Raw genomic sequence first — 72,089 nt, 5'->3', positions numbered from 1 at the left:
GGGTAGTTCAGTGTCAGTGCAGTGTTAGTTCAGTTAGTGAAGTTTGTACATCTCTGGTACTTGTGAAAACAGTGAAGTGAAGTTGGCAAGCATTATGTGTAATTATTTGGAAAACTAAAGACTGAACAGAAGAAGCCAGTGCTCATGTACAACACCTGGGGTGATCTTGTGTACTGTACACTGAATGGCTGCCTCTAGGAAGAAAAACTCAATGGGTGATGTCCTTCATATATTGAACTACTGCTACTGGAGCCTGTGGCAGTGTGGGACGGGGATGTAACCCCATGAAGAAAATGAAGATCTCCCACCTCAACTCGTAGGGTGTCGGTGGCTGCCATTGAAGTCTTTGGGCATTACTCTGAACATTTCAGCCGTTCGCCAAGAAAAAATCGACCTCAAAATCGACCTTTCAGGCTTCTGTGAGTACTTTTATGGTTGTTCGCCCTGTTTTCTCATCATTCCTATCTAGCAAAAAAAAAAAAAAGATAAAAAATTGGCCAGCACTGGGGTGTCATGAAGGTCCCAAGTTGGCCAGCATGCAGCATGTTAAAGTCTACGTTAATTGCACAAATGTTTTCAAGTTACACCCTCTGAAAATCTGTGATTTTGCATTTGATTTTCCAAGGTCACTCAGGGTCAAAGGTCATACTGCCAAATGAGAGCCCATGACATCTCCTATATGTAGATATCCTAATTGTATTTATCCCTATCTTCAAAGAGTTTCAAGTTATAGCCCCGTGAATATCCGTGTCCTTGAGTTTGACATTTCAAGGTCATTCATGGTCAAAGTTCTTGGTGCCAAAGAAAAGCCCTTATTACGAGTTCCTGTATGTTCATAATGGAAAATATCTCTATCTGCAACCGTATTCAAGTTATAGCCCTCTGAAAATCTGTGACCTTGAGTTTGACCTTTCATGATCACTCAGTTACCTCCAAAATTTAAACGCTTTCTTTAGGGACTAATGCCAACATATCCAACAGTTTCACGTAATTAGATTCAGCCGTGTTCCTGTAATATTGCTAAAAAAAAAAAAAAAAAAAAAAAAAAAAGCTTAACCAAAAACAATACATCCTAGGACTCCGTCGGAACGAGGTAAAAAATAAAAACAGGAGACGTGCAATCAGCTTGGAGAGAATAATAATCAGTCAAATTCAGGAACAGAAAAAGTTAATATGTATACAGTATATGCTCAGCAACTACGTTTGACTTTTAAATATTTAAGAAGTAAGTAATTAAGAGCACAAAGAGAAAGGATTTTTTTTTTTTTTACAATGAAAACTAGGGAAGGCAAAACAGCAAATAATTTCAAACTAATTTCACTGAGCCATATGTCTGCAGAAATATAGAAAAAAAAAATAGAAATGTGAGTACAACTAAATTTTCAGCACTTGTAAATATCTTTATACGTTATTAAGATTGGATGACTGGAAACTGAATTCTAGTCCACTGTGAAAACAACGCGAAAAGGTAGATAATAATTAGCATACTATTCATGTTTAGAAACGCCTAACATGAGACTGCAACTTAAATACCTTTTTAGGCGATTCCCGACATTGCGTTATCGCATTCTATAACTCAGTGGTGCAACGTTTTCTATAATGGTAAGAAAACAAGAAAAAAAGAGAAAAAGACGGGCGAAAGTATAAGAAGTTGGAATGGAAAACTTAAGTTGATTCAAACGTCACAAAAACAGTTTTTCTAAATAAATTAATAAACAAACCATTCTTAGGCATTTTGCTTGGCCCCAATTATCTTCGTACGTCAAGAAAGGCATATGAGTAACTGACGTCCATTGCGTTGGATGGACACATATATTTAGAAAGGTTAAAGAGGCAGACATACACTGACTTAATGGACGGCGAAACTGCGCAAAATCTAGTGCTCAAAAGATTTCTCGGGGACCATCACCCTTTCCCTCATCTCTCTCTCTCTCTCTCTCTCTCTCTCTCTCTCTCTCTCTCTCTCTCTCTCTCTCTCTCTCTCTCTCGTGCTTCCCGTATCTCTTTTCTAATTCTTTCTATCCCCCTTTCCTTTCCCCACTGTTCTCCTTTTCTTACCCCCCCTCTCATATACTCTGCTCACTTTCTTTCCTCCACTGGTCTCCCACCTTTCCTAATCTTCCTTTTCATCTCTTTCGCCATTCCATCGCCATCCTCTTTTTCCAGCTAAGTCAGTTCTCATTATTTCTCCCATTTCCTCCTCTTTTTTCTGCCCTCCCTCCCATCCTTATATTTTAACTTCATTCCTACTAATCTTTCCTATTTTCGTCGTTCTCACTCATCCTCTTTATTTTATTCTCAAGCTCCTCACCATTTTCTCCTCGTCTTCATATTCTACACTCTCTTCCGCCCACCCTCAGTTTGTCCTTTTCTCTTCCTAGCCCCACTTACCTTCTTTTTGATCCACTTCTCTACCTCTCCCTTCCCCATCTCTTCCATCTCCCTCTTTTCATTCTTCACCTGCTTCTCTATCAGCCTACCTCCCAGACTTCCCGCTTCATTTTCCTCCTCCTCCTGTCATCTGCCTTCGATCCTCCTACATCTCTCTCCTCTAACTTTACTTCCATTAACCCTCTTCCTTTTATCATCTCTTTTTTATCTTTTATTTCTGTGTTTCCTCCATTTCTCTCTTTTCGTTCTCTTTGTCTTCTCCCTGCAAGGAACTCGAGATAAATTAGCTTGTATCCTATTCTTGCTTGTCTAGGTTTGGAAACTGGGAAAGAAGTGTTTTGGAACTAAAGTAGGGGATGAATATAGAAAGTAATTTACAGCAAGCTAGTTTATGCAGGTTCAGGGGACTTTGGATAATGAGCTTGATAGGCAAATGAGTGGACGGGTTTAGGCAGAAGAATCGTCTACTTCAATAACATACACAGCAGAGTATATACGTTGTTTTCAAAGCAGCTGTACGGCCATATCTGGTATAGGTTTTCCTTTTGTCCCCACCGTCCCAAGCAAAAGAAGGCTCAAGTAATTTTTCCCATTGTTTCCCACCTTTTCATTGCATTTTAAACTGTAGGGTTTAGCAGGTATGGAAACACCTATATACCTATCTTTGTCAGCATTCTTGTAAGCAAGATTAATCATACCCTTGCACAGGATTTGCCCAAAATGGACCAATCCGCCAACTGAAGTTCTCATATTTCCCAGCTTTTATTTTCCTTTCCCTTTCTTTTTCCCCACCCCACAATCTTCCCACCTCCCTCTCTCTCACTCCTTGGTCAGAAACACAGTCCACATTTCCTTACCACCGCCACCTCCCTAGTGGACGGAATGAATGTCTAGCAGCAGCTTACTCCCAGGGTGGCAATGGCCTCCAAACTATGTCACGCAAGGGTTTCCTTATGTGTACCCCAGTGTGCCCCCTCTCTCTCTCTCTCTCCAGAGAAACTTTATCCTACTAGCTGTCTCCCTCTCACACATTCAACTTTTCTCTTTTGGTAGGTTTTATGTTCTGAAAGTCTCTGGTGAACTTTTTATCATCTTTTCTAATTTTCCTTTTTCCCTTCTGCTCCTTTCTATTTCAGCATTAAATTTTTGTCTCCCACTTTCATCATCAGGTTTAATCTTTACTTTTCATTCACCTTATATTTTCATCGTTTTGCATTTATCACCTCTTTTATTCCCTCCACTGATTACTGATTTCTCCTTTCTGTTATGCATAGACCTCTAAGCCTCCTTTTTCCCCTCTCGACTACTGTCTCACCCCCTCCATTCTTATGGTGACAGACGATAAAGGACTGTAGTGGTAAATGTCGTAGTTTCCACTCAAATTTGCACTGAGTTTCCTCTACAACCACAAGAAAATTAATATTATTCTGATGTTAGTATATTGTCTTGTAAAATAGATGTTTCTTCCCCTTTAAACATGGACGGTGAACGTTCGTAACTGATACGTGACATATGTGACTGTGTGTGTCTATGTGTGTGTGTGTGTGTGTGTGTGTGTGTGTGTGTGTGTGTGTGTGTGTGTGTGTGTGTGTGTGTGAATGAGTGTGATTATGCTCCTTTCTGGTGGCTAAAGCATGATCACTAACGTCTGCACAAACTCTGATGAATATAAAAAAAGTACAGTAAGCAACGCTACGCTGTTGCGACCCTCCATCTGACCAAACATATGCCCCTCACCTCCCTGCACACCTACCCAAATGCATAACGGCCCCCATCTCCACCCCTCCTCCAATCTTTACTTCTAAAGGTGGGTGTAAGGGGAACGCCTTTAGGACACATAACCTGGGCTCTTCAGATTAATTGCGCAAGTTCCATTGAAATCTCTGGATTTTTTCTTACTTTTTCATTATTTTCAAAATAAACTACTTAAGACACAGAATTCTATCTATCAGAAGGCGCCAGTTCACTATAAGACACATAACTATGTGGAATTTCTTGACTCTATAATGAATACCTACTGAGTTCTGGCCCTGAAACGAAATCTCTACGCCCAGCCAGCAGCCTTGCCGCCCAACCCTACGGACGGACACCTATTGATCTCAGTGATAACAACACCCCCTCTGACTCTGTCTGGTGGAGGGTAATAAAACCGACGTCAAACACTTCATACCCCCTTTTTCCCTTACCTCATCTTTTACGGCCTTGATTTCTCTTTCACTTCTGCTATTTTTTTATCTTTTTTTTTCTCCTTGTTTTCCTCTTTCATATTTATCCTTTTTCTCGATCACTAGTTTTTCATTCTCCTTTTTCATACTCTCCTTTTCTTGTTTATCTCTCTTTTCTTTTTTCTCTCTCTACATAATTTCCCTGTTAGTTCTCACAATCTATATTTCTCATCCCTTTCTCATCTTCTCCTTTCTTCTATGTTTTCGATCCTTTCCTGTTTTTCGCTTGTGTCGCGATTGCATTCATTTTTCCTTTCTATCATACTTTCTCTCTCTCTCTCTCTCTCTCTCTCTCTCTCTCTCTCTCTCTCTCTCTCTCTCTCTCTCTCTCTCTCTCTCTCTCTCTCCAACCCTCCTTTTTTTTTTTTTCCATCATCTCTTTGACTCTCTCATTCCCTTTTCCATTATTTTCATCCCTCCAATTAATTTCCTAGTGTCTGTAACGCTTACTTTTCTATCCTTCTCATCGTCTTCTGTTTGCTCATATCTCATCCTGTCCATTGTCTCCCCGCTTTATTTTATTTTTCTTCTGTTTCTCACCCTCCTTTCTTGTCATGTTCTTATATTTTGGTTCCTTCTTTTTCTCAATTTCCATTTCTTTTTTGCTGCTGTTTCCCTTCTCTCTTTTTGTTCATTCACTCATTCCTGTTCAGTATCTTTCCCAGTCTCCTTTACTATTATATTATTCCTTCTCCTTTTTCCTTCGTATCCTTGCCAAATTAGTTACCCCTTCTCCCCCGCTTTCCTCCTTTTGCATCACACGTTTCCTCATCCTCCGTTTGTATAATTATTTTGGGGTCCTCCTCTTTCTTTCCTTTTCATTTTCATCATGTCGTTTATATTTTTTCTTTCACTCATTTCCTTACATTTTTTCCTCTCCTACTCATCCTCTTTTGTCCTCGTCATCTTTTCTTTGTCCCAATGTTTTATCTCTTTTCCATAATGCAATAAAAGCTCCATTTTATTGATTTTCATTAACACTAATTTCTCTCTCAAGCTTTTCCTTTACCATTTCCTTCTTACATCCATTCCTGGTTCTCTCTCTCTCTCTCTCTCTCTCTCTCTCTCAACTCGATCAGCATTACAGTTGCTTACCCTAGAACTCAAACCCTGGGTGAATTCCACCCGACCCACATGACGTCATTGCCATTGTGTATGGTTCCCATGCTCGCAGGGTTACCAGTCCTCCAGTAGCTTCATTTGGCAGCCAGTTATGGTAGAGGAAGGATACACCATCACTGTCTGCACGTGGGTCTCTGCTGTAGGCTTTGGTTCGTATGTGCAAAGGCTGAAAACCAAATTGAACATCGGGTTTCTACCACAGCAGCAGGGGCATGGCAACCCCTTCAGTGGTGTCCATAAGGACCTGGGAGGATGTGGGAGGTTTTCCAAAGGCATATGCTGAATTTTTAGGATGTGTGATTTTTTTCGTGAAACAAGCCAAAATATCCCTGCTTTTAGTCAATATTTTTATTACTCAGTTTTCATAACAAAGTGATGTGATTTTCAATCCTTTGTAATGTTAAATTATAGGACAAAGCCTAAGTTCCTTCTTGTACATTTATTTTATCAAAGCTCTGTATTTGGTATTTTTTTCCAATTTTCCAATTTCGGGTGAAAAACACCCGGGGTTTGTGATAGTGTTACTCGAAAGAAGGGTTTGTGTTACTGCTCTGTCCACATCCTTTTAAGATGGCTCAAGTCTGCGATTCTCCTGCCGCTCGTGTAAGAGGGTGTTTATGTGGGAGTTTATGGTGATAGTAGAATGTGAATGGAAGTGCTATCTGCTTTGTGATAGCTGGAGAAACACTGAGGCTATCTTTGTGCTACGTGAAATATTGAGTGGCAAAGTGAAGTTCGAAAAGTGAGTGTCATAGAAGTGTATGTAGAGGAGGTGGAAGGCGAAGTGTTAGTCAAGGCATATAACTTACAAACTAGAATTGTTAAGGCTGAGTCCAGGTTAGATGATGGTGATGGCTTCAAGACAGTTAAGGGAGTGTGCAAAGCAAGGTTAGGTAACTGTGATAAAGGTGCAATTATAGGAATGTATTTCAGCTTTTTAGATGACTAGCAGAATCAACCTAGCTACATACTTGTGAGAGACTTGTTGGTTAGGCATCAAGAGGAGGAGTTGCGTTAAGGGTTCTGGAAGAAGAGTCTGTTCCTTTCCTGGGTGTAAAATACACGACGTGACTGAGAGAGTGACTAAGTCACCAACACCTCAGAGAACCCAATGTTGGGACTGTAACCACAGTTTGTAAATTGAGGCTGGTTAGTGAGGAAATGGAGAATATGAATGCATTCAGTTACTTAGGAAGTTTGATGAGTATCGATGGTAGTTTTAAATATGAAGGGCTTGGAAGAGTACAGCAATGAAGAAAGGTTAATGGTTCGTTGATGAGGGTTACGGAAGTGGGCATGGGAGCAATAAATACGCTGCGTGAAAGAAATATTGATCTCTAATATACAGAGGCGAAGAATATGAGTTGAAGATGGAGAAATGGTATAAAAGACCAAAGATGAAATGAAGGGATATAAAAGGTGGGGACAGACGCCATGAGGCACTTAGCGATGGTGCTCATAACCGTACATAAGGGCCTTGAGACTGTGGATTTTTTTTTTTAACCGAATTTAGTGGTAGGTGGTGGCGACCGTCATCCACTCACTTGATGTAGTGCTGCCTACTTCTTCCTTAGCCTTTTTCATTCTTTTTCTGTGCCTACCCTCCTCTCTTCCTATTTCTCCCATCTTTCCTGTCACTTCTTATTGCTTTTCTTTCCTTTATAGGTGACTTCATATTGAGTGACAAGCCAAATGGTATCCTGTAAGCCAATTCTGGGTGGTAACCATATAACCAAACCATACGTGCTCCATACGTGTCAGCAAGTGGGTTTGGTGGAGGGTTACTGTCCCTCCCCATAAAACAAATAACTCAAAGTCAAATGGCCACCCCTTACGGGATTATGGCATCTGACAATAGATAGATAGATAGATAGATCTTGGGTTACAAAGCCACTGCATCGTTCAGGTTACCACAGTTATCTCCTTAGGGGCCACACTGGGAGCTCGGTTTACCCATCACCCATTGAAGCTGAATGGATGAATGAGTCAAAGTGACGTAAGCTGCCTGCACCAGCCTTCGAACCCTTCCGCCAACGGGCTGGCAGCTTTGAAGTCAGCGACGCTGACCTTTCAGATACTCTGGCGGGATGGAGGAAAGATCTGGAGAGTTATATGAGAGAGGGGTGCGTGAAATGGTGGAAAGACAGCTAAATGGTAAACAACAGCATGACAAAGAGATGGTTTGTTTGTTACCAAACCTTACGGGATTAAGGTGTCTGGTTATGGAGAGATGAAATTTATATGCATAAAATATTTTGATCTGGCTTGGATTTACAAGAATCCATTCATTCACATATACATTAAAGGGAATATTTCCTTCATAATGCATGACTCAAATATCTTTAGCCCTCATTTATTGTAATTATGCGCCAACAGAAGTATCTGCTATGGAAAAACACACACACTTACTAATCCTGGGTTTCGGCCACCTCCTCAGACCCCTGCTTCGTTCAATAATGGGATGGGGGAGACTTGCTACGCTATCTTTATCGTCTACCCATAGAATTATGCCAGCAGAATGCGCTTTGTGAGCGTGACGAGCGAGCGAGTGCCATGTTGTCACGATTTCTCTCTGGTACATAAATTACCAGATAAAAAAAACAGAACGTTACCCATGGATGATTTCTCCCTGGATGATTTGAGGCTATTGATTAAATATATTATCGCTCAGTGAGTACTGTTGATCAAATATTATGAAACAAAGAAAATTTAAGTTCTTAATATAGCTTAGGATTTGTCTGAACAACACAGATTCCAACAGCACGTGAGTGCTGACATTAAGTGAGGCACCGTAGGATTCAACACATGCACAGTGCTAAATACTACACTCTCCGCTGCCAACCTGCCTTGTCAACCAAAATGAACCAATAAGACTTGGTTACTGAGATTATTAACCCCTACACCGTGGGGTTGTTTTTGTGCTCCTTGCGCGTGTCGCGAGGATATTCACGCTCTGACCAACTTTTAAAAATATTTGCCAAAAATCAGTTATTAGTCCTAGAATTTTAAAATTATATATGCTCATGGCACATACCTTCAGCTTTCCCCTGGGATGTTTTTTGAGCCTTCATCATCTACCGTAGGACTTGTGGAGACTTCTAAATTTGGGTAACAAAGTCTCCATTTTACACTTCCCAATACCCCGTAATATGGTTATCACTGCTTGATATTATAACTACAAACACTATTCTATGAATTTCAAGTAATTTGGAATCCATATTCCAAAAAAAAACCACTGTGAAAGCAATGTAAATTACGAGTGCTTACGAGCTTTCCTCCCATGCTGGTTCTCCGATAGTATTCTGAGGCGGAGCTGTCATTTATTATTTATAAACACACTCACACTTTTTATTCCTAGTACTTTATTACACTTATTTATATATACAATATTTAACTATAAGCTTCTTTCAGTATTAGTAGTTTATTTTCAATCCAGGCATTCACTTTCTCGTCCTGTATACTAGCGTGGAGAACTAATCTGTTACTTTCACTTTCATAACTCCCAGTATTCATACATGCTAGTGTGAAACTTTCACTTTCATTACTCCTAGTATATATACTCGTATTCTTATATTACTACTTATTTACATTTCTATTTACATTCTCTATTTTATTTACATTATTTACATTTCTATTTTATTTACACTATGTTATGCAGTGTTACTTGCAGTAACTTATACAACTATTTTCCACTCTTCAGTTATATTTACATTCATTGCTTTCACTTGCTGTTTACACATTATTTACACATTATTTACATTTCCACTTGCACTGTTTTAGAGTTACCAGAAAGAATGTAGTCACCGTCCATCAGTATCACTGATAAATTAGCCAGTTCACATTCCACAGCAGTCACTTAGCCCTTTACCCCTTTCCACACAAGGTTTAGTAGGGGTAGAGGTCACAGGGCCCTTTGCATGGAGCTAAAAAGAATCCGACGTGGCTTCACCTTGAAAGACGACAGTAAACTGAATGCTGTTGCCTAGGGGCAGTGAAGGGCTGCCAATGTCAGCGTGGTGACAGCTGCTAATATATACGCTATGAAATGATTGGCAGGAAATCTAGACAATACATAATAAATTAGGTAGTTCCAGGTGAATGTAAATATCACTTAGGCTTCTCCCTTCCTTTCTTATATATAATTTTATTATGAGAACAGGTCATACAGCATATTTCAAGGGGAAATAAACAGGGAAAATTAGTGAACAAGTGCACATGAGGTGTTGCCAGGTGATAATTAGCCCATTCCAGATGTATGGCAGTCCAGCATTTGTATAGTGCAGCGCAGCTGGTCAGGTGGGAGGGGAGGGTAATGGAGGGGAGGTAAGGAGGGGGGGAGTCAAGGACAGGAGAAAAATAGCTAAATTGTCAACAGTGGATGGGAATACAGGTGACATTAGCAGAACTGAGTATAGCTGGACACTGGTAGTACTGATAGATGATACAAGCCACCGCTTGAAAGCCCAGGCAAATTCAAAATAACACAGAATCACAAATGTGACGCCCCTCAGTATGGTCCCCTGCTCCTGAGAGTCACGAAAGTGATGCCCTGCAGTTATAAGGGGTTAAAGCCAGAAATTGGGTGTTTTCTTTTGGTAATTTCACCATCAAATCATACCAATAGCGTTAATGTAAAATTAGAGGCTAAATTTCTGATATTTATTTGCAAGAGCTGATGCAAAAAAGAAAACATAAGTGTTATGATGGAAAATCGTTTTACACTTGATTTCTCAATAGAGGCGTTCACTGATTAGAGCCGAACACTCCCTTGGAAAACTCGAGATTCCATGGGGTTCCTATGCCTTTATGGGTGAGTGTTTAGTTGATGAAAATAATTATTGAATCAATGTGTCACATACAGAAAGAATTTCAACTCTACTTCACATAGGAGTAAAGTTATTAGCTCCTGCTTAGCGTGACGGTCAGGTCGCGCAGGGATGGACTGGGCTGCTTATTTCCAAACTTATCTGAGAGTAAACATCACTCACTCGCTCGTAAAAAAGTAGGGGAGACGGCATCAAGTTGTGACAGTTTTCATATTGTCCGCCTCTCATCGCAAGTTGAAGGTAAAACAACTATTTTTTACTAGACATAGAATATGTTTTTTAGTTATAGTGAAAGAAAAAAAAGAAACAAAAACATTTTTGTCACAGGATCATTTAAATAGTTTGTGATGGCATTCATCCGTCACAAATTACTGCAGATACGGTGTAACTTGTTACGTTCACCGAGGTAAATTGATATAAATGTTATTGAACCCAAACATGTCGAAACTCATTCTAATGTCATTAACATGTAATTATATGCTATTGGCATACTAGGTATAGTTTAAGTAAATTAAATCACATCATTATCATTCATTCAATCACTCCATCACAGTCTTTATCAAAAACTGAATCACTCACTTGTGCCATTTCTACTCTCATTCAGTTATTCCATCACCGTCACCAGCACTCCTGGCACCACTCACTTGTTCCATTTTCACTATGTATAGATAGACTGAGAGAGAGAGGGACATAGATATAGACTGACTGACGGATACAGATAGAGAAATAGATAAGTACATCGACTGAATGATTAATGAATGAATAACCAGTTAGTTTCACACAGATTGATAGACAGATAGACAGATAAACAGATAGCTGACAGATAAGCAAAGATGGTACCTATTGCAGCAAGTGTACAAAAAAAATCCTTACCACCAATGTTCATTAATCAATCAGTTACATTTACATTACAATTTACTGATCACCAATAGTTTTATACTACTATTATCCACAATTCCTTTGACTGCTGCCTCCATGACATCAGTGTGTTTTCCATTGGTAATTCCAGGAATGGTGTAAGTGATATCTGAAAATTCATGGGTAATTTCTTACGGTTGTTCTAGTAGTGGGTAAATTGATACTGTAAAACTAACCTATAACAACAAATCTAGCAATGATTTTCTGTACACTTGGCCACTTCCTTTCGACAAAAATGGCATTAGCACCGTAAACCTTTGCTAATTTAATAGCCTTTTCACATATGTAGTACCACACACTAAGTGACTAACCCACATTCAGTCATATACGTAATAACATTGTCAGTTTTGTGACAAGAGGTCGAAATATTTTCTTTAAAGCAGAGAGTTTGTGGTTCATCAGAGCCGATCCCTGGTTAGTTCGGTTAATTCATTAATGACAAGGACATAAACCTTACGTGTTTATAATGTAAGGCTTAAATTGCCATGTTAATATGAATTAATGGACGTCCAAAACCAAACAACCTGTGTTAACGATATATCTTATGTTCTTGTAACACAAAGTCCAACTTGCAACGTGTATGTCACGTAACAATTTACGACAGGATGCTATAGCTGGAAGAAATGCCGAAGTACTTGTATGTTATTGATATGTTGGTTCTTAGTACAGAGGTGTCTGATAATATAAATAAGATCAATACCTGACCGATCATTTTACCATTATCTTTATGTTGGTTAACAAAGGGTGGGAGTGAGGGACGAGAAGGTAAGGGAGGCGTTTGGTGAAGACAGAAACGCAGGCAGAAGGGTGGTGGAGGTGGGAGTGAGAATGGATGAGAAAAGACATTATCTTTCAACAGATGTTCACTATTTTATACTTATTTGTTACATGATAATATAGGACGTAAGTACATAGACATTAACACTTATATATTGTAGGTCTTCTTTCATGTTCGTGCCTTTCTCATTATGTTGTGAATAACAGCACAGTCTTACACATTAAATAGCTTTACATACTTTCCCCTACTGGTTCCGACTGTCTATAAAAACAATCTTGACACACTGTAACATCACCAGCTTTGGCCATTCCACACCTATCCAACAACCTTTACACTAGGGATGGGGGAGGGGCGGTGGGTGTTGGGTGTTCATTTGCCCGGTCGTCGCTGGCTGTGACGCCGGCAACTAGAGAAGGGAGAAATTAGTGTTTTCAGGTGTACATGAAGAATATCCAGTATATGTCCATGAAAAACCAAGGATATCGGTTATGTCATTTTAGAGTTAGACCATTCTGTAAGAAAGAGGAATAAGAATGAGACCTTCGTGTTAGCTGACTGCAGTTTACCGTTTATTATTATAATTTAGCTACTTCTAGGGTTGTATTTCGGTTATCTTTTTGTTATAACCAGTGTGAACGGAAAACCTGATGTTTAAAAAAGCCATTATAAGAAAAAAGTAAAGAAAAATGAAGGATACTTCTCCTCATCTCGTTCCTTTTCCGTTTCTCTCCCCTCCGTCTCTTGACGATTTCCAACCTCCAAGCCACTTTCCCGCGTCATATAATCGTCATTCCTGTGCCAACAAGATCATCAGTCCTCTGTCTCCATCTAAGCCGACCAATACCCAAAGGGGAAAACTTGCAAGAGGGAAATAGCTCTGTGTTGAGAATTTTGCTGCTCGCCACACCGCTCAGCCACACCACGTCATACGAGTATTACATTACATTGACACACCACACTTCCGAGCCATGGTTTGTCATAGCATACCAATTTCCAACAAATACTGCATCACACAACAACATACCACACCTCGCTACTCATTACACCAATCACACCACATGTCACTACCCTCTTTATCACACCAAAACATGCTAGCACGCCAGACCACGTCACAATTCCCTACACATGTCATTACACTTCAGTACCTATGGCATCTCACCATATCGCACCATACCAGACTGACCACCTCGCACCACAGAGTACAACATCACACAGCCAGGCATCTCTCGGCATGACACACACACACACACACACACACACACACACACACACACACACACATACATCTTCCCTGCCATTCCCTGTGGTTCTTGGTTGACTGACTGCATGTAAACTATCTGGTGCAATCCTCTCCTTATGCTGTTTGAATAGCTTGGCTTGTAACGTCGCGCGCGCCTGTGTGTGTGTGTGTGTGTGTGTGTGTGTGTGTGTGTGTGTGTGTGTGTGTGTGTGTGTGTGTGTGTGTGTGTGTGTGAGAGAGAGAGAGAGAGAGGCTGGTTGATTCTAGGTTGTTCCGTCTAGCCATCCCTAATGCTCTGATGATTTTGCCAAATTTGACTGGAGTGGACATTATATCTGCATGCTGCTGTGCTTGAAGATTTTGCTAAATTTTAAGGGACTAGGCAATATATATGCATGCAACTGTGCTTGGTACAACGGCACTCCCGGTCCCACTCGCTCTGACCTGCATACCGATTTACAGCTTCATTCTTAAATGCAAGCTCATTCCCACAGTCAATTTCACACTCTGTAATCATGTCATGACTTACCATAACATTCACAAACCACTGTTACACTAGCCTCCGTTAATATATTCGGCCAGCCATACCCGTAGGCTCAGATGCGCGTATTCATGACATCTCGGGAGATGATAGCTTCATAGGCGCATCGCTGTCACGTGATGCATACAACTTCGGGAGAAAACATGAACTTTTATCATTTGGTTAGGCAAGGGTAGTATAAAATTGGCGCTAGGAAAGAAAGGGTGAATATGAGCTGGTTTAGGAAGAGCTATGTAAGGTTCAGGCAGGATAATCGATTCGGTTAGAAAGCTTTCCATCCAGTTGTAATGCGTCCTAGTATTTCGCTTTCGTGGTCATTTACTAGTTATAGCATTTCCCCAAGGAAATTGTGCTCCCCAACTTCAAGAATTTTCTCGTTCATATTGATGAATCTCTTTAGTGTATTTGAATTAAACATTGTTTTTACCTCTAGCCCTACGCTGAAAGTTTCTCTACCTAGGTCAATTAACATTTCTTACAATGTTTTTGTTGTCTCCGAGTTTAGAACAATGTCATTTGCAAATCTTAGATGGTTTAAGTTCTCTCTACGTCTACTACTTTGTTGTCGCAATCTAGGCTTCTGAAAATACCTTCAAGTCATGCTGTAAATGATTTCGATGAAATTGTATCATTTGACACACGCCTTTCTTAATCTTTATTTCTTTGTAGTCTTTGTACAACTTTACCGAAGTAGTTACCTCTTTATATATTATTTTGAATACTTTTATGTTTTCGTTTCATTCTTCTTCCCTCAATGAATTTATAATTGCTGAACGTACGTGCCCCCCTGAGTTGAAAGCCTTTTCATTACTAAGCAAACCCTACAACATTGGTTTATTATATTCTTCTCTCTCTCTCTCTCTCTCTCTCTCTCAGTTAGTTGATTCATTGTGTGTTTGATAAGTCGAACACCCGCTTTGGAATCCTGCCTGCTCACAAGGTTGGTTTTCTCCCAAATAGGTTGTTATTCCATTCGTAAGGACTAATGAAGAGTTTGGATATAATTGATAGTAAGCAAATAAGTCAATAGTTACTGAAATCTTTGAGTCGCCGTTATTACCAAGCAATATAACTGTTACATTACACCATGTTTTGGGAATTTCCCTCTTCTATATATACACATTGGGTAAATAAGTGGGCGGGCCTGTTTTGCACTTCTGCTCCGGCATCCGACAGTAAATCTGGTACTGGTTCACCTTCTCCTGGGGCCTTCCCTTTTTTTCACAGTTTTAAGAGAAATGCTTACTTCATCTGTTGTTATCTCTGATATTTCACTTGTGTCAACTGAGAAGTTAGTCATCGGTACTATTGTCATTCATGCATGCACTTCTTTGTAAAAAAAAAATTTCAACTCTGACCACCAACTTAACTCTTCATTTCATGAGTTCACCATTTTTGTCTTTTGATGATAGAACCTGTTGCTTTCCCAGTGCCATATTGTTTCTGACCTGTTTCAGACTTTTTCCGTTTTTCTTTCATTTTTCTTCTTTTTTTCTTGCTTATAAACTTATTTAATTCCACTCCTTCCCTTTCTAAGAAAATGAAATCGACTTCATTATTGCTGATAAGAACAGTACATAATCAGGTCACAGTTATCAATATACTGTAGTACTGTAAATATATCAAATGAGTGTCACACCTCGATTAAATTTCAGAAAAGAAATAAGTTTATTAAGAATGAAATGATGTACCCAATAGAAGAAAGTGAAAAAAAAGCTTCTGTTAGAAATAAAGAACAGTTGTAAGGCTCTAAGTTATTTGTGAGTGTGACACTGGTGAGTTGAATGATAAACTAACAAGAGTGTTAAAGGAGTCAGCGGAGGAAGTAGGGAATGCTAATATATACAGAGCCGACAAGTATTCAAAAATGACACTGGGGTTCATGATAAGAGTATAGGAGATGTAAACAGAAACAAAGATGAAGCAGAAATAGGACAATTATATATGTTTATCAACAAGAAAGCGAGAGAAGAAAAACAAAAGAGGACACCGGGATCAGATAAAGAAAATCGCTAAATATAGGAAACAGTCAGAAACAGGTCCGAAGGAGAACAACACTAGGAAATCAATAAAATATATCATTGACAGACATATATGGTGAAGTCATTAAGTACAGAGGGAAGATGGTGAAGAGTAGAAGAATTTTATAAAAAACTGTATGCATCAAGGACAATGGTGCTGATGGTAAACTTTTCAATTAGCACAAGTGAAATACTATAGGCAACACCAGATGAAACAATTTTTTTTTTTCTCAAAAGTATGAAAAGATGAGAGGTCTCAATAAGAGATGGAATAGTAGCAGATCTGTTGTCGAATGCAGGAGTAGAAGTTCAAACCCAGCTCACCCACTTATTTACTCAGTGTAAAAAAAAAAAAAAAAAAAAATCACAAAACATGGTGTAATGCAATAATTAGTTTGCTTGACAAGAAAGGCGACACGGAGGATTATAGTAACTATCGAACTATTCGCTTATTACCAATTATTTACAGACTCTTTACTTAAGTCCTTACAGAGAGGAAAAGCAACAAATTCGGAAGAAAACATACCTCAACAGCAGGCAGGAATCTGAAAAGGGTATTTGACTGCTGATTATCAACACACAGTTTATCAGCTAATCGAGTAGGGAACCTGCTGGAATTGCAGGATGTTGTGCTTGGCTAAATAATCCTGAATTAATTGAGAAGAAGGGTCAGGGACGTTGTCATGGTGCAGCTTCCAACTTCCTGCACTCCAAAGGTCAGGCCTCTTCCGCCGAAATGCGTCACAGAGACAATGGATAATGTCAAAGTAGTAATATTTGTTGACAGTCTGACCTGGTGCATATTCGTGAAGCACAACACCTCGGTAGTTAAAAAAAAAAAAAAAAGAAAAAAAAAAGCATTTCACCTTGCTGCAGACTTGCCGTGCTTTTTTTCTTTCTTTTTTTAACTAGCCGAGGCGACTCTGCATGCTTCCACTGGTTTCTTGGTCGTACCCGTACATCCAAGTCTCATCTCCAGTGACAACAGTCTTCAGAAAGTCTGGATTGCATTTTGCACACTCCACCATGTCTTGAGCAACGTTCATCCACAGAGCCTGTTGTTCACCATGAAAGGAACTTTGGAACAAACTTGGCAGCAACTCTTTGCATACGCAATTCATCCATTAAAAATTCGTGTGTTGGTCCATCGCTGATTCCATTTTCATTAGCAATTTCTCTGATAGTCAACTAACGATGTCCCATGGCCAAATCACAGAGTTTCTTCACACTTTTAGCATTCCCGGTTGGTGATGGCCTCCCAGGATGTAGATCGCCCTCCACTGACATTCGGCAATTTTTTAAGCATCTGTACCACTCACTTATTTGTGTTACCCCCTTGGCTTCATTCGTCAAACTTGCTAGATTTTCCAGTTTCAACATGGGTATTACATAGTTTTTGGCAAAATTTGTTGCAGTAACAGTGTTTGACTTTTTCGGTCATAATTACGAGTTCAGGAACAGGACAAGCGTAAGAAGGAGGACAATGAACACAGGCTGATTAACAACCACTGGGTCATTCACACACGACCAACACACGAATTTTTAATGGATGATTTGCGTATGCAAAGAGTTGCTGCCAAGTTTGTTCCAAAGTTCCTTTCATGGTGAACAACAGGCTCTGTGGATGAACGTTGCTCAAGACATGGTGGAGTGTGCAAAATGCAATCCAGACTTTCTGAAGACTGTGCACGAAAGTCCTGCACTAGGCATCACAAAACTCCGCTCACATACTTCAGTAGGCTGTTGAAGAAAAAAATTAGGTCGGGTACTTTCTGAACAGACAAAATATATATATATATATATATATATATATATATATATATATATATATATATATATATATATATATATATATATATATATATATATATATATATATGTATATATATATATATATATATATATATATATATATATATATATATATATATATATATATATATATATATATATATATATATATATATATATATATATATATATATATATATATATATATATATATATATATATATATAATCAACCACTGCGAGTCCACTGTGAAGCAAATTAATCCTCCATCCTTCTCCACGAATTTCTTGACTGAGCCAGTCTCTGCCAGGTTTTGCATGCAGACTTCTGTATCTCAGTTATTTCCACCTCCTTTCTGGCCTTTTTCCGTTTCATTTTATAATCTCCTGGAATCCGTCAGTAGTCCACGTGCTTCACCGGTTATTCCTTATTCTTGCTACATGAACTCCCCACTTCCATTCCAGTTATTTTATAACTATTATAATATATTTGACTTAGCCCGCTCTCTCTCACCCCAGTTGATATCTTCCTGTCTCTCAGTGGTATTCCCATGACTCGTCCATTGCACTCTGAGAACGGATTAGTTGGTTTTTCATAGATTTCGTTAGTTTCCAGGTCTCACTTCCGTACCTCATAGCTTTGAATATATATTCATTATATACATTTCGTTTCATTCATGCTGTGAAGCTACTCTTCATATGCCTCTATATTTACCAAAAGTTTTTCATTCAGTTGTATTGCGATTTCTCTTTCACAGTGTTTCGTTAGTTTTAGTAATTGTCCCATGTAACTGTGCCCCCCAGCTTCAAGAGTTTCGTTATTTTCATCAGTCTCTTTAGTATACTTGGATTAAACATCCGTTTTACTCTGGTTCATCTCTTGCTCTACTCTGAGTTTTCCAATATTAAGGTCATTTAATATTTCTTACGGTGTCTTTGCTGTTTCTGAGATTAGGACTGTGTCATCTGGAAATTGTAAATGGTTTAAGTTTTGTACATCTGTGTTTACTCCTTTGTTCTCCCAGTCTAGCTTTCTGAAAATACTTTCAAGCCATGCTTGAAAGTATTTTCGTGAAATTCTATCTTCCTGACGCACTCCTATATCAGTCTAATTTTTTTTTCTGAGTCTTTATGTAACTTAACTGTAGCAGTTCCCTCTTTATATTTTGTTTCGAGCACCGTTTCCTTTTTGTTTAAACTTTGTTCCTGCAGTGAATTTATAATTGCTAAACGTATGTGCTCCTTAGGGTAAAAAGCCATTTCGTAATTGACCAAACCTAAGCTCGGTGGTTTATTATATTCGTTTTATTTTCCTCGGGTGATTCATATATTCTTTTATTTCATTCGTAAGAACTTTAGTGAAGAGTCTGTAAATAATTAATAATAAGCTAATAGGTCGATAGTTACAAAGATCTTTTGGGTCGCCTCTCATAAAACTCAGAACAATTATTACTCTGTGTTTTGGTATTTTTCTTTTTCTTCATACATCAGGTAAAAAAAACAGGTGAGCATGTTTTGAACTTCTACCCCTGCATCCGACAGTTAATCTGTTACTATTCTATCTTCTTCTAGGGCCTTCCCTATTTTCACACTTGCAAAAGAAATATTTGCTTCGTCTGGTGTTACCTCCAGTAACATCTTTGTTCCGCGGTGGACATGCAGTGGCTGTTGATTATGACAGTTTCTGTATCTATAATTATATCTATGTATGACTATCTATCTATCTGTCTAACTATATGTCAATATACAAATTACATGAACGCATGAGGCTTCACACAAACAGCTCTGTTTCTCAACATGTCTCGCACAGCTGTTTATAATAATGGATTTTCTTTATATATTCGTGTAGTTTTTAAAACCTTTTATGTGGTATTCTGTGAAATTGGTTGGCATCTCAGGATCACGTCATTTGGTTTCGTGAGATGGTTTGGAATTAAATGTTATGAAGTAGATTTTCTTTTTTTATTATCCCAGAACAGTATGCAAGAAGTCGTGTGTTGAGCTACTTTTCGAAGTGGAACCATGTAATCGAATATTCCAGCATCGATCGTCCCTGAACTTTGACATTTATAAATACAAATATGAGGGAGCTATTACACGCGCTCGTAGAAGAAGCAATCTCGCCGATGAAACTTTTACTTATTATACATTAAGTGGTGACCAAATGAAGCATCACTGTAGCTATCAAGCTCCCATTGTGCAAGTAAAAGAGCTAGAGATAAACTAGTGTTTAGAGCACAATTGCATATCTGAAGAGTAGGCTACTTATCAAAATCAACGCCTATTTAATTTTTATTTGACGTCGGTATCTAATTATTTTGTTAGATTTTTCTGTAAATTTTACCTTTTTTTTCTATATTTACCTTAAACCAAATTAACAAAACCATATTGTGTGCCTGGAATTTTCGTTTTATGGGTGGAATATTCAATGCGGTAATTTTCTGGTCGGAATTTTTATGGATAAAATTTGCAAGGGATACAATTTACATAGAACTGTTGACGAAGGGCAAGGTAGACAAATATAGAGATGGACAGGGCGGGCAAGATAGGGTTCAGTAATCTAGAGTCATGTAAAACGATGAACAGGGATGCTTACATTCTGTTACTGTGGGGCAGAGTGGAGTAAAAAAAAAGCTAGGGTAGGGTAGGGGAAGATGAAGTACGGAAGACGGAAGTAAAATAAGCTATTGTGTGATAAAGGGGAATGAAGAGCAACATATTAGGTTTGAATAAGGCACAAACGAATGGAGTAGAACAGAGCGGTTTAGGGCAGGGAAGGATACTGTGGGGTGTATAGACTGAAGTTAGGGTTGGATAGGACGGGGTGCAGTGAAACAGAGAGGGTTGGAAGAAGGCAAAGTACGGTATGTGGCATTGTATAAAACATTTTAGTCTGTGTTAGGTTAGAGTGTGTGGCGTATGTAAAGTGCAGTGTAGGTAATGTTTGATACGGTACACTGGCCTGAAAGAGGACGGACGTGGCAGGAAGGGAAGAGAAAGGACGCCAGTACCTGGTCCGCGACAATACAACACAACACAGCAAGCCTGATGGCCTTACAACCGCCTGGCGCAGGAGAGATGATCGATGGGGGCAGACCAGGCAAGGTGGATACGCAGGAAGATGCAGAAGGAGAAGATAGATCGCAATCTGTACAGAGGAGAGAGAGAGAGAGAGAGAGAGAGAGAGAGAGAGAGAGAGAGAGAGAGCAACAAAAACAAAGGAGTGGCAGTACTTGGAGAGAAAGGGTGAGGCAGGAGGAAAGGAGAGGCAGTAGGATGAGAGGAAAGGAGAGAGAGGCACGAGGAGGAGGATGGCAGTAAATCGATAAGGAAGGGAGACAAAAATGGAAAGGAATTGTAGTAATCAAAAGAGGAAAGAGGAACTGAATGTCAGTAAGTGAAGAGAAAAGAGAAATGAAAAGGCAGTAACAAGAGAGGCAGGGGTAGAGAAAGGTAAAGGGAAGGCAGTAAGATTAGGGGGATTCAGAGACGAAAGCTAAGAAAAACAGTGATAGGAGATGGAAGAGACAGAAATGGGGAAAGACAGAAGGGGAGATGGAAGGACAGAGAAAGGTAAAAGGAAAGGGATGAAGAATAGGAAAAGAACATAGGATGAAATAACGGTAAGGGTAGAGGGAATAGGAAACAGAAGAGCTCAGAAAGAAAAAAAAAAGAGAAATGAGTGAGTAAAGGATGGGCATACCAGGGAGATACAGGATGGAGGTAAAAAGAGGGAGAGTTTGGGTTGGAATAGGGAAGAGGTAAATGAGCAGTGGAAAATATTAGAATGAAAGAAAAGGTAGAAAGCAGGGAACAGGTTGAGGAGCTATGAAGTTGACAGGAGGAAAGGCAGGTGTGGGTGAAAGAGGAAATAGAGAAATAGGTAAACTAGAAATAAAAAGTGGACTAAAGAGAAAGGAGGGAGTGAAGACTCGAATGAGCAAGGTAGGTTTGGGAAAAAAATTAAAGATGTGTAAAGGCTGGAAGAGAAGGAGGCAAAAGGTTTAATCAGAGATGAATACGAAAGAGAACGGACACCACTATAGCCGTACCCAACCATACCATATCCACACCACACAGCATCCCTCAGACATATCATACCCACTACAAATGCACTTCAGATGAACACCACACGCACATCAGACACACCCGCACCCCTAGGCACACACCTTATAAGGGTGATACTTAAAAAACACTACGGTTGCTCCTTGCCAGATATCATCCTTCAAAACTGTATTGTAACCAAGTAAGCGAGTGACTGACAGGAATACACGCTGGTTTTGGTCACCCCAGTGGGAAGGGAAAGACAAGAAAATACAGGAAAACGAACCATAGCAAGAGACAGCAAAGAACTGACGGCATATGACGAGAGAGGAAGATATGAAAGACGAAAAACAAATGGGAGATAAGAGAGTTAAGGTAGAAGAACTAGAAAGTAGAGGAAAACTAAGCACGAGAGAGAGAGAGAGAGAGAGAGAGAGAGAGAAGGGGGGGGGGTGGAGGTAGAAAGGTTACGAGGAAAAAGTGCTGCATGAGGCGACTGGAAAACACACACACACAAACACACACACACACACACACACACACACACACACACACACACACACACACACACACACACACACACACACACACACACACACACACACACACACACACAGAAAAGAGAATTTTTTTTTGTGAAGTTATAAAGAGTTTGCAACGGTGAGACGTGGAAAAATTTGTGAATCCGAGGAGTGAAAGAAAGACGCAGGGAGAAATCAGAAAAGGAGGGAAAGGGTACGACGAGGAGGTAAGAGGAGACACTGAGCAGAAGAGGAGAAAGATAATATGAGACGAGGGTAAGAATTCTGGAAATAGGCACGGACAGATATAAAATATATCGGAGAGACGGATCACATGAGGAGAAAAGGATGAGGAAATGAGAGAGGAAGAGAGAGAGAGAGCGGGGGGGGGGGCAGAAGCAGCTGAAAGAAGTATGAGGTGAGAAAAATTAAGAGGAAGCATTGAAAACAAAGAAATCACCAAGAGAAAAAGAAGTTCGTATGGGTAAAGGCATGACAATGGAGGGAAAGGGAGGGATAAGGAAGAACTTCATGTGAATGTGAAGACATATCAAAGTGGCATAGAAATATGAAGGAAAGCAAAAGAACACAGTATTTATTTTAACGTATTCTTTGATTAAAAATTTTGGATAGGAAAGCAGCAAGATTCATCCCCACCTCCCATCCTTCCAGCCGAGACCGGCAGCAAAATAACAAAAACTATAGGACATTCTAGAAAACGTTTCATGGAATTGTCAGAAAAATCTCGAGGACCATTACAAGACGGTGCATCCAAAGATAACTGCTGATGAACATATACCTGGGGGTCCAATGTGCATCGTGGCGTGGGCTTGATTTTAATTGGTTATGCTGTGGTCGATCGTCTTGAAATTATTGTAAACACCATTGTGTGCACACAGCTGTTGAATAAACCAAGCATCGGCAACGTCATAATATATTTGACACCATTGTGGGACTGCCTCCTGCTTGTCTGGGCAGGCAGTCTCCATCATGCCTGTGAGCTAAATAGTACAGATCTTTGACCCTTTGTGCTTTACACCTCTAACTACAGGACTTTCGCCTAACTGTGCACTGGGGGTTATTACATATTTGGTTATATACTTATGCATGGAGCTATGGCAACAATTTTATATTTGGAGCTGGGTGTATTTCAGCGTCCATTGAAATAATTAATGGCTTATTTTGTCATATACAGGATTTGGTTACTGAATACTCAGCGAACTGTGTCATGAAATATTCAATGTATTGACCAGAGTGCACGAAAATGTGGAGAAAAAGAAATAATGAGTGATAATTATTTCTCATTTGAAACAACAATATGGAAAAGGGGTGCTGAGAGCGATTTTCATAGGCAACACTGTAGCACGAAGGAGGACAGGAGGAAAATCGCATATACAAGTGATTCATTTTCGTTGAGTTTTGCAGCCCATTCATAGGCAGCAAGCAATACGTTTTCGATAATTTCGACATTATTTCACATCTATGGAGCTCGAGAATCGTATCTGCCCATAAAAAAGTACAATTTTACAGCAGATGCTCGCCAGGAAGCCAGTAAAGAGGACTGTTCGTGCGCTTTTTTGGAGTTAGGAAGATCAGTTGCTGCTGTTTAACGAGTGCATGCGTGGTGCAATGCCACATAGGAGCAGATTTAGTACTACACTGAGTGTTTATTATAAGCCAGACTAGTGCAACATGATCTCACTTCCCTGTGAGGCACCCTAGTCTTCGAGAGGTTAGTGTCAATAATGTGCTTGATTTCCTTCTCTATACAAAACAACTGCCTCAAAATACAACCTTCATCTGGCGTGAAGACCCTATTTCCACACCTATATGACTTCCTTTTCTCTCACTTGCAATACATTATTAGGGATAATAACGATGAAATCTATGTAAGATGTGTGAGAATACCTTGAAAATACCCCAAAACACTGCTGAGGTGATTGAAAAGCTCGTAATCCACCATTCTCAGATAATTGCAAAAATAATTTCTATCTCTGATTACCTAGCCCGGACAAAGTCCGACAAAGTATTGTTTTTGGTAGAGTTTGTTTGTTTCTTTGTTTCCATGTTTGTTAGTAACTTTACGGAAAAACGGCTGTATCAAATTACATGAAACTTTCAAGATATGTGGGCAATGGTCTCCAAAGAAAGTATAAAATTTTGGGTGTAATCGAGTGACCCTGAAAGGTCAAAATCAAGGTCACTGATTTTCAGAGGGCTATAACTTGAAAACGGTTGAAGATAGAAATATTTACTATTAAGAACATGAAAGAACTAGTAAAATGGGCTTCCATTTCGCACCAAGACCTTTGACTTTGAATGACCTTGAAAGGTCAAACTCAATGTCACGGACATTCAGGGGGCTATAACTCGAAAATGGTTGAAGATAAGAGAAATAGTTACTATTATCATCATATAGGAAGTACCATATGGGTTTTTAATTGGTGCCTTGACCGTAACAGATCTTGAAAGGTCAAACTCGAGGTCATGGATATTCAAGGGGCTGTAACTCGAAACACGTAGAAGATAGAAATGTTTACTCTTACCAAGATATAGGAAGTCTCATATGGGCTTTCATTTAGCAGCATGACCTTTGACCTTGAGTATCCTTGAAAGGTCAAAGACAAGATCACGAATTATCAGAGGGAGTAGCATGAAAACATTTTTGTCATTACCTTAGACTTTAACGTGCACTGACACAAAATGACAGAAATGACCCAGTATTCAACACCAATAAAATAGCGCTGTCAGGCATGGTTTGTTGTGCCTTGCACCACTTGTTATAATTTTGATACCTACATCCAGGCCGATTTCTCTTCGTCTAGGCTAGTACTGTACAATTCTGCAATAAAAATCAACACCCTTCAACATTTTTGGATTTAAATCCACAATGAATACAGCATCATTTACGTAAATGACCTTGCACACAACTTGGATAATGTTCCTAAAATTCATTTAACTCAGCTACTATTCGTATTTCTTTTCTGATTACTTTATTATTCTCCAAAAGAACTCTTCTTCGCATTCATGAAAGTAGCATAATTTAGTGATGGTACAACGAATGTGGAAACTGAACCACTAATATTTAGGCATTCTAGGCAAGAAATAACTCGTTTGGCCTTCTCAGAGACTTTGCAAAAAAAAAAAAAAAAATCACTGCCTCTGCTTCAAATTGTGATGTCTACATCTAACCGTTTTATTCTCTTCGTATAAATAAATACTGTAAGATTGTGCAATAAATCTATCAATTACCAGATGCCTTAATCCCGTTAGGGGCGGCCACAAACAAATCGCCTCCACGTCGCCCTGTCCCTCTCCAGTTCACTGCCCTGCTCCCAGCTTACATCCCCCCCCCCCTTCTCGAATATACGTATCCACTTCATCTCTTCATCTCATCCTTGGCCTCTCCTCCCCTCTCCCCCCCTCCTCCTCACTCACATACACTCCCCTTGTCAGTCTCTCACTCTCCACACGACCAAACCACCTCATTGTGTTTCTCCTAACGCTTCCTATCTCATCCACATCCACACCACAACTCTCCCTCACTTCCTCATTTGTCAGTCTGTCTCTCCATGTGATTCCACATGCTCCTCTCAAATAACTCATTTCCACTGCTGTCACTTACCTTGTGTCCCTCCAGCAAGGTCAAAGCTTCACTTCCATATGTTGGAGTTGGTATGTCCCTCCAACAAGGTCCAAGTTGCACTTCCACACGTTAGAGTTGGTGTCACAATAATGCCATGCAGGTAATTTTTTCACTTCCATGCTCACTTCCCTGTGTCTTATCACTGCTTTCGAGAAACCAGCAACCTTCCTTCCATGTTGTACAGTTTCAGGCACTTCACCCTCTAAACTTCCATCCTTACTCATCACACTACCCATATACTTACATGCACTCACATTTTACATTTCCTCCTCATCCAACCTCACTGTACATTGACTGACTTATTTTCTGTCTAAGACCGTAACCTTACTCTTCCCTACATTCACCTTTAGATTCAGTTTCTTACACACTCTCTCAAACTCATCCACGAAACCTTACAGCTCCCCTTCGTCATCACTTAACAACACAGTATCATCTGCAAACAACAGTACATGGAGTTTCCAAACACTGCCCTCTTTCATTAGGGCACTCCCACATCCACTTCCCTACCTTGTATCTCTTTTATAACCACATCCATCTACAAGTTGAACAACCATGGAGACATGACACATCTCTGTCTCAATCCAACCTTCAAATAGAAAAATTTAGTCAGTTCACTATCCACATGCATTGCAGCCTTAGCCTCCTCATACATACTTTTCGCGGCATTCAACAATTTCCCATTTACTCCATTCATTCTTAATACTTTCAAGAATCCTTGTCTATTCACCCTGTCATATGCTTTCTCCGAATCCATGGAGGATGCATACAACTTCTTTCCCTTCTCTAGAAACATTTCCACTGAAGACCTAAGAATGAATATCTGATCTACACAACCTCTTCCCTTACCTCAAACCTCCCTGATCTTCTCCAAGGAATTCCTTTGTTGTTTCCCTAACTCTGTCAATATGTAGCCTACTGTACACTTTTCCAGTTACACTAAGAAGTCAAATGCTGATATGATTACCACACACTTCTTTTTCCCTTTTTTCTTTGTACAGGAGAATAATTATTCCTGACTTCCAATCCTCCGGGACACTGCCTTCCTCCTAGGCCAATCTGCACATCTTTCACATCCATTCTACCACTGTCTCTCCCCCACGCTTCAACATTTCACCACACTTTCCATCAACTCCTGGGGCTTTCCCCATTTTAACTTTCTTCATTGCTTCCAAAAATTCCATCTTACCGATATTTTCCTATCATCTCACATCCTTCTGTCTCCCAGCCATTCTCCGGCCAATTATACTCGTATTACTTTCAAGCTCTGTGTTCAACAATTCCTTACGATGTTCTCTCCATCTGCTCACCTTTTTTTTTTTCTCTCCACCAGCAACCTGCCATTTTATCTTTCACTCCCCGACTAACTTCTTTGACACCCTGTCTAACTATCTTTACCTCTTTCCAGAACGTTTTGTTACATTCCCTCCACTTCACACTCAGATTCCTTCCAAATTCCTCATCCACTCTCTTTTTACTGTCTTTTTCTAATCTTACTCATCTCTCTCATCCTCTCTTTGGATAACTCTCTCTTCCATCTCTCAACTTCTTACATGCCCCTGTTTCTCATCCACTCACTATATGCTTTCTTCGTTTGTGCCACATCCTGTCTTACCTCTTCATTCCACCATGCTGTTCCTTGCACCCCCTTTCGTCTTCTCTTCACCCCACATACAACCTCACATGCTGCACAGATTTCTCTGAATATCTTGCACACATCTTGCATGTCCCCCATCTGCTCCAGTCCATAATTACCCAATCGCTCCTCCACTTTTTTCTTATATTCTGCTTTTTTTCCATCCTCTTGTAACCTTTCCACCTTCCTTGTAAGAACTGCTTCCTCCTATCCTTCCTTTCTTCTATTTCTCCATTTCATTTGAATTTTGATTCTCACCACCACCAAGTCGTGGTCAGAAAGTCCACCTCCCAACCTCTATATCCTCTTGCGTCCATAACACCACCTTCTCATCCTATCATCCACACACACAATCAATTATTGCTTCTCGTTCATTCAGTCACCACCCACCCTTCTCATCACTCGTCACATATACCTGTGAATCATTTTGTCTCTGAAGAGGGTATTGGCAATCAACAACTCCCCTCCCGCACAAATGTCAACTAGAGCACTGCCATTCTCATCCACCTCTGCAGGCAAACCCCACTCATCAACTACTCTGTCCACCTTCACATTCCCTATTTTTCCATTCATATCTCCAATCAAAAACACTCTCTCATTTCTTTCAACCTTTTCCATGCACGTTTCCATATTTGTCCAGAACTCAGCACGTTAAAGATTCTGTTTGGTTAAAGCCTGCAACTTTGATAATTCTCTTAATACTCATTAAGCCCCAAGAGTATTGAAAATATTTAATCCGTGACTGCAGCATTAGGCTCACAGAAACTTCTTTCTATCCTTTCAAGTTCTGAAAAATGCAGTTATCAGCTCCATTACAGCAACAGTGGGATGTGGCTGCCACTGTCAAGTTTTGTCATGCCTGTCAAAATTGATCATCCAATTCAAACTTAGATATATTCATGAAAAATAGCCATTTTTTAGTCAGATGACACAGAATTTATAAGGGTACAACGACATTCTATACACCGAAAAACGCTCAGGAAAATGGTTACCAAGCATAGTTTCTGCCCCCATGGCATGTGTGACCCATCAGCTTTTGTAAATTCAGTATTCAGAATGATGTGAAATACTGGTTGAGACGTCAAGGTTACTAAGGAAGGATAAACAAAAAATTGTAGATTACACTATAATATTATCATTGTGTATGAGAAAAGTGACATCAGGCTAACCTAAGTGCATAGCTACTGGTACACGTCACGTCGACTGAATTCAAATATTTTTATCTTTCTGTGAATGTGTGTGATAGTAATGGTTTTGAAGCTAAATACTTATTCAAACGACTTTTGAATGCGCAATAAATACTGCCAACATGGTACCACAGGCCAAATCAGATTATTCCAGGCATTTATAAGCTTGCTGAAGATGAAATTCCTTGCATTATTTGACCGAAAATGTGTCAGTAATTCAATAGTCATTAAATGTGATATAATTAGAGCAATCCATTGTGAGGCTTATATGAACAACCATATTTATATCTGTCAACGAAGTTTCAGATCATGATTCAACCCCATTTGTCTTTTTGTTTGTTGCTTGCCAGAATGTTTCGATTCAGCAAGAATGTTGGTCAGTTCTGAATGTTTGTTGCTTACCTGAATCGAAAGATTCGGCAAGTATGTTGGTCAGTTCCGTATGTTTGCCTGTCTGTCTGTCTCATTGTCTATCTGCTCTCTCCAGGTCACAACTTTGCACCATTCTGCTGAAAAAATCAGAAGGCATGTATCCATAAACTCTGGAAGCCGATACAGTACATTTTTTTTTTCCATTAAAATCGGTCAAAGGCCCCGGGCTGGGTGGGTTGCTGAAACCCCTCGATGGCCGTGGGTCAGGAAATCTTCAGGACCCAGTGGTCAGCCTCGGCACCTTGTATTTTTATTGTTTTTTATCTACATAATTTTTTTTTCTACCAAATTGAAGAGAAACGTCTGGTGCACCTCACAATGCAATTTATACCTTCCTAAACCCATCCTGAGTTTTACAATGAAGAACAAAAATTTTTGCCAAATTACTGCAGATGGTGAGCCCTCTCTTGACTTAGAAGGTTGGGGTGTAACAAAGAAGGAAGAGGGATAGGGGTCGGTGCTTGTTGTCTGACCCTGACCTAACCCAGTTTTGTTGGGGGGGGGTCCTCCCTTGGTTGCTGGCCTGGCAGGGATTATTGAACCCTGTCGTGCTGGCACCCTCCATTATGGTTGCTAGGTAAGACCTACTGGACCCCGGCAACTGGATGATGGAGGAGACCATCTAGCCCAGACATTCCTTTTGATTCGTGTCATGATGGTGCAGAGGATGGACAAGCCCCAGCTCCAAGCACGGGTTTAACCTTAGTATTGGCAGTGCGGGTGGGGACTTGAAATATTCTAAGCCTTTCAAAGGATGATCGACTGACTTTGTTGTCACGAGAGTTGGGGCAACTGGGGGTCAGCATGGTTGCCCTCTCTGAAGTGAGGCGAGCCGCAACCCGGGCATGGTGAGATCAGTAGCGATGGTTACACATACATTTGGTTTGGCTGTGGTGATGGTGCCATCTTAGAGGTGTCACTGTGGCAACTGTTGCTCACTTGTCTCTTGTATCAACAGGGTTACTCCAGTTGATATGCGTAAAATGCTGGTAAGATTGAAGCACTCATTGGCTTCATCTCTCTTGTTGCTCTGTACATTCCAACTGAGCTGAGTGACCTTGAAGAGAGAGCTATTCTACACCAAACTTGACTCAGTTGTGGAACAGTGCCCCTCACGGAATACACCCCATGTCTTGGGCGACTTTAATGAAGTTACTGGCACTGGCAGGGAGGGTTTCAGGGATTGTGTAGGTTCCCATGGCTTTAGAACATGGAAATCCGACAGTTCATACAATCTGGAATTTGCAAATTCCCTTAAGTTAAAAATTGATTGGTCTTGGTTCTAGCAGTCAAATCTTCATTGCTGAACTTGGTATCCCAATTCCAGAGGGGTTGTTAATGAGATTGATCACATTGTTGACAGTGCTCGCTGGAGGATCCTTCAGAAATGCAGGGTTTTCAGGAGTGCAGAGTTTTTTTTTTTTTCTACTATTGTTTCTCTAAGGCTACAAATCAAACTGAGAGATTCTCAAGATTCCACCAAAAAAAGTTCCATCTTAAGAAATGCAGGAATGGGAAGTTTGCATATGAGAATACAGTGGCAGTCTCAAATCGGTCTGAAGTGCTCCATACTGTTGAAGATCCTGTTGAACACTCAGATACCTTTAATCGTGCTACCCTGGCAGCAGCTGATAGATGTATTGGATATTTTCTGAGAGCAAGGAGGGGATTCATCTCACGTAGGATGCTGAAAACAACTGAGGAGAGTCGTGCTGCCAGACTGACTGTGGATCGGGAACAGCACAGACTTCTGTCTCGATGGGCACGAGTTTCACTGAGAAGGGACAAAGAGGACGAAGAGAGGTATCACAGGGAAATTGCTGAGGAAATGGAAATTGGCCATTTCCATGCAAATGACCTTCGACCCACCTACCGAGCCCTGAAGAAGCCCCACTCAAGACCCACCTCTTGGGTGAACTCTGTTTGGACAGCAGATGGGTGGCTCGTGTTGGGGGCAAATGAGTATAGAGCTTGTCAGGATGAGTACTTTGAGCAGCTGTATATGGCTGATCCTACCAGTGGAGAGCTTTCGTCAGCTGCTGTACAACCACTGACTACTGCCCCATCAATTGACAAAGCTGTGCCTTTTCTAGATGAAATCAAGAAGGCAGTGGCTGGGTTGAACAATGGTAGAGCAGCTGGCATTTTTGACATCCCAACAGAACTGAAAGAAGATGGAAGTGAGGCCATGAACAGGGGGTTACATGCACTCATAGATAATGTTTGACAGACTGGTATCATTCCTCCTGACTGGACAAAGGGTTTGGTCACCCCTATCTGGAAAGGAAAAAGAGACCAAAGTGGCTGCAACAACTTCCGTGGTATTACAGTGTTCAGTATGCTGGGCAAAGTTCTTGGTCACATTCTCCTGATGTGTATCCGAAACAATCTGCTAAAGTTTCAGAGGCCAGAGCATTCTGGATTCATGCCCAAGGAATCTACTGTTGACCGTATCCCAACGTTTCGAGTTCTCATGGAACATCATCTTGAGTTTCGACAAGGTCTGCTAACAGCCTATATGCATCTCAAGAAGGTGTTTGACTCAGTAAACTGAGAGGTGCTTTGGGTCTCCTGCAACTCCATGGGACCATCACACGGATAATCTGACTGACTGCTGGCTTGTACTCAAGCACTGAGAGTGCTGTCAAGTGATGGGGAGGGGGGACATCCGACTTCTTCCCAGTAAGTTCTTGTGTAAGACATGAATGTGTCCTTGCCTCCACACTTTTCAACACATGTATGGATTGGGTACTGAACCAGGCTGTGAGTGGAAGTCACTGTGGGGTATCAATTGGCAGTTTCAGAGTTACTGACCTTGACTTTGCTGATGATGCAGTTATCCTGTCTGAGTTGCTGAAGACACTACTGAGTGTCTTTGAGGAGTTTCATGACAATGTGAAGCCATTGGGATTAAAGGTAATTTGGACCAAGACCATGGTCCAGACATTTGGTGGCTTGTAGGATGAAGCAGTTTATTCTGTCCATGCATGTGGTGAGGATACAGAAGTTCTGGAAAGATTCACTTATCTTAGTAGTGTGGTCCATAGCAGAGATATCTCTCGTCACATTGGTCTGGCCTAAGGCATTGTGGAATCACTCAGATGGACAGCAAACTAAAGTTTACAATTGTGGTTAATTTTTTTTTTTTCCTTTATCACAAAGATATGATACGAAATGTGAAATATAACGCCATATAATATTAATTATATGAATATGAATATCATCTTTATCTGTTGTTTTGCACTGTCGATCTTCATATTCTCAGCCAAGCAAGCCCACGAACACAATTACGACCGTCTTTCACTCTCAGGTCTCACACTGATATTCTTTGTCACGGTTTATAGCTAACTGTTACTCCTCTCAGTCTGTTTTTCTGTCAGGCTGTGAGTCTCTTTGTTTAGGGAAGGATAGTGAGACTGAAAGAGAAGTAAAAAAAGGAGGATGAAGCTTGTGAGAACCAACCAGCAAGATCAGGATCTTCGGTACTTTTTCACAGACATACAGGGTTCACATCACGCTAAGTCGAGGTACATAGAGTAGGGACTTACTTCAGGGTTCAAGATGAATGGTTATTTTAGGTTAGCTGGTCAGTATGGATGAGCTTACTTTGTGCTTAAAACAAAATTGTTCAATTTGTTGTCAATGCTGGGAATCAGTCTGCTGATGAACATGAGGTTCAGTTTGGTATTGAAGATGGAGGAGTGCAGTTTGGTATTCACGACTGAGTGGTTCTGTTCGTTGTTCAAGATGGAAAGGATCAGTTTAGTGGGTAAAAGGGCTTAGTTTACTGATCAAGATGATATTGTTGAGGTCAAGATTATATGGTTGAAAGTTACAAGACCAAAGGCAGGATGGAACCTTTTTACTTGAGCCCAAACGGATACTGTAATGCACAGCAGACAAGGCCGAACCCAACAATATCGTTCAACTGATCAATTTTATTGTAGGACGAATTATTTTTTCTGTAATGTTCATTGGGCTGCGAGGGTAGTCAGTGGGTTTCAAAACTCGCTGTTCCCTATCTCGGAATCTATGGAAATCAATGGTACTGATGCTGATCAATATTTTTTTATGTATACAACTGTTCATATCATGTGTGTACGCAGGCCAGTACGGCTACACTTGCAAACCACATGCCAAATAAACTACAACCTCCTCTTCTCATACATAACATCCCCCCCCTCAAAAAAAAAAAAAAAATTCATGCCTCATTCTGTCACACGACCCACCCACCGATACGTGCCCTTCTCGGCACATCCTTCTGACTAAATTTACTTGTATGATTTGGACTACACATACGAGTATACCCTTCATATATATATATATATATATATATATATATATATATATATATATGATCAAGATGATATTGTTGAGGTCAAGATTATATGGTTGAAAGTTACAAGACCAAAGGCAGGATGGAACCTTTTTACTTGATCTCCAGTCTTTCAAACGCAGTGTGTCCAGGCATCTCGAAATGAATCGATCTTGAATTTGGCTCTCTCTTGTATTTTGTTTTTCTCTTGGAAGGAACAGTATTGCGGGCTCATTGCCTTTGGTTCCTTCTTCCTCACAAAAAAAAAAGAAAAAAAAATTATATGTATATATATATATATATATATATATATATATATAAACGTGTAATCTAATATATTATAGCAGTAGCCGTGTGTGTGTGTGTGTGTGTGTGTGTGTGTGTGTGTGTGTGTGTGTAATTTGAGCAGCCAAAATTACACATTCAAATCGCACCAAATTTGGCACAGAAATCGCAGAAAATTCGCTGATGTGAAAAAACTTGGTCGCATCAAGATTGAAAAGCTTTTACTATATTTAATGAGCGGTCACATTTTGACCAAAAATGCTGCCCCCGAAGCCCGATATAGGATCTCCGTAGAATTTTTTACCCACAGGTACAACTATAGTATTTCGGACTTGCATTCGGACAACTTGGGCTCCATTCCCGAAGCTGCAAATAACACGATCAGTTGGTTGGCTGCAAAAAATCCAAGTGACAACTTTACACTAGAACAGTACATAAACATGAGAGCCCTCCGTAGCAGCAAGTGCGAGGGGTCCGAAGGCCCACGAGCACTTGTCTATCCTAGACTCTTTACCAACCAATAAGCCTCCATGTTCAGATGATTTTCCTCCAATAATTTTGAAAAAGGTGTTGCCCAGAAAGTGCTCCTGTTCTAGTAAGATTATTCAGAAAATTCATACGTCCTTTTTCATGCCTAAATTTATGGAATGAAGCAAGCATCCACCCAACCCCAAAGAAGAAAGTTCATCTGATCCTTCTTAATACAGACTCATGGTTTTTGCATCTTCTCTCGGTAAAAATATTTGAGATTGTCATTAATAGGCACACTGTGAAACATCTTGAATCCAACATCCTATTTTGTGACAAACTGTAAGGTTTTTCGCCACCAAAGGCCCACTGTTGATATACTCAGTCTCATTTCTCATGCAGTCCATAAGTCAACTGCCCAACATGAAGAACCTATTGAGTAGCCCTTAATATTTCAAAACCTTTTGACAGGGTATGACACCGCTCCCTGTTATGCAACTCCACTCCTACAGGCTGTCACATAGTGTCCCAGTGATCTCATATTCCATCAATGAAAAGATAAAAGTTGATTATATATATTCCAAATTGCACTCCATAAGTATTGGTATTCCACAAGTGTCAGTCCTGGCTCCAAGCCTTTTCCCCATACATATATATGATCTCTTGTTTGTCACCCACAATTGCATTTGCTCAAATGCAGATGACTAAATACTTCACAGTTCCTTTATACTTAATCAGTGCCCATTCATAGCGTTTGATATCTTCAACTCAAAGTTCGCCACAGTAATCTTAATAAATGAAACCTCATCCAATATCTATGAATGGGTACAAAATAGCATTATCTCATGTCATGCTAGGAAAAATATATACTGTATACAATATACAAATAGACAGATACTGTCTGATTCTTATATTAGCTTCCATGGAATTGTCCCATCGAATTTAGTAAGTCCTGGTACCTCCTCCCTCAACTACCACAGGTGATTGGAAAGTTATTTGCCAGTGACTGTGGCACTACTGGATTCAGGATAGGAGAGCAGTCATCTCTAGCAGGAACAGCAATGGCTGATGGAGCATCGAACCAGGCTTTGATATACAACACTCCAGTGAATGTCACAAATCATCTCAGGGCAGTAAGCTCAGCAGCAGTCATTTGAAACTGAGCTCGAAACAAACACATCTTGATTCCGAAGATCATATGGGCCATTTACCTTGCATGCTGAAGGGCACCTGGCTAGAGGAAGTTGAAAGACACCCTTGATTGACACTCACCAGTGAGAATGATTACAAATTCAGGAAGTTAATGGTAATCATCTCTAGGTTAAGCAATTTCGAGTTCTGTGATGCAAAATGCATGGAAAAGTTTGAAAAGAATGAGAGAGTGTTTTTGATTGGTGATATGAATGGTAAAGTGGGAAATATGAAAGTGGAGGGAGTAGATGGCGAGTGGGGTGTGCCTGCTCAGAAATATGAGAAAGACAGTGCTTTAACCCCTTAACCGTGGGGCGTCACTTTCGTGATGCTTGAGCGCAATGGATCATACTGCGGGGCGTCACTTTTGTGATTCTGTGTTATTTTGAATTCACCTGGGCTTTCAGGTGGTGACTTGTATCATCTATCAGTACTGCCAGTGTCCAACAATAGTCAGTGCTCCTAATGTCATCTGTACTCCCATCCATTGTTGAACATTTAGCCACTGTTCCCCGTTCTTGACTCTCCTCCCTACCTCCCCTCTATTACCCTCTCCTCTTGCCTGCCCAGCAATGCTGCACTACGCAAATCTTCCCCGGATTTTTCCACTGATGTCATCCATTGATATGAGCCCTATGCCCTATTCTTATACAAAATAATATATGTAAAAAAGAAATAAGGTAATTGATAGTGCCAGACACCTGGAATTGGCTAATTATCACCTGGCGACACCCCACGTGCACTCGTTCGCTACTTTTCCCTGCTTATTTCCCCTTGAAATATGCCGTATGACCTACTCTCATAATATAAATATATATAAGAAAGGAAGGGAGAAGCCCAAGTGATATTTACATTCACCTGAAAGTACCTAATTTATTATGTATTGTCTAGATTTCCTACCATTTATTTCATAGCATATAAATTAGCAGCTGCCACCACACTGACATTGTCAACCCTTGGCTGCCCATATACGCCACATCATTCAATTCAGTGTCGTCCTTTGAGGTGAAACCATGTTGCACTCATGCCCCTCCATTTCTGCCACTTCTGCGCCCATTGCAAAGGTCCCTGTGACCTCTACCCCTACTAAACCTCGTGTGGGAAACGGTGAAGAACTATGTGACTCTGCTGTGGAATGTGAACTGGCTGAATGATTGATGATAATGATGGATAGTGACTTTGATCTTTCAGGTGAATCGTGTGATGAGCCTGGGGAGGAAATCGTGACAGAAACTGCCAGTATGAGTGCTGCAGTGTCCCAAGTTCGTCCTAGCTCCAAGGGAAAGGAGTCCTTAGTGCAGCAAGGGAAGGAATTTGGGAAGGGAATGAAGAAGAGGCAGGTTAGCCCTGGAACAATGGCTCTGCGTGACCCAGCCCACCATGAGTCCCGAGGTGAATCACCTCCCAGCTCTCCCAGCCCCACTTCACTAATATCTTCCACCTCTTCAGCGGAAATTTCTCCTGAGACTTCGTCGTCGGAGTCTCCACCAGCACCTACAGTGAAGGCAGGCCGTAGGAGATGAGGTAAATCCCTGACTGGTTGTAAAAGTAGAGTAGCATCTAGAAGTAAGGGCTGCTAGTGGTACACGGCAATCTAGGGTCAGTCGAAGTGACCTTGAAACGGCCCAGTCTGCCTCACAGCCACCCTCATCCACCCTCACCCAGCCTTCACCGCCACGAGAGGGAACCCTGGACGCCTTCGTATGGACAGAAGGTTCCGATTTCGTCCCTGAACAACTCCACTTTGATGAGAGTTCCTCAGGGGTACAGCCTGCCTTTACTCTTGACGAGGATGCTGAGTATGTGGACTACCTTTTGGCCTTCCTTGATGACGAAGTCATGCAGCACATATGTGATAAGACCAACGGGTACAAGTCTACAAATGAAAATGAGAGAAAGAAATGTATGATAATCATAGGGGCATTTGTCTTCTTAGTGTAATAGGAAAAGTATATGTTAGGATAATTATCGACAGAGTTAGGGAAATAACAGAGGAATTAGTTGGAGAAGAAGAGGAAGGTTTTAGGAAGAGAAGAAGTTGTGTAGATGAGATAATCATTCTTAGATCTTTAGTGGAAAGGTTTCTAGAGAAGTGAACAAAGTTGTATGTGGCCTTCATGGATTTGGAGAAAGCATATGACATGGTGGACAGACAAAGGTTGTGGAAAGTATTAAAAATTTATGGAGTAGGTGGGAAGATGTTGAATGCTGTGAAGAGTATGGATGAGGGTGCTAAGCCTGCAGTGCATGTGGATAGTGAATTGAGTGAATTTTTCTACTTGAAGGTTGGACTGAAACAGGGATGTGTCATGTCTCCAAGGTTGTTCAATCTGTATATGGATGGGGATATGAAAGAGATACAAGATAGGGCAGTGGATGTTGGTGCGGCCCTAATGAGAGAGGGCAGTGTTTGGAAACTCCCTGTGCTGTTGTTTGCAGATGATACTTTGTTGTTATGTGAAGCTGAAAGGGAGCTGCAAGGCTTGGTGGATGAGTTTGGGAAAGTGTGTAAGAAGCGGAATCTAAAGGTGAATTTAGGGAAGAGTAAAGTTATAGTCTTCAAGAGAGTGAAGTCAGTGAATGTACAGTGAGGTTGGGTGAGAAGGAAATGAAAAATGTGAGTGTATTTATGTATTTGGGTAGTGTGATGAGTAAGGATGGAAGTTTGTAGGGTGAAGTTCTTGATAGTGTACAAGGGAGAAAGGTTGCTGGTTCCTTGAACGCAGTGTTAAGAAACAGGGAAGTGAACATGGAAGTGAAAAAGTTATTACATGACAGTAATGTGATACCAACTCAAAAGTATGGAAATGAAGCTTGGACCTTGTTGGAGGGACAGAGTCAAGAGTGAGGGCAGTGGAAATGAGTTATTTGAGAGGAGCGTGTGGAGTCACATGGACAGACAGACTGACAAATGAGGAAGTGAAGGAGCTTTGTGGTGTGGATATGGATGTGACACGAAGCGTTAGGAGAAACACAAAAGCATTAGGAGAAATGCACTGAGGTGATTTGGCCATGTGGAGAGGATGTAGAGTGAGAGACTCATTAGATAGATAAGATAGATAATCTTTTTATTTGGTCCATAGAAATACAGTTACAAAAAATTCCTAGTATACAAGATATGACCTAGCTCTTTGATGAAAAATTTCATCTTATAAGAGCCAGTGAATATTTTATATATATATAAATGTTTTCCATCATTGGATTATTCTGGGACACTGAGTGGCAATAGGCAATACATACATACATATACATATACATATACATATACACACACACACACACACACGCACACACGCATATATACATATATAAACATATATAGTTTCAAGTTTTTTTATGTTGATTGTCAGCTATATTAATTTTATTTACTGGCTTTTGATAACTAATTATTGTTGAGAATGTTGTACGGGACTATGAGCTACATATGATTTTATGAGGTACTTTTTTAGACTGCTTTTAAAGTTATCTACAGTAGTTTTTTTTACTATGTCGTCTGGCAGGGAATTGAATATTTTTGCACCATGATACCTAATATTACTCTGAGATTGTAAAGACGGCATGAAAGGTACAACTAAACGTTCTGTATTTCTATAATGGTATCTTGTAGGTGGAGTGGGTACAAAGAATGAGTTATTGTAAACAAGTCCATTAATGCATTTATACACATATACTGCACATATCAGTTCATTGATTTCTTTCATCTTAAGTATGTTATTATTATAAAATATATCATTCATGTGCTCGTAGCGGCCTACTCGTTCGATTGCCCTCATGATTTGCTTCTGAGCTGTTTCTAAAGGTTTCAGAGCTGTTTTACTTGCCGCTCCCCACACTGCATGACAATATACTAAATGAGTATACACTAATGAATAATATATCAAAATCATTGACTGTTTGTTTAATTTATTCCTTGTTTGATATATAATGCCACAGTACCTTAATACTTTATTTCTAATTTGGATGATATGCTTATTCCACAGTAATTTATTGTCTAATACTATACCCAAAAATTTGGTTTCTGTTACTTCTTTAATGCTGTTATTATTGATAACTACTTGAACACTGTGATTTATTTTCTTATGTCTGTGGAATACAATAAAGTAAGTCTTATTTATATTTAATGTTAGCTTATTGGCTGAAATCCACTGTACCACCTTAGATATTTCTTCAGTTAAGGTATTTGTAAGAGTGTTTATATTACTGTGGCTTAAGTAGAAAGTACTGTCATCAGCAAATAGTACATGTTTTAACCTTTTTGTTGCGTTTGTGATATCGTTGAGGTAGATTAAAAATAATACAGGCCCTAAGATCGAGCCTTGTGGCACCCCTACATTTATTTCAGTAGTGGAAGATGTTTGATTATTAAAATAAACAAATTGTTTACGTTTAGCCAGATAACTCCGGAACCAGTCAAGTGCTTTCCCTATAATACCATAGTGTGTCAGTTTCTCAAGTAATATTGTATGGTCCACTGTATCGAAAGCCTTGGTTAAATCCAGAAACAGACTTATAGTGAACTCGTTTTTATCAAAGGCTGACAAAATGTGATCCGTGAAAGACAAAAGAGCATCTTGTGTGGATCTCCGTCTACGGAACCCATACTGATCATCGGAGAGCATACCTCTTTCTTCTAGAAAATCAATTAATCTGTCACAGACTGGCCTTTCAATAATTTTACTTAAAGAAGGCAGGACCGAAACAGGCCTATAATTTTCAGGTGTATCACGAGGGCCCGACTTGTGTATTGGTATTACTCTCGCTAACTTCAACTGATCAGGAAAGATTCCAGTAGCAAAAGACAAATTACATAAATGAGTTAAAATAGGACACAAAATTGTTATAGACCTCTTCAGCACCTTCACAGGAATATTGTCATGCCCAGCGGCTGAATCACGCATATTCATAACAACTTTATTGATTTCGTCAGTAGTGATTTCCCTGAAAGTTAGCTCATTTATATGAAGTTCAGGAAGATATGCCTGGAACTTAGTTTGAGTCTGGGTAATATTCTTTGCTAATTCTTTACCTATATTGGTAAAATAGTCATTGATTGAATTAGCAGTAATATTTCTTGCATGATTAAGCTCAGTGTGCCCTCTCCTCATTAATACTGAATTTACTATGTTCCAAGTCTTTTTAGAGTCCCCTGCCGAGGTTGCTAGTTTACTTTTATAATAATTTCCTTTAGCAGTCTTAATTGATTGGGTTACTTTATTTCTTACTTTACGGTATATGTCACCATATGTAATCGGTTTCTTTAGATATTTACGTTGTAAGCGGTTGCGTTCTTTAATCATAGCTTTAATTTCATGAGTTATGTATGGTTTATCCTTATATTTTTGCTTTATGTGAATTGTCTTTTCTGGGAAACATTTTTCGAAAATGGTTATAAAATTCTGATAAAAGAAATCGAAGCAGGTTGCGAAATTGCTGGTCTTATAAATGCAAGACCAATCTACTTTTATTAGTTCTTGTTTTAAAATTTCTATATTGTCATCCGTGAAATCCCTATATCTTTTTATTATTTTCTTGTCTGGAGGCTTTATATTCAGTGAAAACGCGGAAAATATGGGAAAATGGTCTGAGATATGACAAACATATATACCATTAGTTATATTTCTACTAATGTTATTAGTCCAGATTTGATCGATTAATGTAGCTGACTGGCAGGTTACTCTAGTAGGATGTATTACTACTGTATAGTAGAATTTACTATTCATTATTGATATCAGATCTGAGGCTAGTTTGTAATTTGCATGTTTTATTAAGTCAATGTTAAAATCTCCCATTAAATAACAGGTTTTCTGTTCCTCTTCTATTACATCATGAAGGTGGTTCAGCGAGTCTAAAAACTGTTCAGCATTGCTTTGAGGTCTTCTATAAAGAGCTCCTATTATGATGCTCTTAGTGTGAGATTTAATTTCGACAAATAATGTTTCAATATAATGTTATTTTCTTTTCAAATCATGCCGCTCAATCGGTCGATGAGAAGACAATACATACAGCGCCAGTCCCCCACTATTTCGGGACACATTGTTAGTAAACATAGTATAATTCGGAATGGAGTACAGGTGTTCGATGCTCGACGTTAGTTTCGTTTCACAAAATGCAATTGCATTAAATTCCTTTCGAAAAAACATTTCACATTCTTCCAGAATAATATCAAACTTTCCTGGTAAACTGTTTGTATTAAGTGATAATATTTTGAAATTTTCATTTTTAATTTTATCTATAGCTTGGTTTATAGAATCAGAAGGATAATAATCACATACTAGTTCATTCAAACCTAGTGAATCATTGAGAAAATTATCAGGATCATTAGCACTATGTCTATCCACGGAAGGCAACACCTGATCATAACTGAGGGACTTCATTTGAAGTAATGAGAAACTTATATTATTATGAGCTAGAGAATTTTCATTGTTGTTTAAGTACCTTAAGAAGTCTCTGTCATCTAAGTCTACAAACGGAAAAATGAAACCTGAATTAAAGTCCACCATTACTTACGACTACACCTTCCGTGGACTTTCTATTTTTTGCTCTGTGGTATCCTAGGCCTTTTCACTGTCTCCCGAATGGGTTTGGGTAAGGCCAGATCTGAATCCACTCTGCTGGTGTCTCTGGGCGGTGTGCGATTGTCCAGTTGATCATTCATTCCGTCTTCAGTCTTGTCGGTAGATGATGATTCGGTACTTCCTGACTCTTGAATTGGTTGTGACGATTGTTTACCTTTCTGAGGGCTCGAGTCATCATGCTGAGATATAGGCTGATTGGTCTTGGGTGGTGAAAAAAGTTCGATCGGCTTCATGGACGTTGATTTTTTTTCATTTTTGTCTGTTGTAGTTTCTTTGTTGGAATTTGTTTGGCGCTGATTAAAAGATCTTATGATGAGTTTCCTGTAACTTAAACAGGCATATTTTCCTTCTGCCCTCGCCGTTTTTAGTTGTGGTATTAATTTCTTCCTCATTTCGACTGTAGCTGGGCAGAAGTCCTCATTCATGTAGATTGTTGTATCCTTTAACTGCGACCTCTTAGCCAAGATAGCGTCTCGTTGCCGTTGTGTTGCAAATCTAGCCACTATATCACGAGGTCCACTGCCATGTTTTCCCACACGATGTGCTCGTTCTAGGTTGGGTGTTATTCCTATTTTGTCTGCAACCAATTTAGCGACCTTATGTTCAGTCTGTTCCGCATTCTCATCCTTGGCTTCGTGTACTCCAGAGAAGCGTATGTTGAACCTGCGAGACTGGTCATCGATGTAATCGAGACGTGGGATAGTTTCATTTAGCAGCTTTCTCAACGACTGGCATTCACTAACTAGGCTTTCCTTTTCTTCATTTACTGTTTTTAGGCTTGATTTCAGGGCGTTAATTTCTTCATGTGCATATTATAAGCTTCTGATCACGTCCTTCAGTTCATTTCGTAGATCCTTTATTGCTTCGTTGACAGTCTCCATACTGTCTGTGACAAGTGAGTGGTGAATCGTGACTTCTGGTGGAGAGGCACCTCCTTCCAGCTCAGTGTCCAGTCGCAGACAGTGGTGAACATGCTTTAGCACTGCATCAACCTAGTAGCAGTGAGACTAGCAAGATTCAGACTAAAAGCATTCTCCCCACTTTCCTTTTGGGGGTGGTGACATGGAGGGCTCTGATAAGAATGGCAAGACCACCTCATTCCCAACTTCTCCCGATACCTTCTTGAGATTATCTCCATCCGAGAGGGGTGGTGGCCCTTCCTGGGTGCGTATTTTATTCTTCTGCTTTACTTAGTCATTCAGTCTTACTGGCATCGTTGGTGCGAGTTCTGCGAGAAATTACTCGGTAACGTCGTGCCTTTGCTCAGGAGTAGTTGAGACAATGCAGCTAATCAATCCAGAATCTCACCAGAAAAGGTGCATTTGGATGTTAAAGCAACCTTTGCCTAACCAACTTAGGCCTAACCTTGTGGTAATTTAGTCTAATACCTTCTTTTGCTTCAAGGGATGAGAAAGGTGCAACGTTGCTGGGTCTTTTCTCAAGCCACTCGAGAGAGGTAGCCTGCAGTTCTACTGAACCCAGGTTCGAATCCCCGCTGTGGCAGGGAACAGTTTAAGGATTTGAATTTCATGTAAAGCAGACTTTACTGATCTACCAGAAGACCCGGCGATATGTAAAAATACCCAAGCTAATACCAATACACCAGTCCTGTAAGAGACAGTCCTAGCATGTACTCAGTATGGACGGTGGGTGTTAGTGCCGAAGTGGTGATATGTAGAAATGTATATGTAGGAGGACTACTGGACCTTGGTAGCAGGCTGTGAAGCCTACGCCCAGAGTCAAACACACACAAAAATCAGCAGTCATTCCAATACCAGGTTCTAGGGTAAAGGCTGTATTCAGAGGCAGTAGCAGTGCAGGGTTAAGGACTAAGGGACACAAAAGCAATACGCTGGAAAAAGACAACTCAGCATGAGATGAAATACAGTAAAAGAAACGAATGAAATCAAGAACATAATAAAGAAAAGAAACAACGAAACGAAAGAATGAATGAAATAAAATTATCGAAGGGAAAACAAAAAGACAAAAAGAAGGAAAGTGCGAAAGAAACATGCAGAATCAACAAGAGCTGGACAGAAAGGGAGAATTAACAAGAGTTGCAGAGAATTCTGATCAAATTGAAACAAGGAGAAAAATAATACAAAGAGAACAATAAAGAGACGCAGAGATAACAAGAAAAACCCGTGGAAAGAATAAACAATTGATGATCTGAGGGGAGAGAGAAAAACAAAGTGAGGAAAATGATTCAGCGACAGGAAAAAAAGAAAAGAATGGAGGAGCAAGCAAACCATAGCAAACTAAGAGTTATAGAGAGTGAAATGAAAGAAAAAGACGAAAAATATAAAAAAGAAAATATGGTAATATGCAAAAAAAGAAATCAAAGAAGGAATCAACGACACACAAGAGTCCATCATCCGCGCTGTAAAATCAGTCTTAAGATCCGCCAGCATGATCAGTGGTCTCCTGTGGATGTGAAGTATTTTCATGATGATTTGTATGTATATAACTATGTACACTTGATGAAATGAAGTATTTTTCTCGCTTCTGACCTGCTGTTTATATCGTGATTGATCATCATACTTTGAAAATGAGGAGCAGAGTGCTCGGTCATGACAGATGTCTACTGATAATTTAAATGGGACTTAAGGTAGAACTGTAGAACCTGCCAATTGTCCTTGAATTTTATTGATTGCTTTCGCCATCGAATTACTGTACTCTGACCTTACCTGGCCGTCAACCCATCCACCAAGTCTGATGTAAATCGAGCCATCCCAGCCAAGAATGCTAAATTTTGACTTTTGGCATTTTTCTTATATCAGAATAAATGTATCACCAACAAATCGAAAACATTTCCACCAAGTATATTCTACGTCGAATAAAGATTATTTGGGTTAAAGGGTCATACTTATGGCCAAACCCTATGAGCTTTATTTTTTTTTTTCTCCCAAAACTAACTCACTTCACTTTCCTTCAATAGTTACATCAAGTTTGATCAAAATCTGACCAAGTTATTTGAATTGCCCTTCCACGTACATTTCTTTACCTATAACCTTTTTTTCTGACAAAAATAAATTCGTATTTTCTCAGAAAGACCTAAATTACTGTGCCAAAATCATTGAACTTCCATCCAGTAGTTGTTCCATAATGTTGCTCTCAGATAGGCAGACCAACTGACGAACAAACAGGACCAAACACATAACCTCCACACACTTTCGATCGCAGGTTTAGAAAAGAAAAAATAGCAACAACTAATAAGAAGATAGGACAACCACAAAGGAAGGAAGGAAGGAATCGAGGAAGAACACGATAAAGGAGTGTTTGGATGGAAGTGAGACAATATAAAGGAGTACTGAGAGTAGCAGGGTGGAGATGAAAAGGCTGACTGCTGTTGGTAAGAGAAGGGAGGAAGATAGATTATCAAGGGGAGGGAGAGGGTGAACATGAGTGTAGATGCTTAGAGAAACCAGACTGGAGGAAAGAAACTTTGTGATAACCTTTCATATAATGTATTACACTACCCTTTCCGGCTATGCTTTCGCTTGTGAATATAAGTACCGCAAACACCATGCCTTTCCATGCCAATGAATTAAAAACCAAAAAAAATACTACCAGCGACAGGAATAAATGATTACCTTGTTGACTTTCAGGTTATTAAAATCGTCTGTTGATATGCGTAACAGAATCGACTATGAGTGTGTCAACGGTATGCGATACCAGTACTTTCAAACCCCTTTTCCAGTTTCAGTTAAGTATCATCTAAGGAGGACGCGGCAATAAGAGAATCAGTAGCTCACTTCCTAGCTTGAGATTTAGTAATCTAGTGACGTGGTGTTAATTATATATCGATTTGTTCTAACCTGACTACTATTCCTCACTTCTTTCAGCTCAACTTATGGCCACATATAGTCACTATTGAAAGTTAATTTGACCAGTAACCATGGAGACCCATCCTCCTTATAGCAAAGGCTGATCGAATTACATGCAATCCCATTTATTTAGACTGTAGAAATGGTTCTATTCTTATATTTAGAGGTGGTGACACACGATTTTTTTTGCCAGCTCTTCCCAGGCAACTCTATCTTGGATAACTTCTTGACGACTTTTAAAGAATTGCTGTAACTTGGGCCTTTGAGCAGCAATCACCAAGAAAAGTTGTCAACAAACCCCCAAAAGACGCAGCCATTGTTGAGCTGCCTATGAAGAGACGCCAGAAAATTCGCTCGTGTGACCATGCTTTTCAAGTCCCTCGGTGTGGCGTGATGCGACCACCCCTGCCGTGGTAAGGCTAGTCCTGCCATTTACTAACATGGCTGACACATGAATGGCCGGAACGCTCAACCACTGATTTCCTTTCACATCGTGTCCGGCCACATATTTCTGACATGGGCAGGAAAAGAAAACATTATGAATGAGAAATGGTATGGAAATTACAGTTAAAGTAGGATTTTAGAAATGGTATGGAAATTACAGTTAAAGTAGGATTTTAGAAGACAGTCGCAGACATAATCGTAGTCTATCATGGGTGAGATACAATACACCACTTAAATTACTAACTTGTTCCTATAGTCTAATCTTTGGCAATTTATCTGTCTATCTATCTGTCTATCTCTATTTATCTATCTCTATCTATACATCTATATCTATATCTATCTATCTGTCTATCTATCTATCTATCTATCTATCTATATCTATGTATATATATATATATATATATATATATATATATATATATATATATATATATATATATATATATATATATATATATATATATATATATCATGCCATTCATTAATGCTAGACACGAAAAATCATATTAGCCATTCATACCAAGTCAACAGTTCACTAAAAGATCGAACTCTACAAAATAGTTTGAGAGCAACTGTGCCAGAGCAACGGCCCAAGAGTCATTGGCATATAAGTCCTACTTAAAACTTAAAATAAAAATAACATATGAATCACTCTGTTAATTTAAATTTGCTACAAAACATTCAAAAACAGTAATAAATCTCGCTCAATCAAACTTTCTTCAAAACCAAGCATCAAAACTACTTAACAATCCTAATGACAATAGAAGATTCTGGTAAACTTTCAGTTCTTTCAATAATAGCTTTAACAAGTCATCACTCATATCCTCACTAAAATCTTCAGACGGTAACATATCAAACGACCCTTGTGGTAAAGCGAATATCCTTGCAAGTACATTTGCCTGAAATTCTATATTAGAGGATGTCAGTCAGAACATCCCTGTGCTAGATCTTGGCTCTCTTGAAATTGTTCCACTTAAAATACAAACTAGACACGTAAAATTCATCCAAGACAATTTACCAACTAACAAAGCTCCGGTCCCATATGGCATTCCTCCAATTGTTTTGAAAAAGTGCTCCCCAGAACTTGCCTTTCTTCTAGGTAAATTATTCAGACTATGCATGCATATTTCATTTCCTGATTCATGGAAAGAAGCAAATATCCACCTAATTCCAAAGAAAGGAAGTTCCTCTGACCCCTGTGATTACAGACCAATATCTGTCATGTCTTCTCTTGGTAAAGTATTTGAAATTGTAATTAATAAGCACATAGTTAAACACATTGAATCCAACAACTTAATTAGTGAGAGGCAATATGGTTTTTGCCACGAAGGATCTGCCATTGATATATTCAGTCTCGTGACTCATACCATTAATCAAACAATTGACTAACATGGAGAAACTCATGCAGTAACCCTTGACATTTCTAAAGCTTTCTGCAGAGTGTGGCAACATTCCCTACTATCTAAACTCCCTTGCTATGAATTAACATCTTTTGTTCCTCTGCTTTCCTCATATCTCAGCAACAGAAAAATAAGAGTAAAAGTAGATGATGAATATTCCAGTTTCCACTCAATGAATGCTGGCATTCCACAAGGATCAGTTCTGGCACCAACCTTATTCCTAGTTCATATTAGTCATCTACTATCTGTTAACCACAATCTCATCCATTCATATGCAGATGAATCAACACTTCACAGGTCATTCATACTCAAACACCCATTCACAAAGTTTGATGTATCTAACTCTCAACTCAGTGCAGCCATCTCCATAAATCAAGACTTATCTAAGATCACTGAATGGGGACAAAATAACCTTGTCTTATTTAATGCTAGTAAAACCAAATATATACAATTTCCAAATAGACAGATATTGCCAGATTCGTATATTACCTTCAGTGTTACTAATATTCCCATCTCCTTAAGAATTGACATTCTCTGTGTCTCACTTAACAATGCCCTCAGCTGGACCTCTCATGTCAGATCACTTGCTAAAACCGCCTCAAAGAAACTTGGATTATTGTACAAAATCCGTAACTTCTTCACTAACGAGCAGTTAACTATACTTTATTAGAGTCATGTACGCTCTCAGCTAGAATACTGCTCACCCTTGTGGAATGGATGTGAAGATGTTGCACTAAAAAATTCTGAACAAAACCGTTGGAATTAATAATAACCCTGCTATTACAAATTAACTACCTCCCCTACAAGTAAAAAAGAATGTTGTCTCCCTTGCATTATTTTACAAATACTTTTATGGCAAATGCTCAGACGAAGTTGTGTCCATTGTGCCACCTCTCCATGATTTCCCTCGTGCTACACAGGCATCTGGTAGCGCTCATGACTTGAATGTCAGACAGCCATATTGCATAACTTCAGGTTATCAGAATTCTTTTATTCGTCGAACTGCATCTATCTGGGACTCACTTCCCCAGAGTTGTTTCTCCCCAAACTTCAGTCTACAGCTGTTCAAGTCCAACTGTTACAGTTTTTTTAATGAATGGAGGACGCCAGTAATCTTCTGATGTATGAATATTTTTTTTTATATATATATATATATATATATATATATATATATATATATATATATATACTAACTTCAAAGGCTTACTGGCCAACTGCCTTCAAACCTGGTAAGCTCAGTTGGATAAGTGTCTGCTTCTTTTGGCCAAATACAGTATGATGGCAATCCATCAACCAGGACTCCGGATGTTATCCAGAACACAAATAATAGAGTCAGCTGTACTACCTCAAGAACTGTCGAAGCTAGGAAACTGAAATTTTACAATAGTATAGCCTTAAGGCATATCTGGAGCGCAAAGGAGTATGGTTCCAGTCGGTTGACTAGTCTTTGAGATCGGCTGGGGTAAACAATTTGAATTTTTTCTGATATTCCAGATGTCACCTAAATCTCTTCGAAAGATAACTAAAGCTACCAAACTTATTGGACTTAGAGACAGTGATAACCTAAGATGATATGCACAAGATCAGTGACCTTGACCTCGTCTGTTGTAAAAAAAAAAAAAAAAGGGGGGGGGCTTTTCCGGATATTCTTGATGTTACCTAATTATCCATGAAGGATTAAAGCTAGTGCCACTAAACTTGGTGGTCAGTTATGACATAAGGTGAAATACAAGACCAATGACCTTGACCTCAGAACCCCTTTATAGCCCGGCTTCTACTAGGCAATGGTTGTGGGAAGTTTTTCTTAATCAAAATTGTCCTTGGACAGCATTACAGTGCTCTGAAGAGAAGAAAATGGTGCGAGAAGAAAATGCGAAATGGTGAATGAAATAGTGGAAGATGAGGGAAATGAATAACAGCAGAAAACTGAAACAAGAAATGGAGTGCAACAGGACGGTGTTTAGGTAACTGCTTGGTAAATGAGGATAGGAAAAGCTGGATAGTGAAAGGAAAAGGTGGGGAGGAGACAAGAGGAAGTATAGGCCTACTGAGTTTTATGGGAAGAGAGGAAGCCATGAGAATGAAGTGGGGTGAGAGGGAACCGATACTGTAGTAAAAGATAAGTAAATAGGTGTCACGGGGTTTTTATAATAACACTGTGTTTTTTGAAATAAATAGTTAAATATTATTTAAGTTGATAATAATATTCAATAATATTGAAGAGCAGAGACAATGATTGTCTTGCTACATCAAGCAACGATTACTTTACGCTGACTTGCTACGATTCTCTAAGATCGAGAATTTATAAACTTTCTCAACAGTACACAGCAGAGACTAATTACTCACAATTGCTGAATTACTGTACTGTTAGCCTCTGGAGAAAGTTACTTCACCCCTGACAATAAATAACTAATACTAATAATAACATCAGATTCTTGCTGATGCATTAACTCCTGGCACAACGGATTTTAAGTTAATACAACAAGACTGGTCTAAGTACCAGTTATGAAAGCAAACGTTTATGCAAGCTAGGAGCTATATGGAAAATAAGCTTAATTTGGATTAAATGAAACAAGATTTTACTTTACATTGAGCTCAAGGAAAAGAACTATTAAATTTATTAATTACAAAAAATAAATTTAACGTTACAATTCAAATCAATTTAAATGAGACGCACTCACTCACTCACAGAAAAGCTAAATACTTACGCCTAGGAAAAAACACCTTAACTAAACTCTTATGACTACAAAATACAAAAAGGAAATACTAGTCAATGAATGCGGTGTATCACCCAAAGCTGGAGAACTAAAGGTGGGAGCTTGGAGAAACTGTAAGCGGAGTTTGGGTACTAGCTGACCTCTCGCACTGCTGCACAGGTCCTGTCTCCGTCACAGCAAACACTAGACTGAGTAAGTCGTGGGAACAAAGGGAGAAGCAGTAGGCCGCATTTTTAACGGTCAAGTGCAAGCAGGGGCGAACAATAAAGAAAACAATAGTATCGCTCAGTACAGCACTTAGTGACGTGCATTAAATCGGTCACTTTTGAAAACAGTGACGAATGTTTTGAAAAGTGTACCCCGAAATGGAGGGAGAAACGGTTAGCTGAGCGATACGCAGTGAGTTTTCCACTAATAGTTCGTGGCTTCTCACAAAAGGGAAATGTCGCGGATTGATTCGTGACATTACGCCCTTACAAAGTTAAATTTTTTCCTTATGGGAAAAAATTTGTGGATATATATATATATGTATACATCCTAAGTCATTCACACAAGATTCACACTGTGGTGTGTGTGCTATCCTGCTACAGGAGAAAGTCGCAGTCGCCAGTGAGCGAAAAAACCTCGTATTTACGTTAATAGAAGCAAGCTTGAGGGAAAAACTCCGTGACGACAGTGAAAATCCTGTACTCAGGTCAAACTGAGCGAAAAGTCACTACATTTACACTGACAACTAACTGTTGTGTAGCGTGGTGTATGTAATACATGGTGTAGGTGTGACAGTTGTAGTGAACTGTACCTACGTGTAAAATGACAGTAAATAATAATATGGCGACGACGAAGGCAGAGAAGAAGAGGCGGCAGCGTGCAGCAGACGATCAGCTGGTCCGCACAGCAAAACTGCTACACCCATTGCTGAACCTGCAAAACCAATTGAGGTGGAGCATCAAAAGTGTCAATGAGACAAAATTTTATTATGTTACAATTACTCTCTCTGCCTAGCAGTCAGTGCTACGATGTACATTCGAGGTCGCCATTAATTATAGCACACGATTATGGTTGGCAAGTTGAGAATCCTTGTGCAAACTCGGGTCTTCCATAGCCTCGAACCGCACACGGGTCCTCAACCTGTGCCTTAACCTACAGTACTTATATTAATATCGGGAAGCTGAGAATCCTTGTGCAAACTTGGGTCTTCCATAGCCTCAAGTCGCCTCTGCGGAGTTCTCTCTCGAACTTCCCCCTTAACCTACAATACAATACTTATATTAGTACCGGGAAGCTGAGAATCCTTGTGGAAACTTGGGTCTTCCATAGCCTCAAGTCGCCTCTGCGGAGTTCTCTCTCGAACTTCCCCCTTAACCTACAATACTTATATTAGTATCGGGAAGCTGAGAATCCTTGTGCAAACTTGGGTCTTCCATGGCCTCAAGTCGCCTCTGCGGAGTTCTCACTTCCCCCTTAACCTACAGTACTTATATTAGTATCGGAGAGCTGGGAATCCTTGTGCAAACTTGGGTCTTCCATAGCCTCAAGTCGCCTCTGCGGAGTTCTCTCTCGAACTTCCCCCTTAACCTACAGTACTTATATTAGTATCTGGGAGCTGAGAATCCTTGTGCAAACTTGGGTCTTCCATAGCCTCAAGTCGCCTCTCAACTTCCCCCTTAACCTACAGTACTTCTATTAGTACCGGGAAGCTGAGAATCCTTATGCAAACTTGGGTCTTCCATAGCCTCAAGTCGCCTCTGCGGAGTTCTCTCTCGAACTTCCCCCTTAACCTACAGTACTTATATTAGTATCGGGAAGCTGAGAATCCTTGTGCAAACTTGGGTCTTCCATAGCCTCAAGTCGTCTCTGCGGAGTTCTCTCTCGAACTTCGCCCTTAACCTACAGTACTTATATTAGTATCGGGAAGCTGAGAATCCTTGTGCAAACTTGGGTCTTCCATAGCCTCAAGTCGCCTCTGCGGAGTTCTCTCTCGAACTTCCCCCTTAACCTACAATACATAATATGCATGTACAGGCCCTGGACATACTGTGTCCTGTGGGGCCAATGGGCGAGACGTCAGGTCTGCACCCACTTCACCACTACCCTGTCTCTCAACTGACTCAGAGATTACAGGTGTAGTTACAAATGGCACAGGAAGGGCATGTCCCTGATTAGTGGTGATACTTTGGCACACACTGCAGGAACGGACAAAACTATCTATGTCTCGTCCCATCCCTGGCCAGAAAAAGTCAGCTCGGATACGGCCCTGGGTCTTCCTTTTGCCCATGTGACCTCCTGAGGCTGAACAATGACCCCATTGTAACACTGCTAGGCGGTACTTGGCGGGAACGACAAACTGCAGTCGAACCTCGCCCTCGGGTGTTCGTGACTCACGGTAGAGCCGTCCTTGTTTACAAAGGAACTTGGCTCGACCTCCCCGTGAATACTTTATCACTCGACGTTTTTGTTTGTTCTGCACGGTAGCAAGTGTCGGGTCAGAATGTTGTTCTTGTACAACAAGTTGACTACACATCAGATCTTGCGGCGATTCAATGATCACTGGGGTGACACAGTCTGGAGCCTCAGCCATGGCTCGTGTTACCACAGCAGCCGAAGTCTGAGTAGCGTCATCGGAGCAACTATCCTTGACTCCATTAATATTGCCTACTATAAAGTCAAATAGAGGCTCTGGCATGACAACTGCAAGTGTCGTACCAGTATAAAATGGACATGCCACCTGGATACATGCCTCAGGGAACAATCTCACTGATCCATCAATAAGCTTTGCATGGATCTGTCGACCTGTATACTGCTCAGGCCGAACTAAACTCTGCTTAACAGAGCAACCTGAGGAACCATTGTCTCTCAGGACCTTCACAGGAATGTCTCCCACAAACCCTTGCTGAACAAGGAAGGTACTGTCACCTGTGGGAGGGCCTGTGGAGGAAGCAGCTAGCCACTCATGAGGCTGCTGAACTGATGCGGTGAACATTGTGCCTTGACAATTATATTGGGAAGATGGAACATTGGCCATCTGTGGAGGGGGGTCCACTGTCACTGTGGGACTAGTGAACTGTGGGGAAGTACCCACACTGGTAGGGACGTGACCACCAGGCTGCTGCTGAGGAATGAAGGCTGCATTCGCTTCCTGCCTTTTTTGAGCTGGTGGTGAAAATGTTTGTCCCGACGGTCGGTTGCGTGGCTGATACTGCTGCTGATTAGGGTACTTGTTGTACCCCTTCCACTCAGGTTTCTGAGTGTTTTGCCCCTGGTCCTTCCACTGCGGTTTTGGACCTTGGCCATTACTCTGAGAACGGCCTTGTTGCTGGGGTTCAGTCTGAGACGGCTTCCCAGACTTGGCAGCATCTTTTCTGCTCCAGGTGTTTTGCTTACGAGCTTGATACCCGTATGCAGTAAAGAATGCGTCAGCCTTCTCTGCCATTTGGCTGGCATCATTCACCTGGCAGATCTTAAGCTGTGCTATGAGCTCAGCAGGCCACGACCTCTCTAGCTGTGTACGCAGCATAAGGTCAATTATCCCCTCACGCGTGGAAGGAGTTTCATCTTTCTCCATCCACTCATTTAAGTAAGCTGTGAGACGATCAAGGAACTGAACAGCTGTCTCCTTGTCTTGGAGACGAGCTCGCATGAACTGAACTTTGGCGTCGTCTACTGTGAGACCATACGCCTTAATGGGTGCAGCTTTCATCATCTCATATGTGAGATTGTCTCCACGAATTCTGTGGAGAATATCGAGGGCAGGGCCCTCAAATAGGCTAAGAAACTGAAGCCGCTTAGCTGCCTCATCCAGTTGATACATGTCTGCCATGTCCTCAAAACGAGCTATGTACGGCTCGATTCGCTCGCTTTCCTTGTATGAAGGAAGCTTGATGCGTGGGGTCGCCAGGACATGTGCAGGGAGAACGCTCGTGGAGCTTGGACCAACTGCACCAGACGTGTCTGAAGCCAAGGAATCTCGCTTGAGCTTCAGCACTTCAAGTTCATGTTTTCGTTCTTTGTCTCGTTGTTCACGCTCGTATTCGCGCTGTTCTCGCTCGTATTCACGCTCCTTTTCGCGTTCCTCACGCTGTTCTCGCTCGTATTCGCGCTGAATCTTACACTCTTCACGGGCATCATTCTCGCGCTGCTGCTCCTAATTATGCCGTGAGAGTATATACTCTTTAATTTCGGTTGGGTCTGTAAGACCCATATCTTTGGCTTCCTGTAAAAATACAGCGGTAGCCATGGCGCTAATTTATTAAGCAAACCGAAATTGAGTACTGACTGCTTAGCGACGAATACTAATAACACAAATAAAGAATACAGACACAAGCTAGTGGTGACCAGTCTTATCCAGTTAACTGGCAAAGAATAAATAAAAAATGTAAATGACTGGGAAGACTCAATAATAAACACAATGGGTACGGCGACTTCCCAGGAGCGAATAAAATCGTCTGGGGTTACCAAAAATAAACTAGAGTTATGTATTCTATTGATTAATAAAGCAAAATTCACTTGCTAAATTAAGGGTAAACACCAGTAAGCTTGTGCCTATAAACTTTAATGATAAATACCTAAATATGAATGAGTGAGCACTATCTCGTGAATAGCTTTAGAGCTAGGAGTTAATATCCTGGAATGAGGTCGCCAATTGTCACGGGGTTTTTATAATAACACTGTGTTTTTTTAAATAAATAGTTAAATATTATTTAATTTGATAATAATATTCAATAATATTGAAGAGCAGAGACAATGATTGTCTTGCTACATCAAGCAACGATTACTTTACGCTGACTTGCTACGATTCTCTAAGATCGAGAATTTATAAACTTTCTCAACAGTACACAGCAGAGACTAATTACTCACAATTGCTGAATTACTGTACTGTTAGCCTCTGGAGAAAGTTACTTCACCCCTGACAATACATAACTAATACTAATAATAACATCAGGTTCTTGCTGATGCATTAACTCCTGGCACAACGGATTTTAAGTTAATACAACAAAACTGGTCTAAGTACCAGTTATGAAAGCAAACGTTTATGCAAGCTAGGAGCTATATGGAAAATAAGCTTAGTTTGGATTAAATGAAACAAGATTTTACTTTACATTGAGCTCAAGGAAAAGAACTGTTAAATTTATTAATTACAAAAAATAAATTTAACGTTACAATTCAAATCAAATTAAATGAGACGCACTCACTCACTCACACAAAAGCTAAATACTTACGCCTAGGAAAAAACACCTTAACTAAACTCTTATGACTACAAAATACAAAAAGGAAATACTAGTCAATGAACGCGGTGTATCACCCAATGCTGGAGAACTAAAGGTGGGAGCTTGGAGAAACTGTAAGCGGAGTTTGGGTACTAGCTGACCTCTCGCACTGCTGCACAGGTCCTGTCTCCATCACAGCAAACACTAGACTGAGTAAGTCGTGGGAACAAAGGGAGAAGCAGTAGGCCGCATTTTTAACGGTCAAGTGCAAGCAGGGGCGAACAATAAAGAAAACAATATTATCGCTCAGTACAGCACTTAGTGACGTGCATTAAATCGGTCACTTTTGAAAACAGTGACGAATGTTTTGAAAAATGTACCCCGAAATGGAGGGAGAAACGGTTAGCTGAGCGATACGCAGTGAGTTTTCCACTAATAGTTCGTGGCTTCTCACAAAAGGGAAATGTCGCGGATTGATTCGTGACAATAGGAAAGAACAAAGAAATGTAGGACATCAGAAAGGGAGGGTTGATGCGACTGGGAATAACAGAGTGAGAGATTACGTACGAGGTCGGGGGAAGTGGCGTGAGAAGGAATAGACTAAAAGGTGATGGAGAGCAGACCTGGGTGAGGAGAGAAAAACAAGCAATGAATGTTGGGGGTATAATTTGAGCAACAGACAAATAGGAAGACTGAGAACTGAGAAAGTGTGGGGTATGATGAAATCTGGAGAGGGAAAATTGACAAGAGAGTGGAAGGGAGGTGGGAAGAGTGAACGGGGTGCAAGGTGTGGTGCAAAAATATATTTGTAAGAGGGGTGAATTGGGAAGAAGAGATTGGTGCATAAAGGCGAAGTGTATAAACGGTGATATGGGAAGAAGGGGATTAGCGATAAGAGCGAAGAGGGAGGGAGAAGGAGATAGAATATCTGTGAAGGAAGGTAATAGATTTGCGTGGAAGGAGGAGAGGAAATGACGGGATGAATGGAGGAAAAATGTTGAGGGTAAAATATTAAGAGAGATGTGTAGAAAGGATAAGCAGGAATGCATGAAAGAGGAGGGAGATTTGGAGGGGAGAGTGACAACGAGAAAACAAATGAGAGATAAGAGCAAATAAAACATGGAGGCTTTGCATTAGGAGAGGTAGCTGTGGGAGGGAGTAGGCACCAGTCGAACAGGGAGGGTTCTCCCAAGGTGGATGGAAAGCTGATGTCAAAGAGAGCTGGAGCTCCCGTTTCATCGGCCTTTGGGACTAGCTCCTGACCATTTCCATTTCCTGGACTTTTTTCATTGTTTCAGTAACACAGAGGGTACACCAGCATGCTCTCAAATAAAAATTCCTCAAACTGTCAACACCAAACTGCATGCACATTACACACTAAACTTTCTCTCAAAATTTCTTTTAAAAATGGCATCTCAGCACCAAGCCTCGGAGTCCCTAGGGGTGGGGGACCATAAAAGCCCCTACCATCCTCCCCTCTCCCGGTGACGACCAAACGAGATGCTTGGAACTACTGTCTGACTCACTTCTTCATTTCTGCAACACTCTTGGTCTTTACTCTCACTTTATCTCTCTTGAACACCACCTCTCATCCACTAAACTTCATCTTCTATTCCTCAAAGAGACTCAACTGTTTGAGACAACTAATAGCAAACACTTCTCTGTATCCTCCTAATTCCTCTATACTCATTTCAATGTCAAAGGTGGCTGTTGTGTACACATAAGCAACAACATATCTTGTTCTCGTGTTACTGAACTTGAATTACCTGAATTCTCAACTCTCTGGCTCTGACCTTCCTCTTATTCTCTGACTAAATATATCTGTGGTCTTTACTTATCCCCTAATTTTACTGACAAAGAAAAATCAGTTGACTACCTTACTTCAGATATGGAACACATCCTATAAATTTCTCATTTCTCTGAAATCTCCATTCCAGAGGATTTCAGTGTTCACCACCTTTGGCTTTCCTCTCCTTCCACTGATCCACCTGGTGAACAAGTCTGCGCCTTTCCTATCCTTAACCCCCCCCGTCCCGTCGACGTATGGGTATGTTGTAACATTTTGCATTTGCCAGTCCTGGCGACATACTGGTACGTCGTGCAATTGCAAGGTCCCTAATTTGCACAATTTTCAATTTTCGGGCATGATTTTTCGTATGTATGCACGGGACACCTTCCTCTATTCCTTTTCAAGATGCCAAGCAGGGACAATGCCTTACACCGCATAACCTCCCCCCTCCCCCCCTTATGCCATTGTCTCAGCAATTCACCTGTTACCAGTGACCTGGCCAGTTAAGACATTCAGGGCCAGAGTGATTCCCCAATCGATGACAATGTGTAGGACAAAGTTTACATAGCATTAGAGGAAGAAACAGTCAGAAATAATGATCAGGTAATGTGGCAAAAGAAGGTCAGGTATGGTGATGAGTTAGTGAGTGAAACAATGCTTATAATGCCTATATTACTGTTTGAAAACCAATATACTCTTGTACTACATATAAACTTGTACCAAGTAAATAAATAAATACTGTTTATGAGTGGTGTGAAATAGTTACCCTCCCATAGAACTCGTTTTCTTTGGTGCCAGCCTGTTAGAAAACCCAGTCAGGTAAGGAGGTACTCGTACCTAGATCAAGTATTTTAAACCTCAGGTGAGCGATTTCTCTATGAATTATTGATGTTTCTCACCAAAAGTGGAGGTTTTAGCCAAAAAAAATAAAAATCGAAAATACCTCGGGATTGGAGGGTGTCAGAGGTGCGAAATTGCTTGGGATGTGACTGGTTAATGACCAAGAGCAGCTTGTACAGCACCCTACCCATATACCTGACTGTCATGGAGAGAGTTCCAACATACCTGACATCTTCCTTACACTAAATCCTTCGGCTTATGCTGTTAATCATTTCTCTACAGCACCCTACCCATATCCCTGACCGCCTTGGAGAGAGTTTCAATATACTTGACATTTTTCCTACAACAAATCCTTCTGCCTATGCCGTTAATTATTTCTCTTCATTTGGCTCTCCCACTCACAACCTTGGCACCTTAACCTGTCATATCGCTCCAATAAGGCAAGTGGACCCTCCAAAGAAGCGGTGGCTATGGCACTTTCGAGATGTTGATTGGGAGGCCGTCAGGAAGTACTTCTTTTTATTTTCACTGGAATGCTTCCATGACCGAGAGCCACCTGAGTTTGCCTCGCTCATAATGGAGGTTATTCTTTCGTGTATGGAAGCATAGAATCCTTTCTTTTATCCTGTGACTAATGCAAAAATAAATGGTTTAATCACAGGTGTTCTAATGCTGTCCACAACAAGGACAGGGCTTACGAAAGGTACTATAGCCAACCCATCCTGAATCTCATCACTTTTAAGTTTCTGCCTGTAATCATGCTGTCTTTTCCTCGCTCTGCTAGAAAAAAAATCAAACTAAATGCTTTGAACTCTCCAACACAAATTCCTCCAGCTCCTTCTGGCACCTTGCCAAAAACTCCTTTAAATTCTTTGTCATCATCCTTCCCTCTCTTTTCCACATTCATGGTTCTGTAGCTGTTTCTTCTAATGATGAAGCAGACTTCCTCCAATTCCACCTTCCGATGCCATTCCTCCATCACTTCTCCCCTCTGACTTCCTCATGGCTGACATTAAAATTTCTTCAGTTGATGTACTTTCTGCCATTACTGGCCTCAATACTAACGAGGCATATGGGCCTGGTGGGGTCCCTCCTGTTGTCCCCAAGAACTGTGCATCTGTGATTACATCCTGCGAAGACAAACTCTCTTGCCTTTGTCTTTCAACTTGCACCTTTCCGTCTTACTGGAAGTTTGCGTTCATTCAGCCTGTCCCAAAGAAAGGTAACCATTCCTAGCCCTCTAACTATACCCCAAGTGTTTTAACATCCTGTATTTCAAAAGTTTTTAAATATATTCTTAACAGAAAAAAAAAATAATCATCTTTTCTATTACATCCCCTTTCTGATCGTCTGTATGGGTTCAGCCAGAGACTTTCCACTGGCAATCTTATCACCTACCTTTAAAACTCCTGGTCATCGTCCTCTCGGGATTTTAACGAAAACTTTGTCATTGCTCTTGACTTCTCAAAGGCTTTCCATGGAGAGTGGCATAAATCTTTAATTTCCAAACTGTCCTCTTACGGTTTCTATCCCTCTATCTGTTTCTTTATCTCTAGCTTCCTTTCTAGTCATTCCATAGCTGCTGTTGTAGACGGCAACCGTTCTTCTGAAGCTATCGATAATGGTGATCCTCAGAGTTCTGTCCTATCACCAACTCTCTTCCATCTACTGATCAGCGATTTTCTATGCTATACATCTAACCCTCTTCACTCATTCGCTGATAACTCCACCCTTCACCTTTACATTAGCTTCCCACAGCGCCCATCTAAGCAGTTACTTCAACAAACAAGGGCTGAGTCTATGGCACACCTAATGTCTGACATGGCTCATATCTCTGATCGGGGTAAACGTATTCATGTTGATTTAATGCTTCAGAAACTTAGTTCTTACGTCTTTCAACCCATTAAAACTTTCCTCAGGAGTACCCTCTAACTTTTAATTATATCCAATTCAATGCTGCATCATCTTTAAATATTCTTGGGGTTTCATGCCCGCGAGATTTGTCTTGGAAAGATCATATTACCTCTCTTGTAAAATCTGCTTCCAAGAAATTAAGTGTGATAAGCTGATTCCGTGACTTATTTACCCCTACGCAGTTATGGCTTTATACATAAGTTTTATTCGGCTCTGCGTAGAGTACAATGCAAATGTGAGATAAACTTCCAACATACAGCTATTATCAACAAGTTGGAGTCAGAGGCATTTCGTTTCATCAACTCTCCTCCTCTTACAGGCACCCTTCAACCTCTGTGTCTTTGTCGCATTGTTGCATCTTCATCTCTTTTCTATCACTACTTCAATGGTCACTGCTACTCTGAACTGTCTGCTTGCATCCCTCCACCATGGCGGTGGGTGCATAGCATTTATCTAGCAACAAACTCTCATCCCACTTCTCTCCAACTCTCTAATGCAAGACTTGAGAGAGAGAGAGAGAGAGAGAGAGAGAGAGAGACTGGGGGGGGGAGAGCACGAGAAACCTGGATGAAAATGTGAGAAAAATAGCCAAAAGAAAAAAAGGCAAGTACAACTTAAATCATAACCAATGATGAAGGCAAACTGCGATAGCGCTGGTAAATGGTACATGAAATTGGCAGATAAATTAATTAACCCTTCCAGCGCTAACATTTCTTTTAATATTGCCATGATTACCGACAGGGAATTATATTTAGCTTAAAAGAGATACCTGACTAAGGTACGCTACAAACAACCGCCATCAGAATTTAGGATTTTCCTGGTGTATACATGCAAAAAGAAATAAAATTTTCGTTTATCTGTTCTTCCTTTCTTTTGCTTCTATAATCGACCATCATGTGATTCCTTGGAATTTCGGAAAAGTATAATCCCGAAATGTACTGGATTTTACTCTTGAACATAAATTAAAAATGACCAACCGGGTTAAAAAAAAAAAAAGTGTATGATAATGGTGTAGTTTAATGAATAACAGCCACGATAAAGTGAAAATCCGTGCACAAACACAATAAACATATAACAAGAATGTAGTGAGAAATGTTCCAAATGCCTAACATACAACTGGTACCATAACACTGGTATGGCGCAAAATGGGCATTAAAAGCAGTTCCTCTATACCATTAAAAATTTAGGCTTGCTAAGTGGAGAGAGAGAGAGAGAGAGAGAGAGAGAGAGAGAGAGAGCGGTAAAATGGGAAGAAAAGAGAGGGAGAGGATAAAAGGCGGAGATTGATAGAAACAAAACAATATGACAGGAACAGAGTGAAGAAGTATGGAGAAGTGTACTCAGGAGTGAAAGCAAAAAATAAGTAAAAAACAAGGGGGAGGGGAGGGAGAGGGAAATGAGATAATGCTGGGAAGAGGGGTGAATACACTAATGAGCAGACGCAGAACAGAGGAAAGAGAGGACGAGAGAAGAAAAATGGTTGAAAATGCAGTCAAAAGAGAGTAAGGAAGAATATATAATTCAATAGGAGGACTGAAACAGAAACAGAGTGAAAGGGTTAAAGACATGGAAAATGGAAAATGATGGAAGTGCAGAAGAATGGAATATTGGGAAGTAAGAGGAGGAAGAGAGTAGGAACAAAGAAAATAAAGTATAAAAAATTTGCCAAGGGCTAAAGATGAAAACAAGATATGATGGTAAGAATAATTAAGCCGTTCTGAAATCACTGTCCATGCGTCATAAATAACTGCCGTATAAGAAACTGGTCCCAAGTCCTTATTTCATATACTGAGTTTTAGTTTTTGAAAGTCAGCTTTTATGTGTTATGGAACGTTCCCGTAACTGGATTTAATGTTGCTGTTACTGAGATCAAGGTTAACAAATGGTGCCATGCACAACTAACCTCGACTGACAGCAGTTATTTTATACCTGTTAAATACTGACCTCAGTACTACCATTTAGTCAGTACACAAATAAAGTCTAAAGTAATTGCGCAAATGTTTTCAAGTTATGGCTTCTGAAAAGCTGTGATTGCGTTTGACCTTTCAAGGTCACTCAAGGTCAAATGTCATGATGCCAAATGAAAGCCCATATGAGACTTCCTATATCATGAAAACAGTAAATATCTCTATGTGAAACGAGTTTCGAGTTATAACCCCCTGAATATCTGTGACCTGCGTTTGACTTTTCAAGGTCACTTACAAAGGTCGGGGTACCAATTATTAACCCATATGGGACTTCCTATATGTTGATAATTGTAAATATCTCTCTATCTTCACCAGGTCTCGAGTTATAGCCCCCTGAATATCCGTGATGTTGATTTGACCTTTCAAGTTCACTCATGGTCAAAGGTCTTGGTGCTAAATGAAAGCCCGTATTATGAGTTTCTGCATGTTCATAATAGAAAATATATATATCTTTAACCTGTTTCAAGTTCTAGCCCTCTGAAAATCCGTGATCTTAATTTTGACCTTTCATGATCACTCGATTATCTCTAAAATTTTATCACTTTCTTTTGGGACCAGTGCCCACATATCCTGAGAGTTTTATGTACTTTCATTCTGCCGTTTAACCGTAATGCTGCTAGCAAAGAAAATACCAAACAAACAAACTACCAAAAACAATACCACTCCGAACTCCGTCCGGGCGAGGTAAATATGGTTGTGAGATGATTTCTAGCATTGTGAAAAATCCTCAGTAAATTTTCTGATGCCGCAAATTTCCGTGTGCTTCCCAGGTGAACATGAATTGTGTAAATGTTACCGAGAGTCTGCTGTGGAGTTATTGCTGGATGAGGATACATTAAAACATATAACATCAAACTGCTTCCCATACTCCTATTTCTCACACTTAACCAAACATATTACATTTTACTGTAAAATATCTTTGTCCAGTACCTAATCAGGATTCAGTAATGCATGAGCGTCTTAATCAGAAAGCATATTTCGCACTCCACGTGCACTTCCAAGTAAAAGTTTTACCTTTTCTTCCATGATGGCTGGAGTCTGAAATACTTGTCCTACCTTGACTACACTTATAACACTGGAAGTTTATGGGGCAGAAATGCACTGAAGAAGAATGGAAACGACAGGGGAAAAGAGGGGAATGTACGAAAAGGAAGTCGTAAGAAAGGGGAGTGGAAGGAGCAGACTAAAAGATAGGAAAGAGAGGGAACATAGGACAGCGAGTAAAATGAATGCACCGAGACAACAGCGTAGATTTTATTCAAGAATGTAAAATTCCAAAACTACGAATCGGTCCAATTACGAGGTGAAGAGGCTTAGCCCACACGTACCGTACACTGCTTCAGATCCGCCCACTAACTCACCCCCATACCCCCTGTCCTCTTCCATCTTCTCTCTTTTGTTCATATTTCCCATTTATATTCTTGGTCTGTTGTTCCTTCAGATACCCTTTCTCTTAGTACTAGTTTTCTTAATTTTCCTCTCTCTCTCTCTCTCTCTCTCTCTCTCTCTCTCTCTCTCTCTCTCATACCGATTCGCCACAACACCACATATCACCACAACCCCCGTATCAAAGCCCCATCATAAACTCATCGTAGCCCTCTTCCACAAATTTATCACAACATAGCAAATCCCACCATATCATTACGTTCCCATCATCCCCCCAACACGCTACCAAATTCCACAACTCCAACACATCACAACGCCACTAGATCACCACAATCCCATCACAATCCCACCCGTAACCAAAGCCCCACACCCACTTACCACCACAGCCCTATCACACACGCTGACCACTGTCCCTTTCTGCCGCACAGGGAACCCTTCCCTCCACACGCTGTTGGACGCCCACAGCAGACTGGTCAGAAAGGGTGTCCTGTGTTGTCTCACTGAATGCGACCCACTCATACACTGTAGTGTTGTGTCAGGGAGTACGTTCATGTTTCACGAACAGTACTGTATTATCGTTGGCTCATAAGGCTCTGGAAAATCTCTTCTTTAGAAAATTATTTTGATTAGTAGTGTGAGTATAAGTGGTTGGGGAATGGCTGGGAGAAGAAGAGATGAGAGGAGGGAGGAAGAGATCAGTAGGTCGGAAGTAGTGGAAGCGATGAAGAAGATTAAGCTGGGAAAGGCCCCAGGAATTGATGGAGTGTGTGGTGAAATGCTTAGGTATGGGGGTGAGATTGTTGTGGAGTGGATATGGAAGTTGTGTAGATTGGCTTGGGAAGAGGGAAGGGTTCCAGAGGACTGGAAATCAGGTATAATTGTTCCTCTGTACAAAGGAAAAGGGGAGAGAGAAGTATGTGGTAACCATAGGGGTATTTGGCTTCTTAGTGTGACTGGTAAAATATATGGTAGAATACTCATTGATAGGGTTAGGCATATGACAGAGGAGCTAGTTGGAGAAGAACAAGGGGGATTCAGGAAGGGAAAAGGGTGTGTAGATCAGATATTTGTTCTAAGATGTTTAGTGGAGAAGTATCTAGAGAAGGGAAGGAAAGTGTATGCTGCCTTCATGGACTTGGAGAAAGCTTATGACAGAATAGATAGGCAAGGTATGTGGAAGGTATTGAGAATATATGGAGTGGAGGGGAAATTGTTGAGTGCTGTGAAGAGTATGTACGAGGGAGCTAGGGCTACGGTGCGAGTGGATGGTGAGCTGAGTGAGTTTTTTTATCTCAATGTGGGACTGAAACAGGGGTGTGTGATGTCTCCATGGCTGTTTAATATATATATGGATGGGGTTGTAAAGGAGGTGCAAGGTAGGGCAGTGGATGTGGGGGTGGCCCTAATGAATGAGGGTGAGATTTGGAAGCTTCCGGTGTTGCTGTTTGCTGATGATACAGTATTGTTGAGTGAAGATGAATGGGAGTTGCAAGGTTTGGTGAATGAATTTGGGACAGTGTGTAGGAGGAGGAAGCTGAAAGTTAATGTAAACAAAAGTAAAGTTATGGTGTTTGAGAGGAATGTAGTCACAGAGTGTGCAGTGAGATTGGATGGTGAGGATATGGAGAATGTGAGTGCATTCAAGTACTTGGGTAGTGTGATGAGTAAGGATGGAACTTTGGGGGATGAAGTACGTGAAAGGGTACACCAGGGAAGAAAGGTTGTTGGTACACTGAAAGCAGTGATGAGAAATAGGGAGGTGAGTATGGAAGTTAAGAAGTCACTGCATGATGGTATTGTGATCCCTACCCTGACGTATGGAAGCGAGGCGTGGACCTTGCAAGAGGGGAACAAGTCAAGAGTGAGAGCAGTGGAAATGAGTTACTTGAGAGGAGCATGTGGAGTGACGTGGAGGGACAGGTTGACGAATGAAGAAGTGAAGGAACGTTGTGGGGTAGATGTGGATGTGGTTGAAAAGATTAGGAGAAATACACTGAGGTGGTTTGGACATGTGGAGAGAATGGAGAATGAAAGACTGACTAAGAGGGTGTATGTAGTTGAGGTGGAGGGAGGGAGAGGGAGGGGTAGACCGAGGATGAGGTGGAGGGATGGAGTTGAGAGGTATATGAGGGAGGGGGGGGTGAGTTGGGGGGAGGGGAGTCAAATGGTGGGTGACAGAGTGACTTGGAGGCGTTTTGTCTGCGGCCACCCTTTGCGGGATTAGGGCGTCGGGCTATAGAATAGAATAGAATAGAATCTAATAACCTCTGGTGTAATACTTTTGAAGTTTATGTCAATATGAAAAAAATGCATGTAAGACAATATTATAATTTAATATCCAACGATAATCACTGAAAAAGAAGTCCTAGGAAATTGTCCATGCCAGTAAAGATACGGCTCCGTGTCTCCAGTCCTTCGGTCAAGAAGTGGTTACTGAAACAGAAATTGGTTAGGTAGTACTTGTAATATGACAAATACCCATTCAGTAGGCCTTGGTACTAAAATTATGATGGATGATGAAACTTCAGTTCTGATAGGAAAATTGTGCTTCCCAGAGGTTTAAAAGAATGTTTTACTTGACCACGGTACTCTGGTAGGAAAAATGTTATGATGGTAATGAATATTAAGTAGTGAAACATGTGGCAAAGTAGGATTGGATGATGGATGGATGAAACAGGCAATACTTGGAGTTGTCTGAATGCTACTTCAGTGGGCAAAGGCAGTGAGGATGAGCAGGCACTTATACAATGATGAATATATTATTTTCATAATGTTTCCCACTGTCCCTTAAATTGGCTCATTTACCCTTTACCTTGTGGCTCTCCTAATTTAGTTTTGTATCACTTCTTTTTCGCACACATTTCCGTGTGGTACTCCTTTTATTTTCCTATATATTTCTTCATTTACTTCACTGCTTTTCTTCCTTCATTACTGAATGCCTGATTTTCGCTGCCAGTAGTTGTAGTGGTGAGCGTTGTTTGGCTAAGGTGGAAGAAGAAAAAGCTTTGATTTATGACTATCGACTAACGATTGTCTTTACGGCAGACAATCACCTTTTTCCTGTATCCCAATCTTTAGATTACAGAACAGCATTAGCCCGTGACGGTATTGCTCCATGAACAAGACAAGGGGAAATTAAAGTTTCAGGTGTTTGATCGGCCCTAGACTTGACCTTGCAATCAGACCAAAGTTTGAATCCATTTGAATATTCTAAATTCGCTGTGATATATATATATATATATATATATATATATATATATATATATATATATATATATATATATATATATATATATATATTGTTACGGAACAGAGAAAGATAATGTACACTTTAAGTGAGAATACGAAGAGTCACTACTGTCCCGTAAAGTTCCAGGTTCAAAACAAAAGAGTTAGGTAAAATTACAAGTTAAAGTTTAATGCTTAAATTAACAACAAAACATTCAGGACTCATAAGGATAATGTAATGGCAAATAAACAGGTTAAATATATGGTTAACTGCAATAGCCTCTATTAACACGAAATTAGCAAGAGTAAATTTATCTAAGTCAGCCCTGATGAAATGAGATACCAGATAATACTCAGTGAATACCAGATAAATAATTACAGATACAAACTATTATCAAAAATGACTGACATAAAGATCCATACATGAATTACAAAAACTTCACTAAGCCTACAAATTAAACTTATGCTATACAGTACAAGAAAAAATGCAACAACAGTTATACTCAAATTACACACAGCTGCTAGATGGTTGGAGACTTCTTGAGCACTCACAATAATAATATCTGTACAGGGGAGGACAGAGATGTGAACAAAATGAGGAGCAGATCTAAGTGGCAATGATGCAGAGACTGAGCTCATTATATAGGGGCCAGGAGAGCTTGATACAACTTGTAATGAGGACGCGCAAATGAAGCCATGGGGACAAAGAGATGACAATCCCGCAAAGTATAACAGAGATGTCGACTTACTCTACTATAACGGTAGAAGGGGGGGACTGAGGCAGAACACGCTCGTGATCAAACATGCAGCAACTGTGCGTTAAAATTACACAAAGGATGATGAAATCATTAGCTATGTAACACCTCCCCACAAAGAAAAAAGAAATTTACAAAGGAAATTTCTTATTACTCTAAAACAATCTGTATATGGCACTACAGACCATGCAAAAGTCTTTCCTAATAGTACAAAACATGAGATCTCCCTAGCACGTTCAGTCATAGGTACTTGCCAGTATCCCTTTAACAAATCAAACTTACTTATGTACCTAGCCTTTCCGATCTTGTCTATGCAATCTTCCACACGAGGGAGAGGGTAAGTGTCTGTTTTGGTTATCTGATTAACACGTCTGTAGTCGATGCAAAGCCTCTGTGACCCACCTGGCTTAGGGACTAGAGTGACAGGAGAACTCCACTCGCTCTGACAGGGCTCAATCATCTTGTGGTCCAACAGGTAGCCAAGCTCCTTCTGGATGAGAGGAACTTTCACTGGGTTCACACGGTAAGGAGGCAATTTAATTGGCTTTGCGTCTCCAACATCGACATCATGCATCAACACAGTGGTTCTTCCTGGAGTGGCACGGAACACTTGCGGGTACTCCTGCAGTAATGCCGAAAACTCCTGCCTTTCCTTGGGTGGTAGATGAGAAAGCTTAGTCTGGAGATCATTCATGATATCAGGATTCTTCCCCAAACTATCACTCAGGCTCATACTGCATGGGAGAGCTTCACTTGCAGACTCGGGTGGAACAGCTACAGTGCAGACTGGATTATTTTTGTCCCGCCTGTGATATAACTTTAGCATGTTGATGTGACATAGTTGCTTGCTCTTTCTACGATCTGGTGTGGCGATGACATAGCTGACATCACTGAGTTTCTTCTCCACGAAATAAGGGCCACTAAACTTGGCTTGAAGAGGTTGCCCATGAACTGGTAGCAGAATCAAAACCTGATCTCCTGGCTGAAAGTGGCGTAACCTGGACTTCTTATCATACCAAGTCTTCATCTTCTCCTGAGCAGCTCCTAAATTCTCTCTCGCCAGCTGTAAAGCAGTGGACAGCCGTTCTTTGAACTTCATCACATACTCCAGCAGGTTGACGTCATCTTCCTCCGACAGCCAGCATTCCTTGAGTAGCTTAAGGGTCCTCTTACTTCATGGCCAAACAGTAGTTCAAAAGGTGAGAAGCCCAGTGATTCATTTGGAGATTCTCTTGCAGCAAACACAACGAATGGAAGACCTTTATCCCAGTCTTTCTGATGTTCCAAACAGTATTTCTTGAGCATCGATTTGAGTGTTTGATGATATCTCTCCAACGCTCCTTGGGTCTGGGGATGGTAAGCTGAAGACGTGATCTGGGTGATGCCCAACTCTTTCAGAGACTGCTTGAAAACATTTGACATGAAATTACTTCCTCGGTCTGACTGTACCTCCTTGGGCAGACCAAACTTTGTGAAGAACCCTAGCATTTCCTTAACCACGTTCTTTGCTGAGATGTTTCTAAGTGGAATGGCTTCAGGATAACGAGTAGCCATATCAATCAGGGTCAACACATAAGAAAATCCTGAAGAAGTCTTAGGAAGAGGGCCCACAATATCCACCAACACACGGGTGAAAGGGGCCTCAAAAGGAGGAATGGGAACTAGAGGTGCAACCTTTTCGGTCTGATTACACTTCCCCACAACTTGACAGGTGTGACAAGACTTACAATACCAGGAAACATCCCTGAAGATACCTGGCCAGTAGAAGTGTTTCAAAATGCGTGCCACAGTCTTCCTCACTCCAAGGTGTCCTGCCAAACTGGAATCATGAGCCACTCGAATGATATCCTGCCTACAAACACGAGGGATGACAACTTGATGTACAACCTCCCATTCACAGTCGGCTGATGCTGTTGGGGGTCTCCTCTTCCTCATAAGTACTCCTGACTTTACATAATAACAAGTAGAAGCACCGGCTGACTCTTCTTCACTGTAAGCAGAGTTAGCTAGACCTTTCAACTCAGGGTCAGCAACCTGCAACTCAACCAACTCTTGACGAGACAAATTATCAACACTACGGGGTACTACCTCATCTGGTGAGTGGTCCAAATTAGCAAGAAAAGTGTCAGCTAGGATAACATCATCATCATCCTCTAAATCACCAGTAACTTTAGACTTAGCCCTAGTGACAGCACATGCAGGGAACACATCAGGGACATCACAATCCTGGGACACAGCCGCTGGCTCGCTAGACAACTGAGGAGCTGGACACACTTGACTCCCACCAATATCATTTCCAAGTAAGAAAGTTACACCTGACATTGGGAGTGTCTCAACCAACCCAACCATAACGGAACCATTAACAAAACCAGACTCTAAATTCACTCTGCACAGAGGGACAGAGAAGTAATTATTCCCTACACCTTGTAAGATTACAGTTTCATCAGAGGAATTAACATTAGAGCCTAGAACACTGGTCAGCATAAGGGATTGGCAAGCACCTGTATCACGATATATTTGAACTGATTTCCTGTCATTACTGTCCAGAGGACTGACAAAACCATCAGACAGGAAATTAGCACATGAACTCTTGAGAGTGTCACCCACGTTACTGCTCAAAAGAGGAGCTTCATCATGAGAATTTAATTTACCCCTCAAAGCAGGTTCAGTTAACTCAGTTGAAGAATTCTGGGAACTCTCAAGGGTGGACACTAGACCAATTGACTGAATATTTAAAGACTCCTTTTTGTTCACATCACGCTGTCTCCTGAAACATCTCTCCGTAGTATGACCAAGCTTACTACAATAAGTACATTTACTTTTCTGAAATCTAGAGGTGAAGCTGGTATTTACTTCCTGAGAAACATCATCCTTATTCTCTTTCCTGTTACCTGTACTCTGAGTAGAGGCAACGTACTTACTCTCAGCTTTCCCTTTTTCTCTAGAATATCTCTTGTGAGTGAGAACATACTCATCAGCTAAAACTGCAGCATCAGACAAATTATCTATTCTTTTCTCATCAAGATATAGGCTTACATCTTTATTAATACACCTTTTGAAGTCCTCCAGCAAAATCATCTGCTTAAATTTGTCAAAATCAGAATCCACATTCTTAGAATTTAACCACTGCTCTAACAGATCTTCTTTGATTTTTGCATACTCAACATGGGATTGCTTATCTTGCTTGTAAGTTGTCCTAAATTTTACTCTATAGGCTTCAGGAACAAGGTCATAGGCCTTAAGAATCAAGCTCTTAACTACATCATAATTATCAGACTGATCCTGAGGCAAAGATGCATAAGTTACTTGAGCTTTACCGGTGAGAACAGTTTGAAGGAGCACTGGCCAATACTCCTTAGGCCAATTAAAACCTGTAGCTACCCTCTCAAACAACTGAAAATACTTAGTTAAATCAGATTCATTAAAAGGAGGGACAAGTTTAACATTTTTAGCCACATCAAAATCATCAGAGCTAGATGATCCAGTTCCACCTTGTTTCATGCGATACTCATGGTCTGCCTGAATCCTAGCAAGTTCAACTTGTGCGTGAAACTCAGCCTCCTTAACATCAGCCTCCTTAGCACGTGCTTGAAATTCAGCTTCCTTCACACGAGCCTCCTGCAGGGCTAGCTGTAACTTAGCTAATTCAATCTGCGTTTGCTCATTTGGAGGAGTTACATTAAACAAGCTTTTATTAATCATGCCAACAATTTGATCTTTAGAATGATGAGAGTGAACTGCAATTCCCAATTGTTGAGCAACAAGCTTAAGTTCATTCTTTGTTCTGTTTTCTATATCACACACTGTTTGCACATTTGACAAAAAATCTTTGGCTTCATCAAGTGTAGAAATAGTAGCCATCATGAATATATCACAGTCACAAAATATCAATCAATATCCTTATGATAATATCCTGAATATCCTGATATGAGGTCGCCAAATTTATGTTACGGAACAGAGAAAGATAATGTACACTTTAAGTGAGAATACAAAGAGTCACTACTGTCCCGTAAAGTTCCAGGTTCAAAACAAAAGAGTTAGGTAAAATTACAAGTTAAAGTTTAATGCTTAAATTAACAACAAAACATTCAGGACTCATAAGGATAATGTAATGGCAAATAAACAGGTTAAATATATGGTTAACTGCAATAGCCTCTATTAACACGAAATTAGCAAGAGTAAATTTATCTAAGTCAGCCCTGATGAAATGAGATACCAGATAATACTCAGTGAATGCCAGATAAATAATTACAGATACAAACTATTATCAAAAATGACTGACATAAAGATCCATACATGAATTACAAAAACTTCACTAAGCCTACAAATTAAACTTATGCTATACAGTACAAGAAAAAATGCAACAACAGTTATACTCAAATTACACACAGCTGCTAGATGGTTGGAGACTTCTTGAGCACTCACAATAATAATATCTGTACAGGGGAGGACAGAGATGTGAACAAAAT

At 40.3% G+C, this 72,089-nt stretch overlaps 1 protein-coding gene across 1 annotated transcript; it reads left to right on the top strand.

The window, feature by feature from the left end:
• Window positions 1-30,999: 30,999 nt before the first annotated feature.
• LOC145414606 (uncharacterized) lies at window positions 31,000-35,540 on the top strand. The gene is made up of 4 exons (XM_080284132.1): window positions 31,000-31,495; window positions 31,646-31,860; window positions 32,076-32,231; window positions 35,364-35,540. The coding sequence occupies exons 1-4, from the start codon at window positions 31,000-31,002 to the stop codon at window positions 35,538-35,540; spliced, it is 1,044 nt and encodes a 347-aa protein (XP_080140258.1).
• Window positions 35,541-72,089: the final 36,549 nt, after the last annotated feature.

This window comes from Coenobita brevimanus, chromosome 100 (assembly GCF_032717465.1).
Source record: "Coenobita brevimanus isolate Jiangsu-jjx chromosome 100, ASM3271746v2, whole genome shotgun sequence".
Taxonomy (NCBI): domain Eukaryota; kingdom Metazoa; phylum Arthropoda; class Malacostraca; order Decapoda; family Coenobitidae; genus Coenobita; species Coenobita brevimanus.
The sequence above is the reverse complement of the archived record's forward strand: the minus strand, read 5'-3'. Positions and strand labels throughout refer to the sequence as shown.

What these genes read in the sequence shown, in the direction of transcription:
- LOC145414606 (XM_080284132.1), top strand. Translation starts at nt 31,000, where the DNA reads ATGCTGAAAACAACTGAGGAGAGTCGTGCTGCCAGACTGACTGTGGAT. An exon ending in AGAACTGAAAGAAGATGGAA is followed by an intron (nt 31,496 to 31,645) that starts GTGAGGCCATGA and finishes GTGGTATTACAG; the next exon opens with TGTTCAGTATGCTGGGCAAA. An exon ending in TGAAGCCATTGGGATTAAAG is followed by an intron (nt 32,232 to 35,363) that starts GTAATTTGGACC and finishes CAACTACCACAG; the next exon opens with GTGATTGGAAAGTTATTTGC.